This window comes from Eurytemora carolleeae, unplaced genomic scaffold, assembly GCF_000591075.1.
Source record: "Eurytemora carolleeae unplaced genomic scaffold, Eaff_2.0 scaffold220, whole genome shotgun sequence".
Taxonomy (NCBI): domain Eukaryota; kingdom Metazoa; phylum Arthropoda; class Copepoda; order Calanoida; family Temoridae; genus Eurytemora; species Eurytemora carolleeae.
This window is the reverse complement of record NW_019396829.1, coordinates 292,942-363,807: the sequence shown is the minus strand read 5'-3', so window position 1 is coordinate 363,807 and position 70,866 is coordinate 292,942. Positions and strand designations below refer to the sequence as shown.

At 33.6% G+C, this 70,866-nt stretch overlaps 3 protein-coding genes and 1 long non-coding RNA gene across 4 annotated transcripts; 3 read left to right on the top strand and 1 right to left on the bottom strand.

Annotated features, from left to right (window-relative positions):
• Window positions 1-11,203: 11,203 nt before the first annotated feature.
• LOC111709156 (uncharacterized) lies at window positions 11,204-14,466 on the bottom strand. The gene is made up of 3 exons (XR_002766795.1): window positions 13,922-14,466; window positions 11,515-11,880; window positions 11,204-11,451 (listed from the first exon to the last, which is right to left on the bottom strand). It is a non-coding gene; the product is annotated as an uncharacterized LOC111709156 (long non-coding RNA).
• Window positions 14,467-35,841: 21,375 nt separating this feature from the next.
• LOC111709149 (uncharacterized protein K02A2.6-like) lies at window positions 35,842-37,113 on the top strand. The gene is made up of 2 exons (XM_023482758.1): window positions 35,842-35,961; window positions 36,247-37,113. Exons 1-2 carry the CDS (start codon window positions 35,842-35,844, stop codon window positions 37,111-37,113), a joined length of 987 nt encoding a protein of 328 aa, XP_023338526.1.
• A 22,264-nt stretch (window positions 37,114-59,377) lies between these two features.
• On the top strand, window positions 59,378-68,217 carry LOC111709158 (hepatic leukemia factor-like). Its single transcript, XM_023482768.1, has 2 exons — window positions 59,378-59,508; window positions 66,568-68,217. The coding sequence occupies exon 2, from the start codon at window positions 66,598-66,600 to the stop codon at window positions 67,609-67,611; it is 1,014 nt and encodes a 337-aa protein (XP_023338536.1). The 5' UTR covers window positions 59,378-59,508; window positions 66,568-66,597; the 3' UTR covers window positions 67,612-68,217.
• Window positions 64,232-66,576, top strand: LOC111709148 (protein giant). The gene is made up of 5 exons (XM_023482757.1): window positions 64,232-64,520; window positions 64,735-65,086; window positions 65,246-65,365; window positions 65,465-65,864; window positions 66,568-66,576. Exons 1-5 carry the CDS (start codon window positions 64,460-64,462, stop codon window positions 66,574-66,576), a joined length of 942 nt encoding a protein of 313 aa, XP_023338525.1. The 5' UTR covers window positions 64,232-64,459.
• Window positions 68,218-70,866: the final 2,649 nt, after the last annotated feature.

Sequence of the window (70,866 nt, the reverse complement as noted above, 5' to 3'; positions counted from 1 at the left end):
GATCCCTTCTTAAAACAATATCTGCAAATTCAAATTCATAAAAATATGAGCAAAAAAATGTGCTACAAGAAAAAATAATTTGGGTGAATTAAATATCTTACCGAAATGTGATATCTCTCATTTCATTTAATAATTTAAATAATATATGCTTTATCTTTAATTAATCATCAATAATGATTTTTTTCTGAAAAAGTAGGGAGTTCCTTGGTAGGGTTTTTGTAGTGTAGCGGTTTAGAATGGTAGTACGTTTTTTAGAATAGAAGTTAGAATAGAAGTTTTTAGAATAGAATAGAATAGAATAGAAGTTAGCGGCCATACAAATTGAGAAAATTGCAACATATACTACTTAGACCGTAAAAAATCAATTTAATTTCAAACAAATAATTTAGATATTACAACCTATAGTCATCGATTATCTTTCGCCACATTTGTATATAGTTTATATTTTATAATATTTTATTATTTTAGAAAACGTTTTTAACGGATTTCGAAAATTGTGAGTGGTGTGCGGCATTCTTAGATAGTTGCGCAAGCGACAAGAGAAACAAACAGATTAATTAAAAACTATTATAAAATATAAACTATATAAAAATGTGGCGAAAGATATTCGTTGACTATAGGTTGTAATATCTGAATTATTTGTTTGAAATTAAATTGATTTTTTACGGTCTAAGTCGTATGTTGCAATTTTCTCAATTTGTATGGTCGCTAAGTTATTCGGTATGAGACGTCTTTAACAATTTTCTCTTTAGAGACGCAACAGATAGAAGTAAGATTATAAGCGATCAAAAGCGATTTCTATCGCACTAAGCGGGCAGCCTATACCCCTTTTCATTTTTCGCGAACACTCCCTTTAATTAATCACACCCCCCCCCCCCATCGCTTCATAAAATGTGTACAGCAAAGAAATTTTCTAACAACTGTGAATTTTATTTAGCGGAGGTATTTTTAACAGAAAATTATAATTTCTATATTTAGAAAGACAAAAATTTTTCATTTCAAGAAGTTGAAATGTTTGCTATGTCCATAACATATTTTAAGAAGATTTCTTAAATTTATGTTGAAAAAGATACAATTTCAATTCGAATTAATGTATAAACTATTTTGCATAAGATAAATTCGCACCCTGATCTCTATAAATCGTTCTCCTTAAATCTATTTAATTGAAATGTTTTGTTATTATTATTAAAATTAGGTGGAAAAATAATCAAAACAGCCATTTTCCACCTAATTGCTTTATACTTGTACTGTTAATATAATCATCAATTTGTAATTGTAAACTCGTTCTGTACATGTATTTTAGCAATAAAGTTTATCTTATCTTATCTTACTCTATACAAATATAAGGTATGTTCCCCTGGGAGGAAAAATCAATGAGGAAAGGCGGATGGGTTGGAGGCCGNGTGTGGGGAAACTTCCATTTTCAGCTATTTTGGTGTATACACAAATCAGAAATTTATACTTAAGAATCTTGTTTATTCATATATTTATAATAATTAATGACTAAACAAACTTTATTCTTATCTCTGAGCCATGTCCTTCCTAATTAAAATTATATTGTCTGAATCAGCCTCCCAAGGTATATAGAGTATACTCTATATACCCTAGCAGCCTCCATTTATTTGTCCTTCTTGGGTATTAGAGCTATGCTTCGTTTCAAAACAACCGCTAGAGTTCTACTTTTAGAGAAATTTTAAACACTTTTTAATGTTTCAATCTTATTTTTGTTTATACAAAATAACTTATTGGTCATTCTTTTCTTAGTTTAATTCATTGATAAACCCTGTAATTGTTGACACTAATCTATTGTTATAAATTTACACAGAATTCAAGCAAGAACTTGTTATTTATCATTATTTTTTATCAACACATAATACTTTGATATGTGGGACAGGACATGCATTCTATACATTACTTTTTAGAGCATTAACTTAATTTAACTTAATTAATATAAGACAAGCAAAGGATTTGAGTCTTTGCCACAAACTTTGATTTTTAATCCTTATATGCCTGCAACCCAACGTGGTGACCTTTGATATTTCAAACTATGAATTCTGTCAGAATATCTAAGATTGAAATATCAAAGGTTTACACCATCTTAGCTCAAAGATATAGAAATTAAAAAATTAGAGCAAAGACTCAATTTCTTTATTTGGTTTAATACTAGAAAACATTTAGTTCTTCTCAATAGCGCTTTGTTAAGATGAATTATGATTAAACACATTTATAATTACAATCTAATGCACACATGAAATACGCATTATTCAACTTATGTTAACAATGCCAAACTAAATCTCTTTTTAGATCCACTTCTGATAATTTGATATCAACATTATTTACATTTGTGGAAAGCTTTAAACAATGCCAAACCGATTGTGCAAACTCTTTCTTGATTTTTAATAACATTTCTTTCGGGTAAAGGAATTGAGTCTTTGCCACAAACTCATATTTATTTTCCCTATATCCTTGCAACCTCATGGTGCAAACCTTTGATATTTCAAACTTAGATTATTTGATCCAACAGAATATCTATGGTCTATGGCAGTAGGTTGCAATGATAAACTAACTTGAAAAGAAGAGTTTCTGGCAAAGGCTCAGTTCCTTTACTATACTTTTTCTTGATTTTATTCAGCATATTTGCACGTTTAATTTTAATTGCTGTTGTGATAAATACAAACAATAAACCTGTGCTTGTTATTTTTGTGGTACTTGTGATATGATTGATATTACAGATGCAGGTTACTTGATCACTCTTTACTATTGATATTTACTTGTGATATTTGTTCAATAATAGTTGACAATAAAATATGTTGGTTTTTCTAGGTTAGACAACAAGCATCGATGGTGGTTATGGTATACAATTTAAGCCGAGGCTTGAATTTTAGACGCGGCTCAAATATATATGGTTGGTTCCACTTAAAATTGTATTAAAATTTCAAGATTTAAGCCGGTGCTCAAAAAAATAATTTTTGAAGGAATTTTGAGTTTAGATGGCTCGGACAAGAAAATAAGGAGAATGTGGTTCGAACGAGAAATTGTTGTGGTTGACCTTCTGTTCCTCCTGCAGGAGTGGTTTGGGTCTAATTTTCAACATTGTGAAGTTGCAATCAAGAATGATATAATATATGGATATGGATATGCTTGGGAACACAGATTCGCCTGATTTTTAAACCAGGATATAAGAACATTCTTGTTGAAGATCTACCAAGTTCTCTAATAAAATATTGAGACAAATCAGTCCTGGGGTTCATGAGTTATGATCGAACACCCATTTAAACAAAGAGTCAAATATAGACTTTATAATTACAGAAAATTAAATCCTTTAATAATAAAATGTTTTTAATTTATATTTTAATATATTATGATCAGGAGAAGGGTAAATTAATCTTAAATAAACCTAATCACCCCCTCAAAAAGCAAGACATACACAGATCGATTGGACACTCGCACTTAACGACCTTCAAGCCCCATCAAAGCACTATGATATATTTGTTTAAAAACCAAGAAAATTTTGTTATCTATTATTTTTTCTCATAATGTAAAAGTAAACATTTTTTGTCATGAATTTATTCAAATATTCAGCAAATTATTTTCTATGAATGCATCAAACAAAGGTTGATTTAGAAATATAGTTTGTTACAAATAAGACCTCTAGCGGGTAGTTTTGAACTAAATGACAAGTTGAATGACGAGATTGGTTCCGTTCAAAGATACCAAAGCTTGTGTTCTGCCTGATCCAAGAAAATGTATAGACACCAGAAGTGAACACTGTTTTTTAGATTTTTGTTTTTACTTCCGTAAAGTATGTGAAACACAATATCAGGGTAAAACACCGCAAGTTGGGCATTAAAGGGACAGACCGGCTTTGTAAAGTAGTTGAACTGAGTATGCAGTGTTGTGGACACATTTTTTAGTATTCATTTGAGACATATAAAAAGTTTTAAAGATCTGTTAATCGAAGTTGGAGCGAAAAGTCGACGTTCAAACTCGTACTGTTGGGTGGATACATTTTCAGAATTGTTTTTTTTAATTATTAAAAAACAAGGACGTAAAATTTTCAGCTAGCAAAATAACCGATATCAGTTATACTGCCTCATATATACGACAGGCTTTGCCAGAGTTCGCCGGAGCTATGATCATCATGTCCCATGTAGGTCCTGATGTACAATTTTTTGTTCAAAATAGTTATTTCAGAAGCTCAAAATTGTCTAACTAACTTATGGCCATCACTTTAGGCTTTTATACCCACCTATAACTTATTTACTTATTTACTTATACCAGACTAAATCTGTAATCAGACCTACTGTTAAAGGTTGAAACCTATTCATTTTCCTCTACAGTCCATTTAATATCAATATATCATGAATATACAGTGAAACCCATAATAACGAATACATCGGAAGAATTTATCAAATGTCGTCTTGACAATTTTTCAATGAGTTTTATACTATATTACGTTAATTTCAGTATTTGCGAAAATAAATAAATAGCCATGAATATGCGGGAACAGTTTTAAAGAGTTCCATATAATCATTTAATTAAAAACCAAATATCTGCAACATTCCATTATCAGAAAGTAAAGAATACGACATTCGATGAATTCTTTCGATGTATTCGTTATTAAGGGTTTCACTGTATATAAATAGAAAAACTTTTGATAATGTTTTGATCATCTCTCCTGTGATTCTTCTATTTATATTTAAATAGCATTGTTTGTACAGTCAAGGTGTTAGTAATGATATGATTGATATAAGTGGAATATTTATGTTTAACTATGGTTAGGAATAAATGCAGGAATGAGGGTGCAGGAGGTGGTGGGGGAGGGGGGGAGGTGTTGAAATCCCCACTGATGTGGAGGCCTGAACGGTGCAGAGAAAAGTAGCGTACAGCTGGTAAAGAATACAGGTGTATAAAGCTGGATTGGATATGCAACTAACAATCTGATCATAATGTAACACAGAGACCGCTCCCCCCCCACAAACTTGGGTGAATATATTGGGGAAGTGGAACGGGGGGTTATGGGCCCTTCATTTACAACTTTTTATCTGTCAACACACGTACTGATATTTTAAAGGAAACAAAGGAACAAACAACGTTTATTGGAGAATAGAGACAAATGGTGACTTATAAAAACAGCTAAAAGTTTAAATTGTTATTGGAAAAATGCCCTAAAAAGCTGGTATTCAAAGAAGATAATAAACACATCTTATAAAAATATTCTCAGTAAAGGTATCTTAATCCTATCCTTTTTTGTCTTAAAAGCAACATTGTTTATAATTAATGTTTTGTAACGATCCACTGTACTTCAACCTAGCTATAAGGAAAAGATGAAATTGAGGAAAAATTTCAAATAAAATTGTAATCCTGTACTTCCTCCAATTACTATTTTAAGCCCATGTATGAGAGACGCACATTTCATACTATGCATTATTTAAATTTATTTTCTGTTTCAGACGCATATCTAGACATTTTGTTAGAGGGGGGCAAGATGGAAAATTTTTTTGCCCCCCCCCCTGAACATTTTTAAGGGGGGGGGGGGGGGCAAGAAAAATATGTGTATTATACTCAAATAAAAAACTAACGTTACCAACCGGATATTTAGTTAGTCAACACATCTTATACATTATATGAAATAAAAAAAAGAAATCTATTCTGGTTAATATAAATCTCAATATTAATATAGTAATTAATATACAATATACATGGCTGTATTATATTTGGCCTAATATTCTAATTTATTAAGGTTTTATTTAGGATTGATTAGTATATGCACAATACACAGATAGATGTGTTTATTATTTATGTTTGATAGATTTAGGTGTTCATATGCAGTGTGTTTGTGTCTTTAATTACAAGTTTGGTGTTTATAGTTTATTGTGTGTGTTTGGGGTCTGTAGGTTGTGGTGAAAGTGTATGTGTGTATACAAGTCTATAAACAGTAGCCCTAAGCCGTGACTCTAAACCAGGTTTAATATACATACTATGCAGTAGTATACCCTATAAAGCCGTGACTCTAAACAGTAGCGTACACAGGGGGAGGCAGTAATCCTCTTGCCCCCCCTGGGCATCCCAGGGGGGGCCCTGCCCCCTCCTGGGATGGGCAAAGGTAAAAATCAGGTGTTCTTGGTAAAAAAAAAGAGCTTGCCCTCATCATCAAAGGGGTGTTTTCCCCCTTAAAAAGTATAGTTGAAAATTTTTTTGCCGCTTCGCGCCATTTATATTCAAAATTTAGATTAGTATTTCCCTTTTATCTAAAATCTCCACCCCACTGCATATTTGATAAACAACTATAGATAGCTATATGCATTATGCACAGACGCGTACACAGGGAGGGGGGGGGGCAGTAGTCCTCGTGCCCCCCCCTGGGATTTATGAGCAAAGGTAAAAATCAGGTGTTGGGTAATAAAAAGAGCTTGCCCTCATCATCAAAGGGGTGTTTTCCCCCTTAAAAAGTATAGTTAAAAATTTTCTTGGTGGTTCTTTGCGCCATTTATTTTCAAATTTTACCGTAGTATTTCCCTTTTATCTAAAATCTCCCCCCCCCGCATACTTGATAAACAACTATAGCTATATGCATTATGCAAGCGTTTGGCATGTTTTCCCGAAAATACTGAAGGATACATTTAAATATATAGTCTGTGGACTACAAAGGTAAGTAGTCTCAGGAATTGAGAGAACTATACAGAGGGATACATTATAATATATATAGTCCTTGAATCGGTACTACAGAGGACTACAAAGTGGAGTAGTCTCATTGGACTACTCAGGACTTCAGAGGTCAATACAGAACTATACAAATGGATACATTGTAATATGTAGTCCTTGAATTGGGACTACAGTGATAAAGGGAAATAGTCTCAGGAAACTACTCAGGACTTCAGAGGGTAATACATATACAGATAGATATTAGATACATTATAATATGTAGTCCTTGAATTGGGACTACAGTGGACTAGAAAGGGGAGTAGTCTCAGGAGACTACTCAGGACTTCAGGGAGTAATACAGAACTAAACAGAGGGATACATTGTAATATATAGTCCTTGAATACTAAATGGGCCACCTAGGGGACATGTAGTAGACTTAATATAGAATAACAGCATTTTTAAGGCCAGGGGGGGCAAAATTTTTTTTTTTCGCGCTTCGCGCGAAAACTTGCCCCCCTGGCTTAATTCCTGTGTACGCGCCTGACTCTAAACCAGGTTTAATATACATACTATGCAGTAGTATACCCTATAAACCGTAGCCCTAAGCCGTGACTCTAAACCAGGTTTAATATACATACTATGCAGTAGTATACCTGTTCTTGCCTTAGGCTAAATACAAGCCTTATAGTAACTTTCAACACAACCAGAGATAAAACTTGTTTTACCTCTATACACTTCCTGGACTGCAAATACGCTAGAATTTGTAGTTACAAAACATACCGCTAGAGGTTCTAAATAAAAATTATAAATTCTCAATCTTTTGCTAGTGTACAAAGTCAAGTTGTCTTTATAATAATTTTAAATTTTCTATTAAAAGGTTAAATTTTGAATTAAGAGGACTGAGTAGATCTCAAGTCTAGCTCAAGAATATAAATATAAAAATATAAACTCTTTTTAGTAAAACCTCTTTTTCATTCTATCACATACCCTTAATTAAAGAACTACCAAAAATGACCAAAGCCTATAGTTTATCTAAAGAAGAAAATGAGTCGTTAAACGACATCTTAGATTTTCTTATCTTCTTTGGATTAGCCGAAAATGCAAAATTAGATAATATTACGGGATCTCCTTGTTATTTAGTAAGCCGTCCAGATTCTTCAAGGGCCCACAGACTTATTATAGATACACGAATGGTAAATTCTTATATAAGGCAACCTGTATCAACTTTTTCAGACTCAGTTACGGAACCTCTAAAAAATATAATGTCCAAATATGATTTTTTGAGTAAGGTAGATTTGACCAACGCGTTCTATTCGTTGAGATGTAGCCAAAAAACTTTAGATTTCAATATTACCCAGGTTTACACCCCTGAGCGTTGTGTAAGATTCTTGGCTCCAATCACAGGTTTGAGTAATATACCTCTGTTCTGGGGTACTGTTGTGAATCAACAACTAAACATGGATGATAATGGACTTTTTGATCCACTGTCAACAAATACTACAAATTTCAAATTTTGGATTGATGATTTCCTAATAAGCTCAGTAGGAACATTACAGAAACATATGATGGACGTAGACAAATTTTTATATCTTTTAAATCGCCTTGGTTTAAAAATAAATATACCTAAAAGTGAATTTTTCATTAAAGTAAAGGAAGATAATTTTAAGTTATTAGGGTATGAAGTAGACAAAGGAAGAATAATACCTAATAAAAATAAATTAAATATTTTAAAACATTTTAAAACACCAAATTCAGTAACAGAGTTACAGCGTTTTCTTGGTTATTTGACCTTCATCAGGCATTTAATTCCATTGAAAGTCATAGATTTAGTGTCTGTTCTAAACCCATTGTCATCAGACAAAAGTAAATTTAGTTGGACATCCGAACATGATAATGCATTTGATAAAATTAAAGAGATTTTAAATATGGATTTGAATTATCAAGAGCCGGACTCAGAAGATTCTATAAAAATAATTTACAGTGACGCATCGGAATCGACATTAGGCGCCATTCTATTTTCGTATGATATAAGTCATTATCGTCTAAATCCTCCAGATTTCTTATCAGACAACATTCCTGAAGCCTACAAAAATCATATTATGTTCTACAAAATATCTTGTAAAACTATTATCTCTCAAGAGCACGATTCAATGTTTGAAAATTTTATTCATTTACTTACATATTCTCAAAATTTTCATGAAATTTATGACTAGAACGAACACAATATTTCTTTTTTTTTTAAATATGATTTTCAGTTACATCTTGAAAATTAGAAGACAATTTGATTCTTCGAAAAAACTCAATGTATTTTTACAAGTAATTTTTTTGAGAAAATATCAAATGAATTTTTTCTATCAAATTTTGATCATTTTTTGGCAATAGCGGGAATTGTATTCAAATGTAATATTAAATTAATTTTTGGCAATAATAAAATACAAAAACGACCTTATTTTTGTTTGATTGACGGGTATAAAACTGATGTAATCTTGGGACATGAAACAGGTGTTAATAAGTTTACTTTATTTTATATCCTGGATAAGATTGATCTGGATAATTTCAAATTGGAAACAAATAATAAAATGCGTATTGATAAAGTAGATCCAAAACTAATTTTAGAACAGTTCAAAAAATCTTTAGATAACATTGATGCAAAGAAAAACATTAAATTAATTTTGCAATTTTCAAAGGCCATTGCAAAAAATGAATTACATCATGCTATCTATTTGAAAGAATCTAGTGCACTGCTTTACGCCCTGGATTCCTTTAAAACTGAGATAATTGGGTCGCCTCTTACTTTGGTTTGCACTGATTCAAGAACTAGTTTTTTATGTTTAATCCAGAAACTCAAAATAGTAGTAAAAAACTAATTAGATGGTCTTTAAAAATTGCTTTATCATATAAAAATGTAAGAATTCTTAATATCTCAGGGAAACAAAATATTTACGATTTTCTATCCCGATTGGGTCTCCCAAAATCTACCTTTTTCTCAAGAAGTCTAACTCCTTTAACAATAAACCATGAAGTAAGAAAAAAACTCCCTGAATATCTTACCTGGTCGTCAATTATGGATTTTTGTAAACAATACCCGGACTTAATTAATTTTTCGGAAAATAAAATAGATGTAAAAATACAAAACCAATATTTTTTAGATATTAAACCAATTGAAGAAAATGTTCATTTTAAAACAAATACATTAAAAATATTAATGGAACAAAGAAATATACTCGATAAATTTTTAACAAGAGCAGAAATTATCACACATCAAAATAAAATCGCCCTTCCCTCAAAAGCTGTAGAATTGAATGGTCTCATGTTTATAGATGACAAATGTGTTTTGCCGCCTAGTTTATACATTTTTGCTGTTTTACGTGAAAATTTACTTGGATTGCATCAAGGAATAAATGCTTTAGTTTCAGCCTGCAAAAATTTATATTTTATTGAACAACCAAAACTTCTTAAAGGGATTGCAGAAAAAAACATCGAAATCATGCCTTGCATGTGTCTTAATAAAATCTCAAATGGATAAACAAAAACATGGAATATTTCCAGTAAAAAAATCAAATCTAATGGTCTTTATGGACTTTATAGAAGGCCTACCAGGAAAAAATGCATTCTTATTAGTTTTTGTGGACCTTTATAGTAGATTTATAAGTACATATGTACTAAAAGATAAAAAAAGTAATAGTATAGTCAATTGTATTCGTAATTATCTTTCAACAAATGGTGTGATAAAATACTTGTTATGTGATAATTACAGTGGCTTTCAATCATCTGAATTTATGAAATTTTTAAATACACATTCTATTATCCAACCAGTTTCAAGTCCATATAGATCCAGAGCACGATCGATTATCAAAATTTATAACCAGATTATACAAAAGGGTCTTAAAACACTTACATTACATGATAGGGAAAAATGGGAGGACTTAATTCCGATTACTACTTTTATAATTAATAATAGAAGATTTTATAATGAAAAATTAACACCCACCCAACTTCATTATGGAATAAAATTTTTGAGACATGATTTTTTGAGACCAGAACAAGAACAACTTTTTAAAAATATAATCCCTCCAAAATTTTGGGAAGAAAGAGACAAATATCATGATATCATTGATAAAATTGAAAATGAGTTTTCTGAACGCCGAATGAAAAATCTGGAAAAGAGGCAATTAAGAAAAAATATTCATAAAAAAGACACTGAACTAAACAAAGGAGATTTCTGTGTTATAAAAAAATTTAGCGAAGTAATTGGTACTTTCAGAAAATTAAGAGAAAGTTTTGAATTCCTACCATTTAAAGTACTATATGTTAAAGAGTTCTATTCTGTATTAGAAAATTTAATTGATGGTTCACATACCGTGAGATCAAACAATGATATTAAAAAGATAGAATTATTTAAAAATGAACAACCATCAGAAATACCAAATATTATATTAGAAAAATTAAATATCTTAACTGCAGACAACATTATCATGCTTTTTAATTATAAGAGAAATGAAGAAAACACAAAAAAAATACAAACTAGATCAACTTCCAAGATAATATTAAGGGAAAAAGAAGAAATTTTTAATAATTATTTATTAGATGACGATATTATCGAGATTGACGAACCTAAATCGGTTCGATTTGATATTTAACTTCTCTCCCTTTATCTGTTGTTTTTCCCCTCTCCTGTCTATAAAAGCCAAGTTGTCATCTAACTCCTGATTCTGCTGCAACACATCGACTTTCTCCAATTCAATTTCCCTCCCTTTCCATGAATCATTCGGCATGTTGGGAAGTCTTAACTCTCGCTTGTTCTACCTTAAATATTATTTTTCAATTAAAATTTGAATAACTTTAAAAATAAAAAAAAAATTAACTGACCAATATCATCTACGCGTAGTCATCTAAACATAGTCATCTGGTTCTCACATTCTCCTTTCCAACATTTTAGAGTATTTTTGATGCATCAAATGAGTAGCCTTGGTTTTCAGATCTGGTATAGCTGGCAAGTTCCAAATTCTTGTTTAAGAACAGACAAGATCTCTCCTCTTATTCAGCTTGATTCGTCCTTTCCTGATTTCCTGATCTTTCTCAAGTTTGATGATGCTCAATTCAATTTAGCTGGCAAGTTCCAAATTCTTGTTTAAGAACAGACAAGATCTCTCCTCTTATTCAGCTTGATTCGTCCTTTCCTAATTTCCTGATCTTTCTCAAGTTTGATGATGCTCAATCAGATGATTAAAACTCCTAAATAATTAATTTATATTAAAATAACAAACATACTTTTAGTTTTATTTCTAACAAATTGGGTTTTAGCTTATATTGTTTAATTACCTTTTTAAACAAATGCATATTTTTAAAGGACCAACACAGCCAACCCAAAAGTAACCTTTGCAGCAAAGTTAAAAAAAATAGTATAAGGGAAAGGCTTATATTTAATTTAAAATGTTTAAACCCCACATTTTTGATTAAAGCAAAAGTACTAGGAAAAAGGATTTAAACAGATTTCAAATCCCACCTTTTACGATAGAAAAGTTTTAAAGTATTTAAATCTTTACTATACTTACAATTAATATTAATATATAACTCAACAAATATAAATTATTCATATGTTAAAATTATAAAAAAAGTAACATAAAAATATTAATACCTTTTGACAAATATCAAAATAATACTTATGAAACTAAGTAACAAAAATATAATAAAAAGATTTATGGTTATAGCAATATGAGTGATGAATAATTAAGATCTAAAAATATATCAAAATTTTATAGTAAGATATATTGGCGACAATTAATATATAAATGTGTAAAGTATTATAGAGTTTTGAATTTAATAAATCTATAAATTACATAATAATATTAAACCAGACCCCCACCCCCTTTTTTTTGAGATGTTATGTTTCGGTATTTGTTGGCAATAAGTATACGTAATAATATAATTTTTAACTCACTCTTTGTACTGAGACATTCAAGGTTATACTAAAAAGTGAAAGTTTTGCAAACCTGCTAACTAAGTATGGGGGTGTGTCCCTTTTTGAAGATTAAATTTTTTAAGTTTCTTTTTAAACATAATAAACAATATTATTTCAATATAAAATTTGTAAATTATAAAATGTAATATTAAAACAAAATCACTTATACACAATATATAGTAATATATTATTTCATGTTCTGACAGGAGATTCGCAAGTTGTTGTCTGAAGGTTGAACAGTAAACAGAACAGTATAAAAGAACCGGAAATGCCATTTTCGCAAGAACTAATAGTGTTCTTTGCCATTTCACAGGCTAAGAACAGCAAGACGCCTTGAATAAGGGGGACTTCCTCTTGACTAGGGCAAAGACCAGCCCCAATAATGAGATCCTATTGGTTAAAAATCAAGAAATCATTCGTGTTGCTGATGTTTTATGCTTGACTGAGGGTGAATGGTTGACCATCCTTATGGTTGAAATCCTCTTAAAAGAGATGGGGGGCAGAACCAAGTATATCGAACCAGTTTGTTTGGGTTTCAATGTTAGTTACAATCTTCAAACAAAAAGTAATCGAAATGAACTTATAGAATTCACGGACAAGATAAAGAAGGTAGTTCTGAATGCAGCATCTTCAAGACTGATTTTTTTGCCATTTATGAGCCAACGTCATTTTAGATCGACAGGATTGAAGGAAAAGTAAGTTTGTATGACTCTGGAAGTGAAAAATATTCTGGTTCAACATTTTTGGAGGAGAATATAAAGATAGTGAAATTAGTGAGAAGTACCTTGTACAATTTATACAAAAAAGAGTTTAAGGGGGAAATCCCGCACTGTATCCAGCAAACTAACGGATACAGTTGCGGACACCATGTAGTTCAAAGAGCAAAGTTTTTGCTAGACACAAAACAAATGAAGACGGACATTGAAAAGACGGCTGAAGAACTAAACTATTTCAACGCAGATGCCATTATAAAACCAAACAATGCACTTCTAAATATCATTTTAACAAAATCCTCATACCCAGATAATGAATCTAATCATATCTATATCGTAAACAGAACAAACCCGACACTGTGCAAATTTGTACCGTTAAGCGAAGAACTTTGGAAGGACGCGACGACATTTGGAGAACTGAAAACCATTTTCAGGGCAAACAATTATACCAATCGTCAAATGTGGAAAACGTTAAATAAGAAATGGAAGACGGTTAGGAATCTTCTAAAGGGGACAGAAAAACATTTAAAATTAAAAGGAGACCAAAAAAATAACAAAAAACTAATTCGAGTAGTTCGAAAACATGATAAAAACTTTTTACCTTGATTTGAATTGTGAAGTGCAGTACATCTTAACATCTCTTTTCTGTAATTATAAAATGTTAATAGTTGTAGGCATGTCCATATAAAAAGAAAATTAAATTACTATTGTATTCAAATAAATCTGTTCATATTATTCATTCCGTATTACAAGGAGAGTAGTAACATTTTTATTTTTATAAATGATGATTGAAGTTTTCTATTCCAGTGGGAAGATTTGTTTCTGGATAAACAAAAACAGTTGATCTGTAAATAGGAGGAGGAATAGGTAGATGGGAATGGGTTTCTGTTGGTTTATCGTCCTTTTTTGTCTTCTTTTGTGTGGTATTTACAGGAATAACACAAAAAAAATAAATGAATAAGAAGAATATAAAACGAAAAGAAGAGAGTTACACTGAATAAAATGAAAAACTGAGTTAAGTCATAACTGTCATACTGTCTGTTTCTGCTAGCTTCTGTCTTGGTCTCTTGTCTAATAAAACATCACTTTGATCAATTTTTAAGTTGTTCAAACATTGACGGAAAGTAGGTAACTGTGAGACTACATCTAGAGGGGGGTTAATAATTCTGAATCTGGACTCTAGATAACCTACAGGGTGTTTCACACCATATTTTCTCATTTATAAGTCGAGATTACTATATAATGAAATAATGGGCTTCAGTAGTAGAACTTGATAGAGTAGAAGACTCGGTTGTAGGGTCAAATTTGGTTTGGTTTAAATACTCAGAATATCTGTCAAGTAATTCTTTAGCGGACATGATGACTTAAACTAAACTTATATTTATAGGAATCCCAAAAAAGTAAACTTTTATTCTGCATATAAACTGGTTTTTAAAGATAAATATCAACTAGAAATAATTAATACTGTTGTGTAACAACATATCTGTACACTACTAATAAACCTGTCCTACAATAAATCCTAGATTTGTACACTAAGTAAACCTGCCATACTGCAATACACAATGAACTAATAACCAATAAATCAATTAATAGATAAATTAATATCAATCATTGTAAATTATTAAAGTATTTCTTTAAAAAGTATATTTTTTATCTAAATTTTTTCATTTTTTTTAATAAGTTTATATTTTACAGCGGTGCAATGGAATCTAGTGGATCTTTTCTCTGTGCTCTGTATGAATGGAAGGAAAACTCCGCCCTAAAACAATTTTTGATCAGTAAAACTAAACAAAAAATATTGAACATTTTATCTCTGCACTCATTTTGACCATTTTGTCAAACTATATAAAAGAAGAAGAACTATATGATCCTTCTAACCCATACATGATAATACTGCCAGACACACATGATTTAAAAAGAATCTTTAAAAAAAATATACTTGCTGTCATGGATTTGAAGGACTATATATTGAATGAAGTGAGATACTATGGCAGTACAAGATCATTTACCTCTTTGCGAGAAACTTTATATCAAACAAAAGCAAATATGCCAATTGTTCCGATTTCTGGAGAATTAGAAAGGATAGAAAGAGCCAATGCTAAGATTTCACAGTATTCAAACATCAATGTTAGAGTGGAACTAGATTCGAATCTTTTCAAAGTTTTGCAAGATACCTTTGGAACTTTAATTCATCAAAATATATTCAAATTCCATGAGGTTAAAGATTATTTCTTCAAACTTCTATGTTTGTTTGGTTTGCAAACAGACCGTACACATGTGTCGACAAGGGGGACAATTCTGAGACAATTCACGAAAATAAACCATCTTCACATGTCCCAATATTTACCGTTGCTTGCTTCACTATCTACGGAAATAAACCCCATTGACCTGAGGTCATTCCCAAGACGTCTAAAGAGACTTTTGCACAATTCGTCAATTGAGTTGCAAATAAAACGAAGACACATAAATCCGGAATACTATTTAAACATAAGTTTATCAAATCCTAATACCGCTCCCTTGTCTCTGAATTTATCCAAATATAACTTTCAATCAGGCTGGAAAATAAGTCCCTTGGACAGTTCATCCGACTCTGAATCAAATGTCCGATTTCTTGTATATTTGACGTTGTTGCAATGGAAATAGGCCTGTTTAATATATTAATTAATGGGTTTAAGAGATCAGTTCCAATATATTTAGAAATTAGAGTTTTGACCAAATTTAAGAATTTTTTCAAACAAGCAATCTTGTTCCTACAATTCAGGGGAGCAACCCGGAACTTCGGTCATTTTTATGTACTCATTATCTTTCCCGATTGATATAATAATATTCGTTGCACCTTGTCTTTTACTTCTTATTCCAGAAAAGTTTGTTATAATATTTTTTAATGTTTCAAAAATTTTAATCTGTACAATTGACTCATTCTCATATACATAGGCCGGTTTTGTTTGTAACGTTTTTATCTTTACAAAATAATTCTTTATCCAGTTCAGTAAAGAAAAAAGTGGTTTTATATATATTTCATCGTTTTCTGGTGAAACTAACATTTTGAGGGAATTTTTTAAAGTAACCAGGTTGTCAGTTTTGTCTAAAAAATCGACTGAACAAGATTGTTGATATTTTGAAATCGTTTTATAAATTGACACAGGGTCACCCTGATGGAAGGTAGGAAAGCTTTGGAAAGCACTGTTAAAAGTTAAAAGGAAAAATATTGTTAAAAGCATCTCTATTATGTTATATTTGACTATGATTAGTTATTGATCACCTGTTGTACAATAGTTTGAAGCGCTAACGTACTTAAGTGAATATTGTCAGTAGATAAGAGGCTTTCCAAATCTTTCCTTCCTAAAAAACCAAGAATTGTAGAACAAGTTAAAACTCCTACATTAATTTTTCTAGAAAGGCTATTTATTACAGTGCGGAATCTATTTTTGCATTCAGCATCGAAAAATAAGCAGTTATCGGAGATTTCAATTTTTTTGATGGCTTGAGGGGGGGGTTCCAAAAATATCAAATGATCTGTAAATGGTTCCAGAATTTCTAATAAACGTTGATAAATATTAATGCATTTTTGCAGTGCAAAAGGTTTTAGGCATACATGGGAACCCCTTTGGGTTTTATGCAATTTTGAAGGGTACAAATTATTCCCGGAAATGAAAAAGATTTTTTTATAAGACCTATTATTTTTAATTAATTTGTTTTTTATATTTTCTAACGAAATGTTTCCTTTAAATAAAATGGAGTCAATATTCAGCCCTGATTCTTGAATACATCTTGAAACTTGGTTGCAAAGAGAGGAACCCAGGAGTAATATATCTTCTCTATAGGGCATGTTGATAAAAACGAAAGGGTCACTGATATCCAGAACTAAAATAAAAAATTTGAATATTTTTTTTTTTTATATTTTAATTAAAGTATAAGTGAAAATTTTCTATGTTGATTAATAAAGTGATGTACAATATATAACAAAACTATATTATTTTTACAATTTTGTCAATAATTCTTCTACACATAGGACATCTACCGAATCCTTTTTTTATTTTCTTAACACAATTGTGGCATCCCACACGGTGCGCTAGATTACCGTGCATGACACCATGTGTATTCTCCCTAGTATAACATATGTTGCACATGTTTAACTCGTTGTTTTCATAGATATCCGCAATTTTAAGGTTTATAAAAGGTATTTTTTTCTTATTTTTTCTGTTTTGTTTTCGTTTCGGAAAATTAATAAATTTTTTGTGGTAACACTTTCTGCATAGAGGTAAAATTGTTAGTTCCTGTTTACAATCAATGCAATATTTTGTTACAAAGTTTTGTTTTGAACATTCGCTTGAAGTTTGTTCAACATCCGCAAAATTACATGATTTATCACTTTCAATTTGAACCGGATTGATTGTTCCCAGAAAAATTTCTTCCGAATCCGAACTTGATGAAACTATCTGGTGTTGGTCGTTTTCAAAGAGTTCTGTGTCACTTAAAAAAAGTTCGAGTTCTGTTTCTGACACATATTCGTTTGACGACGGGATATAAACAGTTGGTCGAATTGGTGAATCATTTGCTTCAGAGTCGGATGAACTGTCCAAGGGACTTATTTTCCAGCCTGATTGAAAGTTATATTCGGATAAATTCAGAGACAAGGGAGGCAAGTCTGTTCGAATTAACAAATAAAATTGAGTCACAACTTCAAACAGTTTTAAGCACTTGACCCGATTATGATGCAAAACTATCAGAAATTTCCTTAAAAATAAATAAATTACTTTCGGAAATCAGTGAGAATGAAGACGATATCCAGGTAATAAAAGAACATCTATCCAATACAGGTAACTTAAATGATCAGAAAGAGAAATTACAACAAGTAGAGGCAAGTCTGTTAGAATTAACAAATAAAATTGAGTCACAACTTCAAACAGTTTTAAGCACTAGACCTGATTATGATGCAAAACTATCAGAACTATCTTTAAAATTAAATGAATTAAAACTTTCTGACAAAACTACAGATAACTCCGTAGTAAATTTAAAAATTGAAGAATTAGAAAAAAGTATATTCAATATTTTGAATTCTAATGTACAAAAAAGTGATGAACATAATTCCGATTTGTTGACATTAAAAAATAGCATTGCAGAGATAAAGTATTCTCTTTCAAAGAATATTCAACAACTAAATGAAGATAAAACACATTTACTTTCAATTGTTTCTCCCTTGCGAAATTTACAATCGGAAATTGACTCTTTAAAGATAAAAATTGAAACCATGAATCAAGGATCTTCAATTACCAAGATAAATTCTGAACAAAAAATACCATTATCTTACGAGCAAGATTTACTTGATCTTTTAAATAACGCAATTTTTGACTGCAGAAATATTAAAACTTTACTTTCAAATTCAAAATCATCAATTTTTTTACCCTCCATCTTGGATGATAAACATATAAGCTCTTTAAGCATTAGTGCTTTACATGATTCAGGAAGGTGTACATATATCGTTGAGAATGAATATTACTAAAACTTTAAAAAAGAAAAAATGTTTTGCGCTGAATACGAACGCGATTGTGAAATTGTCAAAAGCACAATGACATTTCATGATCCATTAGTCCTTAACGATACACACACTTTACTGTTTACAAAGAATCCTACAATTATAAAAAATGATTTATTTATTGAAAAGCTTGATTTGTTGACTAATTATATAGTATCTTTTAATCTGAATACAATGTTTTTTATTAACAACATGGAATACGATGCTGATGGTTTTGATCAAAAAGAACAAATAAAGTTGACTAAACTTATGATGATGGAAAAACATTTTTGGACTTTAAACATATACAATATAATTGCCAATTGCAATTTTTAGTCTTGCAAGTCTAATTATTTTATTTACAACAATCATAGCTGTCAAAAAATGTAAAAAACAAAATGAAAACACTGCAATACGAATTAACAGATCTAGAATATATTACAGTGCTTCTAGACAGCAAACTTCATCGCTATAATTTTAAATGTATGTAATCTGTCATATTTAGTTATATTTTTAACATATTTTTGGGACATCTTTATTGTAAATAATAAGAATTTTATATATATATATATATATATATCACAATAATGGCTTACACTTATAAACACAAAAAAACAAACAAAAATAATAATTTTGATAAGGAAAAAAGAAAACCTATAAAACTGGGTAATAAATGAAATAATTTTTTTTGTTAATCTTAAGTTGTATAAAGTAGTAAACATTTATTCTCTTTCTTTTTTGAGTATGATGGGTTTATATCTCTATTTGATTTATTTTTTTTCTCATTTTCTTTACAAAGAAAATTAACCTTTACTTTTTAGAAACTTTAAACCAGAATCTTTTTTTCAACCTAGGGTTCTCTGATTCTAATGAAAACTTCTGTAGATAAGTATTGGTATACAGGTAAAAGTATCATAAATATAATAAATAAATAATAATAAATATAAAAATATATCAATAATTCCCAAAAAAATTACTCTTTCTTTCCTTGCAAATTCATTGAATTCACAAAATTAAAATACATGTAAAATAACCTATACTTTATTATAAACTTTGTGTAATTAAACAAAAAAAAATAAACCACTAATAAATAAAATTATTAAAAAATTCTTTATAATCTTTTCTAATGATTGTCTTTGATTTAGATGAGATTTGATAATAAATCTGCTGGACTCCAGAATTAGAAGAGGAAGACAAGGGAAAAGTTTTACCCTTATATAGTTGTGAATAGAAAAAACAGGATGTATTTCCACTGACCTAGAGTCAGGTTTTTTTTCTATAGCTGTATAGCACACAACTTCTATATTCTTTCTTATCTATTATAAAATAATTTGTAAGCACTTTTCAGCGGAACTGAAATTTTCATTTTTTAAAAAAAATTTTTTATTTTTTCTTACTTCTTATAGTAAAGTTTTAAATAAATTAAAACTTTCCTATCGTAAAAGGTCGGATTTATAATCTGTTACTAGAGATGCGTCATGTTAAAGGTTGAATTTGAAAGATAGAATATTTGTGAAAATCTTGACACAGACATAACATAACGTAGTAACTGACAAGAATTAGAATGTGTGCAAGTTTATATAGGCAGGCTGTGTGCGCAAAGATTTCAAGATTTTCACACAGAGCAATTTATGTGTGAAGGGGTAAACCTTCAAGTACTCTCCCCTGCTTATTGTTTTAAAGGAACTGAGTCTTTGCCACAAACCCTGATTTTCTAATTCTTATATTTTTGCAACCCAATGTCGTAGGCCTTGGATATTTCAAACTATGAATTCTGTTGCATCAAAAAATCTAAGTTTAAAATATCAAGAGTCTACACCCTAAGGTTGCCAAGATATAGGGATTAAATAATTTGGGTTTGTGGCAAAGACTCAATTCCTTTGTAGCTAGTCTCTAATAAACAAGATGTTGTATTAGCAGGGTTGGTAATGTAAAGTGCACATTTAACATCTTTAAAATCCAATTTAGGGCTCTGGGAAATATCAATCTATCAACACTCATGAAAACTTTGGTTACCCATGATATGAGAGTAAACAGGTCATAAATAATGACCCGTATTCCTTAGAATCAGAATATCAACAATTTAAAACCTCCCAAACCACAATGAATTAGTGCACTACTGAACATTGTTTTACTAGTTTAAAAGAGACATGCTACAAAAATCAACGTTTGGCGTGTATTATGGAGAATACAGACATATAATTTTTTTCTGAACAAAGTTTCAGGAACTTTTGGCTCAATTCATAAAAATAATACTACACTTTACACTCCTAAAAAGGCTACAACTAAACACATTACAATCCAAGAGTATAAGGATCACGTTTTTGATTTCCAACAAATTCCAAAAGAAAAAAATTGTGACAGAAGGCCATTCATTTAGATCTAGAATATCTCACAGTAAAAGAAACATGAAAAATGAAACAGAAGTGGCAATTTATGGTATGATAAATATTTCGACGTTAATTCAATAATTGATTTAAATCAGAATTCAATCTTGAATGAAAAAGAAATGAGATAATTGATTACTATTAAAAAGTACAAGGTTACTTGCATAAAAGATATAAGACTTGAATGGTGCGGTTGAACTTCAAATACCAAGATCTTATAGGTTATTTAAGTTTATGAACACTTTATACTTCAAACCAAATGTAAATGTTCTAAGAGACTGAAATGACTGATAGATGTAATTTCAAGTTACCAACCCATAAAAGGTTTTATAAACAACGGTACCATTTAAACATTTATCTGGGTAACAATGAGGAAGATATCATCGTTATTTCAACTTTAAAAGTGATGAATTCTGAAAATTATGTTGATTGTCTTTCCACTAATCACTGTTATGGACTAAGGAAAAATTAAATATTTCAAGATAAAAAAACTAAAGTGGTTTCCTTGTTTTGTTTTTAAATAACTATTTAATCCATTACAAAAGACAACATCATGAAACGTCAACAGGGTAAATATATATTGGATTTCTGGAGAAGACGACATTAGTTGCTATCTTTGTCTACCCGAGAAAATGCGTCGAATTTGCGAAGATTTTCTGATGTGCTATCTTTAATTAGCAAAGTCTTTGGTTGACTGTTGTCTTCTAGCCCCTCTAGACTTACCTTTAACATGCGGCTCTATAGGCACCCCGCACATGCATGTACATATAAACACATTACTCTTAACTTTAAACCCTGTTCTTATGTCTCTACTGTCCAAAATTCCCTGGGAGGAGGGGGGGGGGAGGTTCCATGGTTTTATACATTTAAATGTAATGATCATAATTCATGAACCCCTTGATCAATTTGCCTCATTTTAATTGGAGAACTCGGGAGAACCACGGAAATATTCTTTAATTGGTTTTGAGATTTTAATTTGAGGGAGTCTATTTTTAAGCTTAAACTTTTTGTTCTTGTCAATAACTCTTCAATAAAAGGAAAAATGATGAAAATGTCAGATTTCAATATGTAGGACTTTAACATTCAAATAAGAGAGAAAGAGAGAAAATTTTAACATAAACATATGATGCATATTGTCACATTACATTCAAGCATACTATTTTCTGAGATTTAATGGATTTATTCAAATTTAATTATTCTTTTAATTAAATTTAATTTCTCTCTTAATTGTAAAATCTACTTAATAATCAACAGTAATAATTTTTTAATTAATTTCAAATGATAATTTTAAAATTAGAACTTAAAGCGGTTTCTTTAAATCTTTAAATCTATTCAGGGTGTACCATTCTTATATCTCTCACACAAACCTGTTTATATGTGTAGTGGTTTTATTTAGGCATGCATTACTAAACAGAGTAAACTGAACCTGGTTTCATAGAAACTGTTAACAGTTTTATTTCGGGCTTTATGCATAAGTATAATAATATAAACCATAATTACAGAAAAAATGTTCAAAAGTAATGAGATGAAGAGCAAAATAATATTAACGCAAGTGTATACACTTAATACTTTTCGTGTATATGAACGTAGTTAGAGAATAGCATATATTTTAAGAATACTCCCCTCTCCCTTCCTATCCTATATACCTTATAGTAATATATATCATAATATCTGTATATGTGTATTTCATGTATTGCATGAGTAATTAAGCTTTTATACATTTAAAGCCTTGAACCTGAATTTAAATAAACTAAAGAATGATTTCATTAATATTAAAGTAACACATAATTGGAGATGCACTATCTTGATTAGGTTTGATTTCTAATATAGGATCAATTTAATCCTGTAAAAACTCTGATAGACAAGCTAGCTATTAAACTAATTGTTGTATCAAAGTTATTATTAAATAAATATCTATCTAATTAAAAATAAAATTGTATAATTGTTAAAATTAAGTTTTTGTATTAAATGGTAGACTTATGTTATTCTATTATTTAATAGTTAAACTGAAAAAGCTTCATATCTTAATAAATTGTTATAATAGAAATATAAATGAATAAAATGAATTAAATAGCAGCCCTCTAGCGTTGTTTTTTTAACTTTAAAATAAGCAGTTTATTAAGTAAGAAGTGCCCGTGCGTTGGTTTCCAAGCGTACACACCTTTAAATCAGGCAGTAATACTACTATGTAGCATGTATTGAACCTGGCTCAGAGTTGAACGGTTTTATTCATGGCTTTATACTGCACAGAGATACACACACCACACAACCAATTATACATTATAGCCTTAACCATCAAGGCATTATAACTATTCAACATCTATAATTATAATGATAAGAATGATTTAACAATTTAATGAAAGTCAATGAGGATATGATAATACAAATCATAATTATAGAAAAAAGTCAAAAGTAATAAGATGATAAAAAAAAAAAAAAATTAATGCTTTGTGCGTAAGAACGGAGTTACAGCTTGAAACATATTTTAAGAATGTCCCCACACCATCCCTGCCTGTATAAACACAGAACAGAGAATAATTCATTTCTATACATGGTTTACCCCCAAATGCAACCATATCTGTTTACAGGTTTATATTGTATACAAATAAGAATAGGATATTCATGCATTCTTTTATAAAATGAAGTATACACACAACTACCTGATTTACACTCAGTTATCTTATAACTACCTCTTTCATGATAAAATCAAATTGTTTAGTTGTGAGAGCTGTTGAGGATAAACAAGATTTATTGTCACACCTAGCTCATTCTTATATTATAGTAGTTTGACGTCTACTACTTGATCTTGAATTTGTAAATTTTATAGGAAAATCATTGGACGGATGTCTTAATTGGCTCTCTTCAATGGTACTAAAGTCTACAATTCAGCCCTATCCAGGCTGACGTCTGATTGTACCAAGGGGGAAGGGGTCCCAGGGACCCCCCTATTTAATTCCTTATTGTGATAAAAATCTATAACATTTGATACACAGGAAAGCCTATGCATGGGTTCTACTTTAATAATCTGAAGAAAACAATTAGCAAATTTGCTATATTTTAATATTCATTGCAATATCAAGTAAGTAGGTATTTTCAAAATATTCAAAAACTAAATTTGTATGCAAGGAAAACTTATAATATACAAATTCTCTTTAAAGGCATCAGTGCAAAATCTATGCAACATTTCTTCGCAGAAATTTTGCAATCTCTTTCTTTTTCTAAAGGCTTTCCAAAGAGCTATAAAAAGTCAAAATCCAATGATTGGAAGTAGGTCTAAATTTAGATTTAGTTGGTTAAAGGTAAACAATTATTGGAAAAGTCCAAAAAATGTTAACAGCCTAAGACCAATACTATCTCCAAAAAACGCCAAGAAGGGGAGGGGGCCCAGTGAACCCCCCCCCCCAGCCGGAATCAAGGTTATAATGCAAGGAAAGTTATTTCAGAGGTGTATTTATCTTTTGTACTGCAGTGTACTGTCTCTGGTCGGTAATGTAAACACAGGACGGATGTCACAGGCTGACATGGGATCTATCTTTAACACCAAAAATAAATGAAATATTCTTGTCATAGAAAACTGTTGTGTGAATTATCAAAATTATCAAAATGTAATGCTTTTATCATCCTTGGATACTAGACGAACACTGATGCATCTATTCTTGTTTACAAATTCAGCTCAGAGAGAACTGGTTTCAATATGTACGCAGAGTATACGCAACTGCAATTAACTTTCCTTGCATTATAACCTTGGCCGGAATAGGGTTATTAGTGTGAACTGTGTAAGTAAGAAATACTGAATAGAATACTACTATAGGGTTACCTACAGCGAATAAGACTGATAATACAACGATTAAAGGTTAAATTTAGCCTTTTGCCTTAAATATAATGTTAAACATTCTTTACAGAAAAAACTACAGTGGACAGTGCAGGGGGGATTTTGATTAGCATATTTATTTTTTGTTTTCAATATTATTAAAATTGTTATTATCAGTATTATTAGTATTATATTATATTACTTGTTTTCTAACAAATTAACTATCACTATCAGCTAGACAGTATGAAAACATTTCTACAAATGTTTCATAATCTCCATCAAAAATGCAACATTAGATTACCAAATGAATTTGAATGAAGAAAAAAACATAAATTTGAAGAATGTATATCTGTCTTCAATTTCAACACTTTGGATGCTTTGACTGTGTAGTAAAGCATCAAATGTGTAATTTGGAAGCATCAACCCAGCATTTGAAAGCATAAAAAGAAAAAAGAAAATCAAGTTGATGTCTTACTCACTCTTTTTGAGAAAATATTAATTATGACTGAATGAGCTAAGAATTAGGTTGCATTGATTTTCCCTATCCAGATGGATTTAACACCATAAATATTTCCTCATCGTTTGTAAAACAAGATAAAAAACCTTAATTTTAATGGTCAAAAATCATGTTTGATGCTTTTTAGAAAAACCATAGAAAAAGCAAGTTTTGACAAAAGAGGANACAACTCAGGATATCCAAATTGCCTAATTTCTAAATAGTTTGCTGAAAATGGAAAATAGTTAATGGTTTTAAATTAGAAGTTAATGGACTCTAAGTCACTTTTCTAAGGCTGTACTAAACTTTAAAAAAAAACATATTTATTTGTGTGGGAAATTTAAATCTTAATATGAACAACAAAAACATTGATATGGAATGCTTTGACATTCTTTATGACAAAGCAGCAAACAGTGTGACTAAAAATAACGACTTAGAGTTGTGACTTAGAATCTGTCATGAACATTATCAAGCTTAAAAGAAAAACTGAGATATGTTTGTGACTCAAGTTACAATGATATCTCTAAATATGAAAAGTCACAATTGTATTAAAGCCATACTCTTAAACAAAATTGAACCAGAAAAATGAAACTTAGAAAATTATAAAAACTTAATTCTTTACAATCATATAATTTAATATTAATTTTGATTATAACATTTTGGTAGGGTGAACATTTTTTTAAAAAAAGATTCATAAATTCAAATGTTAATTTCAAAGTTTGCTACGTAAATGTTTAGGTAAATTGTATTCCTGTTTCAATTGAAGATCATTATATGTTTGTTCTATTTGTGATACAATTTTGATAATTCAGTTGGTCACAAGATCCCTCTTTTGTATTAATCTTTTAATGATAATGGTTTTAAAATATGTTGGTTTTTCTAGATTAAACAACAAGCATCGACGGTGGTTATGTTACGGAAATCCTACTTCACCCAGACATGAAAGTTCATATAACTTAATACAGGGGAGTATTTTATAAATTATGTTTATATTCCAAAATCATACTTACTTACAATCCTGAATTTATTTCTATTGAAGTTTATTCATCATATTAATGATGAGGGTGATATACATGCAGAGATCAAGAGATGGGGGGATATACATGCAGAGATCAAGAGGAGGGAATATACATGCAGAGATCAAGAGGAGGGGAATATACATGCAGAGATCAAGAGGAGGGTGGATATACATGCAGAGATCAAGAGGAGGGGGATATACATGCAGAGATCAAGAGGAGGGGGATATACATGCAGAGATCAAGAGGAGGGGAATATACATGCAGAGATCATGAGAAGGTGGATATACATGCAGAGATCAAGAGGAGGGGTGTTATACATGCAGAGATATTGCGGAGGGGGATATACATGCAGAGATCAAGAGGAGGGTGGATATACATGCAGAGATCAAGAGGAGGGGAATATACATGCAGAGATCAAGAGGAGGGTGGGTATACATGCAGAGATTAAGAGGAGGGTGGATATACATGCAGAGATCAAGAGGAGGGGAATATACATGCAGAGATATTGAGGATGGGGATATACATGCAGAGATATTGAGGAGGGGATATACATGCAGAGATCAAGAGGAGGGTAGGTATACATGCAGAGATCAAGAGGAGGGGTGATATACATGCAGAGATCAAGAGGAGGGTGGATATACATGCAGGGATCAAGAGGAGGGGGCGTGTACAGAGGAGCAAGGGGGGAATTGCCCCCTCTAGACCTGTAAAGGGGGGTGGGGCATAGCTTACAATTGTACTCTTACTTTTTTTTCAAACAGAAACTTTTACAGTCATGATCATTTTTCTGGACCTTTGTCCTTTTTTTCATCTCATAGAATTTAAGCTTAAGTTGAGTTTTGCATTTTTAAAAATGTCTTTTACTATCTCAAGTTTAAATACTAGTTATTCCTAACATAACACTATAATAAAATGTAGATTTTTTAAAAACAATATTTTTTTCTGCTAGTTTTGTTTGAAGGAGAGATTAAGTATAGAACATGCATGGTTATACACTTTGAATCGAATAGCACACCTCAGCATTTCTAGATGCGTTCATACATTTTACAGTTAGACATTTCACGAGAACAAATTTATAAATTTAACAATTTAGAACTAGCAGCGTTAGCAATTATAAGCGAACTCTCAAATAATTATGAAAAATAGAGTGGTTTTCAAGCCACTCTATCACTATTAAATGAGAAAATGTGAAGATAGTGTTTGAGGTCCGTATAGTATGCTGTGCACTGGTATGTATGTAACCTTGAACCTTGCGTAAATATATTTTCATGGGAGGAACTTCTAGTCTGTATTCACTTCTTACTATACAGCACAGGTCTACATCTACTTCAAGGACAATATGCTGACATAGTTCCACACCAGTCCACTAGAGGTCTTTATTGTGCAATTTTTTTATGTATTTAATCTTGAAAATATGGTTTACAGATCCTGTTTACACCTTTGCTGAACATATAAAAGACGTGAGAATATACGAAAGAAAAAATTGTGAAGAAATGACACCTTTTTTAAATAATTGCACAAGATATCAGCATAAAATCTTTAAAAGGCTATTTCTCTTTAACATTAATATGTCAACTGTCACGCTCGCCAGGTTTTTTTATAAGAGAAAAATAAGTTTTAACCTTTGAAAATATTTTCTCTATAATCAAGTTTTAAGTTTTAAACATCATTAAATGTTTTGACAGTTCTTAAGTTGAGTTTTTGTCACAAACTTAGATGTTTTTTTTAAACATTTTCGTTTGGTATGTACGATCAGGTTAAACAAATGTAGGGATACGAAAATTTGAGTTTGTGTCAAAAACTCGGTTCATTTAAGATTTGTCAAGTTATCAAATTGTTAGTTATCAAAATATGAGTTACCAAATTATTAATTACAAAATTTGTATTTACTAAGTCATTATAGTTATCAAATTGTTAAACTACCAAAGTGTTTGTTTCCCCAATTCAAGTTATTCTATATTAGTTACCAAATTGTTATGTTATATAGTTACTAAAATAATAGTTACCAAATAGCAAGGTTGAACCAAATATTTAGTTACCAAAATCTGTAAGTTTATCAGCTGTACATTCAAATGAATCCACACCATTAAAGATGAACACCTTGGTATTTTCATTTTTTCTGATTTCTGTTTGACATAATGTTTCTTTATATTTATCTTCCAAAGAAATTTACAATCCAAAATTGCCCAAAACCTTCTTATTATTAGAGCTACATCTATTTTTAATATACTTAAGTATGTCTATCCTTAAATTTCCCCCGCAATATATGTTTTAAATTTTATACATGCAAAAATTAAGGCAACTCCTATAAAACTGCAGCGTCCTATTTGTGTTGTATCTCGGATTGTTCTTGGAAAGAGCGAACCGTCTCCTGAATACAACGGAATCTCAGGGATCAGTACCACCCGAGCCGTAGCAGTAGACACAAGTCTCCTGCATAACTACAGCTCTGGGTCGTGTGCTATATACAGCGCACAGACAGCATACAGAGGGAACCTTCCTGGACGAGATCTACTTAGAAGAAGATGAACCAGGTTCAAGAGATTGCACGGAACCACAACCATGCAGAACATGATGGAGTAGTTGATCCTGTTGACGTTGCTCCTCTCATTAGTGGAGACACTCCCATTATCACTGTCCCTGCCTCAGAGGACCAGAACATAGCCGAGGATGCATCAGAGGATGATGAGGGCTTGAATGCAAGAGGACAGGAGGAGACGGTGATGGACATGTACAACTTCCTTGGTGGGATATCGGAGCAGATCCGAGCATTCAATGCCACCATGCAGAGAGGTGCGAGCTATAGTCAACCACCAGTGGTCCCCGATGATAAACTGTGGGACACAGGGTTAGCTTGGGAAAGAGAGTTTACTCTCTACCCAGTACAAGTAGAGATGTTATCATATCTTGCTTGCACAACCAGGTCTGGGACCTGCTCCAGAAGATGAAGGAGCGCGTTGCCCGGCAAAACAGAGGATCAAGAAATAGTTGAAGGATTGATCAACATAATGATCCTATCTGTACGTAATAATATGTCATAGTACATAATATAGTAATGTAATGCTGTAATGTACAATGATTTATATATCTATGCATTTATATATACGTTAATAAATGTACTTATGTTGTAAGAATGACTTTATTACTTTGGGTGTTAATAATTGCACGTGCATACAATTATATAAAGCTTTCTCTGTATACTGAGATAGCCGAAGTGTAATAATGCCAGGTTGCAAAGATATGGACAGCGCATATGGGTTAGGCCTGAGTGACTGGAATAACCCGACCTGCAATGTCCACAGGTTGCACAGATGATAGATAAGACAAGTAACTTTACTTGTAATAAATCTCATCGAAGTTGCTAATTAAGTATACCAATTTATTGCATGTTTTGTAGTTCGAGGATAGTGAAAGGTGCTTCTTTATGAACAAGTTTGGGTTTTCAAATGCCAAAATCCGAATTTTATTAATAAAGAACTTAAAATCGAACCTGCACCCCTCTTGACTTTTTGCACCCCCTCAATCTTTATATTTTTGTAAGTTTGGGGGATAGAAAGGCAATTAGACAGAGAACGAAATAAGTAATAAAACTTTCAAATATAAAACTTGTTTAAATATGAGTCAGCTATAAATTCATTTTGTAACAGTTGGAAAATATTCTAAACTTACAAATTGGATAGCTGATCCCTTCAAACGAGCCCCCCCCCCCTTCCTTCTCTATAGATGAAACGTTATAAATGATATTTAGAATGTGCAAGTCAAATTAAAATAGGAAAATTTGTTGATATCTACGTTTATGAGATTAAGCATGAGTAAAGATAGATCCATTAAATATATTTTAAAATTAAACTAAATGTGTTAAATGATGAAATATCTACTCATGCCCAGTACTAGAATTGTTAAACATTGTTTTAAAAATATCAAAATAGTGTTTGAACAATGAAAAGTCTAGGGGGATAAATATCTAAACTTTAGTAGAAATATTAGAGTAATTAGATGAAACGTAGAGAGATTGGGAACTATATACAACAGTTATAATGAAATTGTTGATGAGTTCAAATCTAAATTTTAAGTAAATCTTATCTACACTCATTATATTGCCTACGTTAATAATTAATCCCCTAGAAACGTGTTTTAAAAAAACTAATAGAATGCGTTCAAGCTGGAATTAATTACATATTGTTAATTCTACATTACTGAATACATATGTAAAAACGTATATGGTGCATAGTACATAGTACATAGTGCATAGTACATAATATATAGTATAACTCAGTTGTACAAATGTATCTTGGCAAAGGGAGATGCCCCCCCCTCTCTCTCTTAGGGGAAAGAGCAAGGTCATAAGCTAGAGATACTGAATATTGAACCCTAAACTAATTGGCCTCAATATTTGAAAATTCGGCTGGATGACTGTTGAAAAACATGCTAAATTGTAAAACAAAAGCCAAACTACCCCATAGCCATAAATAATGGGGCCAGACCAGGCTTGGCGTAGAATCCAAGGTTAGGAGGGTTAACACCCCCTACTCCACCCTCTGGAATACTCATACAGAGCCGCGTGTAGAAACTGTACCAACCAATAGCGTACCGAAATACACCCGGCTCCGTCCACAACAGAGGCGCATTTCCTATCCACCAATAGGGTCAGGATCTACACCCAATACTGCTTGGACCTAGAGCACAATATTCAACCAAAAGTGGAAACAAACACACTTAGAAAATGGGAAAGACCGCTCATTCTAATTCTAACCAGGATAAGAAAAGGACAGCAGGTACCCCCGGACTTAAATTATTTTAGACAGACGGACCCCAGTTAGTTAAATCTGTAGAAAATAGTTAGGTTACCTAGGTTGTAGGGTAGATAAAAGTCTCTAGACCTCTCCATCCTAGAATAAGAAAGTGAAAATATTTGTTCCATCTAAGTAGTTTCAAATTCAACTGAATCAGAAACTACTAGTTACTTGGGTTCATTGAATCCCTGTGACTGATACTAAACAGTTTAAATTCACTAGAATTAAAACTTAAAAATTCACTTGGGTTAATCCAAATCCCTGTGAATCATTATATAATAATAGTTCGAGTTCCACGGAATTAGAACTAAAGATCATTTGGGTTTCTTAACCCCCGTGATCAATTATATATAAATTCGGAATTTCAAGTTCACAAGAATTAGAAATAAACAAATAGACCGAGTTCCAAGGAATTAAGTCTCAACACTGTAAAGTCCCGAGTTCAATTGAATTAAGGATAAAAACAGAAAATTCAAAACCTCTAAAATATTCTCTTAAAAAGTTCTTAAGGTAACGTGAAAAGATTGACGATTTAATCAATCTTTAACAATGCCTGGAGATGAGAATAATCCCAACCTCCAACCTGCTGGAGCCTCAGCCAGGACGTTATCCCATCGGCGTCAGGAGTACAGCAGGCAGGAGGAGGGGTTCCAGACCCTACTCTGCAAGCAATAGGTAACCTCCAGACGGTGTATAACGCTAATGGAGGACCTCCTGCAGAGAGAGGGAGTGGGAGGGGTGGAGCAGAACAGGAATGGAGGGTTCAAAATGGAGGCAGCAGACATGCCTCCGGCCAGAACCCCCAAGATTTACCTGCTCCCCCTCCTAATCCAGCACAGGATGACCTTCCTGTCATCAATCTAGCGTCGAAGGAAGGGAAGTTCTCCGTGCTGGACAGACTGGAACCTCTAGGAATAGAGGAAGAAGATCATTATGTACCCAACCAAAACAAAATCCTGTTCAGCAAAACTAAATGGAGTTTTGATGGACAGGATAGTTTTGAAGATTATGTGGTACGGATCGGGGGATATGCCCGTACATTAGGAGTAGGAGAAATATGTTTTAAAAATACATTGTTTCAATCCTTCCGCCCTCCCTGCTCATTTATCGTATCAGATATGGAACCCTCTATGTCCATATACAGGAAGATGAGCAGGAAGGAATATGTACAGGCCCTCCATGAACGTCTAGAACCCGCCTCTGCTTGTGACCTCATTTATACTCAATTTAAAGAGAGAACGCAAAAAGCAGGGGAAGTATACGACCTTTATCTTCGTGATAAGTGTAATTTATTTATACGGTCATTTCCTAGCGGGAAAACTAGAATTTTCAAAGAATTCTGTGAATCCAGTATTAGAGGGTTACACAATGAAATCTTGAGAAACAAAGCTCGCGATTTCTTATCGATCCAAGCAATCAACGGTTTTAAAGTTGAAACATTTGATCAACTGAGACGAATCATTCATGTTTCAGTTGAAAACATTCAGGCTAGAACCATTGCAGGTGAACTTGATGCATCAGATGCAGTAGGCACTGACATCCGCCTCATGAATTACAGTTATACTAACGCTGCAAGTTCCCGCGAAAAAGAAAGGAAAAGCAGATATGAAGTAAACGTAATAAATGAGAGCTTGGATGAAGAAGAAATTGCAGCTTTAGAAGGTTTAAGAAATATCAAAATCAGACCGGTTTTAAAGCTAAAGGGATTAAAGGATTCACTGTTCCAGGGAGACAACCTGCTGAAGACGACATTTGCTATAATTGCAATGGTAAAGGTCACTTTAGCAGGAATTGTCCCCAGAACAATTTACCTGGACGTTATCAAAACGTCAATAAGGTAGAGAAATCCAACCCTGATACCTCTGATGATATTACAAGAGACCAGGATACTTCAAGCTCTGATTCTGATCTAGAAATAGATTATGTGAAAGAGAAGAAGAAACCTAAACCTAGCCAAACAAAAAGCAAGAAAAGTCGTCGCAACATCTATCAGATAGTTGAAGAGCAGGGTGAACAGATTATGTCATTAAACGCAAAAATGTCAGAAATTTGCACTCTGAGTTCACAACTATCTGAGCTGATGTCGACCATGTCGGGACGGAAGGGAGAAGTAAACACTCTGGGTGCTACTTCTGTATTCCCTCCAGACGTGGATGACATCAACAGAGAAGGTAATGATGACATTTTCGCTTTTTTATAGGTAGCTCATTATGTCGCAATAGACCGGATGTACACCAGAAATATGCATCTCTGGGGTACATCCGGGCTATGAAGAGTGGGTCCAGAGTCTTTATCAAAGCATTGATAGACTCTGGAAACCTCTTTGGCGATATAATGAGCGAGAGGTTAGCCAATTTACTAAAAATCAAACATAAACCATGTGCTAATAAAGCTGGTACTGCTGTTGCAAACCAGAAAGTACATGTGTTGGGTCTTGCAGATCCATTTGATTTAGTACTAGAAGGGTTAGATGATTCTATTACAATTCAGCCTTATGTAATCCGTTCTTTAAGTCATGATTTAAATCTTGGAGAACATTTTTTACGAAGGTATAAAGCAGGATTAAAATTTGAGGGAAATAAAGTGACCTTAAATTTAAATAATCATAGCTTGAATTGGTTAGCAGGTCCAAACCGCTAATTAGGAACTCTAAGGATCAAAGATTTATCAGTGTTATGGAGAAGGACAAGGAGTGTAGAAATATTATTACATCTATACCTGAACCTAATCCTAATTGTATTGAGGTTGATGATACTGCATTCTCGGTGGAAACTGTACATAAAACAGTACTACCTAAATACACATTAACATTTGTTGAAGTGTCTACTAAAATGAATGCAAAGGTTGGATTTTTTAAGTGCAAGGAAAACAATGCATTTATGAATTCCAACTTACTTTTGCCTTTGAATGGAATGTTTAAATGTGATAAAAACAGATTTTTTGTCCCAATATTAAACATGGGGGATAGAAACACAATTTTACAGTCAAAAAGAAGGATTGGAAATGTGTACCCCACTTCAAAAATGGACCCAAAGGCAGAAATCAATCAATCAACTAATCAATCAATCAATACACTAAGTCATAAACCTGTACTTGAATTGTCTAAAGAAGAAGTTCAAGAAAGAAGAGCTTTTCTAAAATAACAATTGGATGTCAAAAATATGATTATAAATCAAGATCAACAGGAACAAGTTATAGATCTATTTATGAAGTATTTCGACACCGTGTCAATTAGCGGCGATGATTATGGTTCATCAGACCTATTACAGTTCCACATAACCCTTTTACCTGGCTCACATCCTGTACGAGCTCGTTGCAGGCCATTAAATCCACTACAAGAACAGGACTTAAAGATCCAACGCGACCAGTGGTTGGCCGGCGGCGTCATTGAACCTTCTGTCTCTCCATGGGCGTCAGCGCTCGTCCCTTGTAAAAAGAAAGGGACAGGTCATCTTCGTTGGTCGATCGACTTTAGGTCGATCAATGATCGTACGATCAAGGATTCCTACCCTCTTCCATGTATAGAGACTAACCTACATAAGTTGGCTGGAGCAAAGATCTTTAGTTCGCTAGACACGGCGGGGGCCTTCCATTCGTTGACAATTACCCCGCAAGCCGAGACTACACTACCTTTGTTTCACCCTTTGGCATGTACAGATTCATTAGAATGCCCTTTGGCTTATCTAATTCCCATAGTGCCTACTGTAGGTTAGTCCTGATGGCGTTATTCAAACTTCCACCTGGGTTCGCCATCCCCTATCTGGACGACATCCTCATATATTCCAGCACAGTATCGGATCACATGCGTCATCTGGAAGCTGTGTTGAGAATCCATGCTGAGGTTGGTATGAAGATCAATCTCAGCAAGACCAAGATCTTGCGAGATCAGGTCACTTATCTGGGTCATCTGGTCAGTCATCAAGGGGTTGAAATGATTCCTGATTACATTTCTAAGATTCAACTCTGGCCTCTTCCTAAAACAGGGAAAGAGTTAATCAGTTTTCTGGGGTTTACCTCATACTACCGTGCATTTATACCTAAATATGCAGAAGTAGTAGCCCCGTTGAACAAATATAGAAATGAGAAAACCTTGGAATTAAACCCTGATGAAATATCTAGGATTAACCAACTTAAGGGACTGTTCCTGACAAAGCCAATTAGGGCTTACCCAGATTATAAATCTACAGAACCTTTTATCCTAGATACTGACTTTTCAGGAGTAGCAGCAGGAGGCGTTCTTTCCCAAGTACAAGGTGGGAAGGAACGCTTCATCGCTGCTTCTCCAAGTCCTTTGATGCAGCTCAGAAGCAGTATCCAGCCCACAAAGGAGAGCTGCTAGCTGTCATATTAGGGCTCCGGAAGTTTAAACATATACTCCGAGCCCGGAAATTCCTGATTAGAACAGACTCTTCAGCTATAACGTTCCTCAAAGGGCTAAAAGAAGCTTGGGGGATATTTGCTCAATGGTTAGTGTACTTATCATCTTTTGATTTAGATATTATGCACAGACCAGGGAAAGTAAATTTAGCTGCAGATGCTTTGTCCAGGACTGAGATGCCTCAAGATGAACAGGATAAGGAAGACCCAGATAAATATTTAGTTTACTCAGAAATTGATGACGTTTACCAAATTACATAGGTTAAATCAATCAATCAACCTGAGAAATTAAAGGAACTCTGTGTACTTAACATAGAACCTAATCCTAAGTTTTCAGTGAACCTAATCATACAAAGAGATTGGAAGTTGGAAACTAAGAAAGATTATCCTTTACAGTTGGTCTTCGATATAGTTAAAGCGGGAAAATTGCCAAACCAAGAAGAAAGGAAGCAATTGCCCCCTTTGACTAACTCGTATTTAAACTGGTTTAACTTTCTCTATGTGAAAGATGAATTGCTATATTTACAGAGACCCGTAAAGGACGGTAAAACAAGTCCTCCCAGGATTTGTGTACCTCGTTCTATGCAGAGGGAATCGGTAGAACTGGCTCACGCCGGTCACCACGGGATGACCAAAACTCTTGATAAACTAAGAGCTAGGGCATTTTTCCCAGGAATGAATAATTTAGTAACTTTAATTGTTACTAACTGTGTGCCATGCATCCAGAAAAATAATTCAATTCCCTCTGCTAAGAATAAAGTACAGCATCATGAGATGTTAGGATACCCATTTCAAAGAGTTTACCTGGATACAGTAGGTCCGTTGACCCCTTGCAGGTACAAAGGGATTATCTGCAGGCACATTCTCACTGTACAGGATGGTTTTACTAGATATCTTGTAGCTGTACCAATTCCAGACCTAGAAACAAAAACCATATTAAATGCATTGATTGATAGGTTTTTTCTGGTTCATGGTATGCCAGAGACGATTCACACTGACAATGGATCCTCTCTGATGAGTCATTTATTCCAGGACACTTGTAAGCAAATGGGTGTTAAAATGACGCAAACCCCCACCTATAGCCCCCAGGGAAATAGAGTTGAGAGGGCCCATAGAACACTTGGACAATTACTCAGGTCTGATGATAGTTCTAGCCCCAGCTCCTGGGCTCAAAAGGTGGACGCGGCTATATTTGAAATTAATATATCTAGAAACAGGGTCACAGGGGTTACCCCTTACTATGCAATGTATGGACAAAACCCCCGGGTCTCTCTAGATGTATTTTTCCCTGATACTCACATGCAGGGTGTCTTAAAATGGACTAACTTTGTGTTAAATCTATCAAAACATTTCGAAGATATTCACGAAGAAATGGCAAGACATGAGCAATTATGAATCCCAGTGTCCACAGAAATTAAGATACCCCGGGGAAGTTCAAGTATAAACCTGGGAGACACAGTATATTATATGTCACCCAGGGGCGTAGTTAACTTATCCAAGAAATTGACGTTGAGGTGGACGGGACAATATAAAGTAACCGGGACCCCCACCGATTCATTATCTGTGATCAATCCTATTGGTAACTGGGCAGTAAATAAATGTGAGTTACACGTCCTGACCTCTAGACTGCAAAAAGTAGACCCAGCTTATTATAGGCCGGTCAGTGAGCAGGTTGATTTAGATCAATTATTGGATGAAAATGACGAAGGTAGTGAGGCTCAACTTTTAATAAATAGAGAATCAAATATTTCCCCTGATGTTAATTTAAGAAAACAGGCAGACATATTTGTAGACTCATCTGAGGAGGAGGATGAATATGCTCCCCAGGGTGTAACAAAAACCTCTGACAATTTGGAAACACCCAGGAATGTATCCCCTCAATTATACCCTCAGAGTATTATTAATGACCCTCCATCGATACAACCCAATCAGATAAAGTTGGAAAATGAGGCCGAAATAAGCTTACCTCAAAGTAGGTCGACCTCCACTGAAATAAAAGTGCGACCTCCCGTAGAGAAGAGGAAGTATAATCGTAGAGAACTACCCCCTCCGCGTGAAGGACGGGGAGGAGCTCGACGGGAAGCTTTCTCCAGAGCTATGAAACATTTCCAACAAAACCTGAATAAGAAAAAGAAATAACTTTTTTGGAGTTGTAATATCTCATTCAAATTAACAGTAATTAAAGAAATGATTTTAATACTTGTAAAAAGTTTGAATAAATGATAAAACACTTTGACTAATAATTTCTTTGATGTGTATGTTTAAAATGATAATATATATATCTAAGATAGTTAGGAAAAGTTAAGAATGTTAGGATGACAGACTGACATGAAATAAACATTTTCTTGAATAGACCACCTTGTTCTGAAAATAACATGAAATTAAGATATGATAAAAAAAATCTAATTTTGTGTAATTTCAGGAAAGAGACCCAAGAAGATGGCCAAGTCCAGCATGCTAGTTCCGGCCAACCTGACTGGTATGCAAGTACCTGAAGGGTATATACTGGTACAGCAGGTCAACCCTAGAACGAACACTGCTGTAAACCCCAACCCTCAACCTACCTTTGGTAAAAACTGGAATAGGAACCAGAGGAAGAGGGAGAGGAAGGAACAGCTTGCAGCTGGCGGAGTAGCGAACTCAACCAGGGGTCCAACTCCAGTTCAGCCCCCTGCGGCTGCAGGAGTAGGAGGTCCCAAGCCTGTCCCAAGGGCAACCCAACCCTCGGAATCGACAGCAGTTGAGGCGGGGCCCAGCTCAAGCGCTCAACTCGGAGCTGAGCGTGGTGATGTGGAAGGTGAACCCGCAGTGGAACACCCGGGTTACCATACCAGCGACTACGCTCGACTTAGGGCTAACCGGATAGCCACTCAAAACCAGGACAACTTGTCAGCTGAGATGATGTTGAATCAGGTGAAAAACTGGTTAATTATCTCTACAGCTTTGCTAAGGTACTGGCGTCTCCTGACCCCGGAGCTGATTTTGAAGTTGTGAGAAAGTGGCGCTACGCCAGCAATGGCGCGCACGTCATCGCCGGAGGAAATATTCTCAGTGTAGTGGTCAAGATCTTGTACTTCTTCAAGGCTTTTGGTATTCCGGTTGAGGGTGATAAGTTCGTCACCCCAGCACTGGACTGTATCAAACTGCATCCTAGCCTGATGAGAGGAGATTTTCTCAAAGGCTGGGTAGAGGACAAGATTGTACAGCTTCCTCCAGAGGCAAAAATCGACAAACTAGAGGCCATAACCAAGTCGGAAACTTATGCAATTCTGAGGAGGTTCATAAATGTCCTGGACAACTGTGGTCAGCTGACTGCCAGATTGCCTCAAAGTGCGTTTCAACCATGCTACAGGTTCATTGGTAGCGGTGAAGAGCCTCGCTTGTTGAGCGATGCCTTCAATTTGGGGATGTCAACGCGCTATAATAGGGCGTTGAACACCCTAGTCAAGCATGTCCAGCGCGCCCACAATCCCTTGCTGGGCGTAAACCAGATAAATGCCCAGCTCAAGGGGACAGGATTGTCACTGAATAAGTTCACGGGCTTTGCTCAGGCCGAAGGCCGTGTTGCACTGGAGAGAGATAATGATAGTAGCTATCCCTCCCCCACTGATCTGCTGAACTTGTGTGGATTACCTCTGCCAGCACATTACCAGGCAGAGGAGATCCAGAGGTTGATCTCACCGCTGATGGAGAAGATGGATCATTTGATCAACGTACAGATTCAAACGTCCCAACAGTTGGATGAGCTGAGGAACATGATTCTTCAAACGTCCTGCATATACCGGACCGTCACGGCCATACTCCCTTGCCCTGAGACTGAGGATAGACAGTCTATCGATAGCTTGCTGGCTGACGATGAAGGGCGGGATATGGAGCAGGGAGAGCTTGTAGCACAGCCCCTGGTTCTGAATGCTGGTCAGGCGTACGGGGCCAATTATGCAACCCCTCCGCCACCAACTGACATTCTGAGTGCATCGGTCAGTTGCATGATGGATAGCGATGATCTGCGCGAACAGAAACAGGAAGAGCCTAGACCTCAGGTTCCTATAGATGATGTGTATGAAGAGTTGGAACACACCATGAGAACCTGAAAAACAACATTGTAAACTTTTGAATAAATCATAATTTTTTCTATTGTTGTAAATTTATTAGTTGACCAATATTGGAATAAAGTAGGCCTTACCAATAAACGAAAGCAAAGATACTATTGATTTTGAAAATTAGAAATTATAAGTATAAGCTAACGTTTGTCTAACATGATATACCTGAAGACTTAACACACAGGTTTTATCTTGATAAGTATGAAAATCTAATTAGACTCTAGTCAATTTAATATTTAATAATTCAGGAATGGAATTAATGATATTCCTCATGAATTGTTTTAATAATTGTTGACTAAGCAAGACTGATCAAACTAACTAATGACCTACAATAAAATGGTCTGCTGTACGTTTGAGATTAAGTGGACTGTACCGCATGTATGATTACCGCAAATTGCACAAACCTTAAACTAATAATTAAATTTTATCTTCATAAACCATTTTATCTTACATTTTTCTTTTAAAGTAATTGAAACAAACTGCCGAGTAAGAAATCAAATTTGCAAAATAATAATCTGATAAAATTAGCAAACACAGCAATTAAATTGATGAATCTTACCCGTAATAATTATATTTAAGCAACTCAGTCCACCGAATCCAGTCTTAAATAAACATTTGAAGGACACGCAGCTGCATACGAGTTATAAAGCCGAGACACCACAGATCAAAACAGAGAAAAATAAATAACGTCCAGTCATGATCAACAAATGTAATTAATCAGATTTTAATTAAAAATAAATCTGAGAATGAATAAGACGACATTTATATTTGTGTTTTCACTAGTTATACATACAATAGTGGTGAAACAAATAAGGAAAAATGAAGCTCTAAAATTCTTAGATTATGATTGCACCAAACCAACTAGACTTAACTCTAACAAAAAGTCAGAATGGTGCGTGCCAGTAAAAACCCCTGAAAACCCAAAGGGGGATGAAACAGGCATAAAGATAACAGTAATTCAGAAATTTGGATCCCAGAATGTTAAAGGGATTAAATGCTCAAAACGAGTGTCCAAATTTCGATTGTACTGTGGAACATATGGGCATCAGAAATTTTTAGTCCTCCATCTATTCTAGAACCGGAGACAATTTCTGAATCCGAATGTTCCGATATGTACCCACGGAAAGCGTACATAACGAATGGTAAGACTATGAGAATTGGATTGAACCAACAAATCCAATTCCCAGAAATTACACATGGCCGTATCACCTACGATGAGTTTAACGTTTATTGTACGGGCGCCAAAATCACTATTGACAGCGAACAACATGAATGAATATTAGAACTCAGAACGGTTATGATAACAATGTCGGAAATAGATGTTGAAATCTCCCCAAACCGAATCATAGACCTTCAGAACAACGTAGAATTAGAAAAATGTTGTATTGAAAGTAAGAGGTGTTTAATGGGCATAGATACTTACCTAATACTGGAGAAACAGAACCGCTGTCAACTGGCTAAGATTAGAAGCCTAGATGTCAGCCAGGTTCAGTTGACACATAAAGGGAAATCTGAGATTTATCTAATTAATGAGGAACATAAAATCATTCTCAGAAAGATAGATAAACAGAGGAGTGAAGAATGTGATCTAACATACTTCACGACAGATTACCCCGAATTAATGATAGTCCAAAACTCACAGGAAAATAGTATCAAGCTCTTGGAAATGTCAACCCATGCTGACAGCCTAAACCTAGACCTAGAGTTAAGGTTGAGTAAGGAATTCCTCCATTTGCAAATGGAAAGAATGGTACAATCCTCTATACTCGAAGTACAGAAACTTTTATGTACTCTAGGGGCAAACTCACTCCATCAGCTGGAACAGAGTCCTATCCATCCAAATGCTTTGATTAGAGATCGAGGAGACATCATCCAAGAGATGCAATGCCAGACTGTAGAGGTCACCTCTAGCCCTGGTTATCAAAGACACGATAAATGCTCAAAGGAATATTTACCTGTGTACTTAGGTGAGGAACCAGTATACCTGGATACATCCAAACTGATCACAAGGAAACCTATCCTTGATTTATTGGACTGCGATGAAGTATTCCCACCTATATTTGAAACCACAGATGGACAACTAGTCCAAGCTGCCCCCGCCGTCCAACCTATATCACTCCAGTTGTCTAAACCTGAACAATTGGGGTACCATATTGATGAGTTGGAACATGTTGAAGAAACCGATAGCCTACTCTATACACATAAGGAAGTACAGGCTTATATGGAACTCTTCCATGCCAAGAGGAGCAGCAAAGCTGTAACATATGCGCTGACAGCCCAATACTGTGCCACCCCTGGCTCATGCGGCGAGTACCAACCCACCGGGACCCTGGGATTTGAGCTAGATAATCTAGCTCAAAGCGCAAGTACTAGATTGGAAATCCTACTTATATACTTAGATACTTGGGGACATTATGCCAGCTGTTTAGTAATCCTATATTTAATAGGGAAACTAATTTATACACTGGTGAGTGTGGTTGCAACCCACAGGAAAGGAACCTCATGGGCTACGGCCCTAAGGCTCAACATTTTCTTGCTCTCAGAGTTTAGAAACAACCTAGTTCAGACTCTTAATGAAACCGAGAGGAGGGTTGCTGTAGCTCCTACTCAAGGTATGGAGCTAGAAGAGTTGAACTGACCCTGACATCCCTAACAGTGATGATGATAGCTTGAAGCATCACGAGCTATCCATGCATCAGGGGGATCTTGTTGTATCTCGGATTGTTCTTGGAAAGAGCGAACCGTCTCCTGAATACAACGGAATCTCAGGAATCAGTACCACCCGAGCCGTAGCAGTAGACACAAGTCTCCTGCATAACTACAGCTCTTAGTCATGTGCTATATACAGCGCACAGACAGCATATAGAGGGAACCTTCCTGGACGAGATCTACTTAGAAGAAGATGAACCAGGTTCCGGAGATTGCACGGAACCACGACCATGCAGAACATGATGAAGGAGTAGTTGATCCTGTTGACATTGCTCCTCTCATTAGTGGAGACACTCCCATTATCACTGTCCCTGCCTCAGAGGACCAGAACGTAGCCGAGAATGCATCAGAGGATGATGAGGGCTTGAATGCAAGAGGACAGGAGGAGACCGTGATGGACATGTACAACTTCCTTGGTGGGATATCAGAGCAGATCCGAGCATTCAATGCCACCATGCGGAGAGGTGCGAGCTATAGTCAACCACCAGTGGTCCCCGATGATAAACTGTGGGACACAGGGTTAGCTTGGGAAAGAGAGTTTACTCTCTACCCAGATCCAAGTAGAGATGTTATCATATCTCGCTTGCACAACCAGGTCTGGGACCTGCTCCAGAAGATGAAGGAGCCCGTTGCCCGGCAAACCTGGAAAACAGAGGATCAAGAAATAGTTGAAGGATTGATCAACATAATGATCCTATCTGTACGTAATAATATGTCATAGTACATAATATAGTAATGTAATGCTGTAATGTACAATGATTTATATATCTATGCATTTATATATACGTTTATAAATGTACTTATGTTGTAAGAATTACTTTGGGTGTTAATAATTGCACGTGCATACAATTATATAAAGCTTTCTCTGTATACTGAGATAGCCGAAGTGTAATAATGCCAGGTTGCAAAGATATGGACAGCGCATATGGGTTAGGCCTGAGTGACTGGAATAACCCGACCTGCAATGTCCACAGGTTGCACAGATGATAGATAGGACAAGTAACTTTATACTTGTAATAAATCTCATCGAAGTTGCTAATTAAGTATACCAATTTATTGCACGTTATGTAGTACGAGGATACTACATTTGTTACACTCAAGAAAATCATGTTTTTTTATATTTACCTTAAACAATAAAATTTTTATGATTTCTGTAATTAAATTGAATTTACAAGCAAAAATTTTTTTCTCAAAATATTATTTTAAAGTTTGTTTAATAGATTTTGAGAACTCTAGCGGTTTGTTTATACACAATGATTTAGTTTTGTCCCTCGGTATTGAGAACAAGTGTATATATTTAAGGTTATAATGTGTTTCAACATTTTTTCCTTAACTACATTTGTTCTTTGTAGATATGTGGAGTACAGGTGCTTAATGGAGCTAATATTCCAACATCTTTATCAATTGGAAAAAATGTTTTAACTGAATAAATTGATTATCTCATACCTTAGCATGTAAAATTAAACTAGAGGAGAAGCAAGATCATAAAGGCTGACCAGTATTTGTCTACATTTCTTTTTCTTGCGTCTAGCTTGGAGTTTTATGCATGAGTATTTTATTTACAACTACAATAGTTTAAAAAAAGAATGTTTATCGTTGAAAAAAAAAGATTCTGAATCTATACATGTCATATTTATACTTTGCTTGTCTGTCTTTTTGTATCCAATAAACGTCCAAACGGCTAAACCGATTGGGCTAAATTTGTTTGCGGGATCTCGCGTGACCCCAGAGTCCGAATTTAATGAACCAACCATATTTGAGTCGCGTCTCAAATTTAAGCCGCGGATTAAATTCTTTAAATTCGGTCTCTGAAAAGTTTTATGAATGATCAAAATTTAAAGAAATAGCGTTTAAAAGTTTTTTATTTTTATGAAATTAGGAAAATGTGCGAAAAAATATTTAAAATCCACAAACTTTTTATTGTTTTATTTTTACAATGTACAAAGAGAAGATGCTCACAGAAAAGCCACAATTAAAAGTTGAAATATAAGATGGGTGCTAAGCGACCTAAAAGCTTGATAAACATATATTTCTATGCATATACAATTTATCTATTTTCCCTGGAAACCTTTTCTATGAAAGTAAAGGCACTTAAAGGGAGTGTTCGCAAAAAATGAAACTATACTATATACGAATGCGTCGAAAAAAAATCGATGACTCAAGGTTGTAATATCTGAATGATTTGTTTGAAATTAAATTGATTTTTTACTATCCGAGTTGTATATTGCAACTTTCTAAATTTGTATGGACGCTACGTTCTTCAACCCTTTTAATAATTTTCTCCTCATAGAAGGGAACATATAGAATTAAGATTAGAAGCGATCAAATCGATTATTTTTCGCCGTAAGACTACACCCCCTTTCATTTCGTTTTTGAAAACGATTGTTATTTTTCGTTTTTAAATTGTTTTTAAAAACCATCTTTTCATTTTCGGAAAAAAACTATCGTTTTTAAAAACCACCCACTCGTTTTGAACTTTTAAAAAACGAATAACGATCGTTTCTGAAAACAATTGTTTTCATAAGAATGATTTGCGACCGTTTTTGAATACGATTGTTTTTTTTAAAACCATCGCTTTTGAAAAAAATTGACAATTAACGATCGTTAACGAAGGGTCTTCAGTAACAATCTTTAACAAAGGGTTGTCATTAACGATCTTTAACAAAAAGACAAACTTTATAAAAATGGTTGTTTCGGGAAAAACAATCGTTTTTGAAAAAAATACATGTAACTTAATTGAATGTCGTCTTACATGAAGTTAATCAGTCGTGGGGGAGCTAAAACTTAAAAACTACTCAATGATAAGTACAGATGGCGTTTAGGTCGGTTTCCTCTCTTTGTTAGCGATCTTTAACAAAGGGCCTTTTTAAGAACGCTAGTTTTGTTTCGTAGTCGTTTTCATAACAAAACGATCGTTAAAAAACATCCCTAGTTACTGCACATTGTAAAGTTTTATGCAACAAATGTAGGTAACCAAGATCACAAGTATTTGAAAAAAAAAGTTTGCGGAATTGGAACACCAGAACAAAGTCCAAAAACGGATTTTTTAAATAATTTTTTCTTGAAATTGTAGCAACAAAAGATGAAATAATTAAATCTATAGATTAAGAAATCCATTAAAAATATTAGAAAATTAGGTTTTAGTTTTGTTTTCAGAAATCTTTTTGATTATTATTTTTTTTAGAGGGATCAGAGTAATATTCTTCAGTTCTATTAGACTCAAAATGTCTATTTGATGCATTCAACATATTTACTGCATTACTTTTTTTAAATATCAAAAAAGTACAAAGCAATACGATTAATCTTAAGAACTAAAACATGGAGAGATTTTGTTTTAAAAAAATTTTATCAGAAAATAAAAATATTTACATTGTTGTAAAACTAGCTGAAAAGCCCGGCGTTACCCGAGGAAATTTAGAAATAATTTCGAATATAAAAAGATAAATTCAAATTTACAAGAATTTGTTTTTGAATTTTTGAAGAAAAAACTCGAATTTCTAGTTCCCTCAGAAAATGTCTGCCAATTTGGCTCAGACGTTTGGCCAGCTATAGCTAACATATGTAATATGTACATATAAATATATATATAAGTGAAATTTTTATTTAATAGATTTTAAAATTCTTTTTAAAAACATCTTTTAATGAACTTTGTATATATATGAAATGCGCAGATGAAACCGACTGATTTCAGAAAATATAAGTGAGAACTGAGCTGTAAACTTTAGAATAGTTTAGAATCGCTCAGTCGGGATTAATGGTATCCCATTCTAAAGTTCCCAGCTCTGAGCGAAAATAATGTCAGTATTATATAGGATACAATAAATACATACATAATTGATCTCTGTAAAAAATTCCTTGAAGAGAGTCGAATTTTAATTCAAGCAAGCAGAATTCTGGTTAATGCAGTATCCAAGTAGAATTCAAGTGACTGTAAAAGGAATTTAGCCAAAGCGAATATTAGAAGGGAATTTACTAGAAAAAAGTGTAAAACGGCCATTTTTTTGTACTGTTTCCATCTTGCACAGGTGTACTTCACATATTTATGCTATATAACCTTTTGAGCCCTGGAATATCATTTTATAGAAAATCTAAAATTATTGTTAAAAGAAAACAAAATTATGAAATAGGCTGGTTTCATAAGTGACCAATGATCATTTCACATAGACTTTTGCCTTTCACTTTACAAACGATGATTTTCTGTTATAACTATAAATCAAATGATGTTTTTTATTCACCTAATTCATTATAAAGTTTATTTAACAGCTTTAAAAATTTCGAAATTGAAATGAATAGTCTAGGGAACATACTATATTAATGTACTCTACTGCATATATTTTGTGAACATTTACATGATTTGTACACTTTGAACTCCCTTTCAGGCTAAAAGGGACTGAAAAAATTCATACCGAGAAATTCCCCTCTAATATATATTCTATTCTCTATGAATTTAGCGTACAGGCCGTAAATTTACATTCATCAGAATTTTATTTGACATATTACAAACGGATCTTCATGGCTTAGTGCATGAACAAATACTCTTGATTGAAAGCGGGTTCTTCTAACATGTGTAGCAACCATATTTAAAAATACTCAGTAAAGAACAATATTTGAATAAAGAATGTAGGATGGGCAACTCATTAAATATAGTGTTATTTATTCTACGTTGACAAAAAGAACTCTCAAAAATGTCAGAGGCATGTTACCAAAAAAGTACAAGATGATATATGTATGAGAGGTTGCGTGTTTTTCTAAATTGATAGAAATAAAAATACAAAATTTAAATGGACTCTCTGTTTACACAATGTTATGTCGTATTCGCCGCAATACTTTGATAAATATGTTCAAATTATTTAATTTCATTTGATGATGTTTGTGTTGTGTAATTACGTAAAATAAACCCTCACCCGAGCCTGTGAAATACTGTTAACATTTAACAATTCCCGATTGTGCTATTATTGTCGAAGATAGATTGGGGCTCCATGATTTTGTTCCCAGGGTTGTGATGGGGGAGTGTAAAGCATGTCCCTAGTTTAACTTTCCAAGGCCTTCTCATTAAAAAAAATTAGACCTCTAACTTTAATGGTTAGCTGGGGTAAAAGGGACGATTTTAAAAAGTTTAAAAAGTATGTCAACTTTTTTTCAAAAATAGTTGTTTTTTTCTGTTGACAAACATTAACATGTGACACATGTTATTGTGTCGATTTTTCAAGGACTTTTCAAATAAATGAGTTTTAGCCCTGTAGCTTAATTAATAAAAAAAAATATTAACCATTTCAGATTTTTTTGAAACACCGACCCGCCGTTGGCAATACTCCACACTACCCTATGCATCAAATAAATTATTTTTAGCAACATTTGATTACAACTAATATGTTGAAAAAGAAGTTTTAGCATTCATAATGTGAGCGGTTTTTAAATTATTCAGAAAAAAACACAAGGTGGGGGTGAACACCCCCCCCCCCCCAATCGTGATAGGGTTAGTACTTTAAAAGTTTCTTACGAAGAATGAAAGAAATATTTTTAAAAAAAGAAGTTATTTCAGTTTATTTTTTTAACTTAATCTGAGAAACTGTTTATTTTTATAAAACAGTAATATTATCATTAAAAAATTTATCTACGACTAAAAAAGTTTTAAAGTAATCCCTTAAATCAAAGATTATTACAGATCAAATATTATCTACTTTATATACTATTCTTTTGATATAGAACTTCACGCGTTTAAGTAGTTTATAGTAAAAAGATGAGATTTATATCAGTAGTTTGTTGGGTTTTATTCTGCAAGTCACGTGACTGGGATGATCCTCTTGGGCCTGGCTAGTGTTGCCTTTCAAAACCTACCAATAAGAAACGTTTCCCGACCCCCACCTCCCCTCCAAACCTAGGCTTAAGTTCCATCCCCCCTCCTCCTGCATTATTTGATTTCTCCCTTCTAAGGGGTGAATTTGGGTCAATTTGAATATATTATAATGACAAAATAGTTGGATTGTTCCCAGTTTCAAATTCAGATATGTTTTTTAAAATTCTTAACTTTTTATTTTAACTGTTTTAATATTTACCCTCAGTTCCTGATCAGACACTTTCTAACCTGCTGTTTCTGCAATATAGTTAACAAATCTCTCACTAGGGGTCTCTTTTGTTTGAACTAATCCGTGTAATATATGTAACACTGGATGAGACAATGATGTAACATAGAAATTAGAAAGAATATGATCAAAAAACAATAACATTTGCTCGAGTTTTAATTTCACCGAAGTGTAATATTAATTAGGGAGATTTAATTTAAAGTAATATAAAATAAATGGAGTTCACGCCATCCTTGTGGTCGAGCGCTTCTAGTAGCTAGTGACAATGATCTTTCTTCTTACTTTAGAGTGTCTGTTCAGGGATCCACTGTGGTTCAAAATGATGAAAAACGGCCAGAAAGGATAAATTAAGATAACTTTTTTATGTCATTTATCTAGGTATATAACAATAAAATTATTTTGTTGGGACGTGGTTTGTACCATTTTTTTGCCTGGGTTGTGACTGTAGGGATGTTAACGTTTTCATTTTTTTGAAAAATGAAAATGAAACGATGTTTTTTAAAAAGATTTTTTAACGTCCGTTCGTTAATGATCGTTAATTATGACCCTTTGTTAACGATCGATAACGACGACCTTCCTTAACGATCGTTAACGAAGAGAGGAGGAGAGAGGAAACCACTCTGAAGGGCATCGGTACTTATCAGTGAGCAGTTTTAAAATAAAATATTTAAAAGTTTTATCCTCCCACAACTTTTTACCTTTATATAGGACGACATTCGATATAGTTGCATGTAATTATTTTTTTCAAAAAACAATCTTTTTTTCAAAAACTCCAGTATGAACACCATCCTAACAAATGTCTTTTAGTTCTGCACATAGAGTAATAAAACGTAGAGGTGAAGCTTAGCTCAGATCAACCGACCTGTCTATTAATTAATTAATAGACAGGTCGGTTGTGCACATCTGAGCGAAGCTTCACCTCTTCGTTTTATTACTCTAGGTTCTGCAGGAGGAGTCCTGGTCCATGATAATTTTAATTTGCTTTTTCCTGTTTTCTGTTTTCAATTGCAAGTTAAGAAAATCAAAGATATATATGCTATATCGTTTGCACTAATGTCGGATTGAACTAACGTACATTTGCACTAAGTTGTCAGCTGTTCAGAAACGGTTTTGTATTACGATTGAACATCGAAGTGCATATGAACACAATACGAGCAATGAGCATTACTAGGGTTTCCATTTTTCTGGAAAAAAATTCCATTTTGGAAATGGATGATCTGGAAATTTGTTGCGTAAACCGAAATTCCGCCGGATAATTCCGGATCAAATGGAAACCGGAATGTTTGCGGTTTACGTTACGTAAACCGGAAATTTTAACACAATATTAGACATAGAAAGCAATGTTAAAACATTAAAAGTTGAAACTTATTAGTTGACATACATGCATTAAATACGTATTTTGTTCTACAATTATATATTCACAAATATTTCACTATATAGTTCATCATGACTATTTTACAGTTACAGTTTTCAGTTATTTTCCCCACAATATTTTTGGATAAATTAAGTTTTATTTTTCAAGAGGGTCATCAGATAGGCTTATGCCCCCCCCCCCTCCCCCTCTGTATTTGATCAGGATGGGATGAAATGAACCATATAAATATAGAGTTTATAAAAATTAGGCTTTAAATTCTTGAGTCTCACAAGTGTTGGGCTCGGTTGGTTCAGCTGTTTTGACGTTTATTGAATACAAACGGACAAACAAACAGACGAGTATATATATAGTGAGAACCAGAAAACTCTGGAATAGGAGGACGACTTATAGACTTCAGTTATGACTTAAATAGTTCAATGAAAATAAGACACAGCAATTACGTAGTGCATATACTATACTGTAAACAGACCAATTTAAAAGTGATTTTATAAGTTACTATTTAACCTTTTTGCTTTGTAACAACATTAAATAGACTTAAGGATTTTTATATATGTCGTCTTCCTTTCCACAGGTTTCTGTAGAGGAAATTATTTTGAGACATGGCAGTCAGGATTTATATTTCATGATAATTCACAATAGTATTTCCGGAACAATATTCCGAAACGTTCCGTATTTCCCGGACTACGTTCCGGAAATTTCCGGTTTACGGTGAAAAAATCGTTTCAAAATTCCGGATTTGTGGAACCTTTTCCATAATGTAAACTAAAAACATTTCCGGATCTATTCCTTACCTATACAGTACAACCCGGAATTACAGTCGAATTCCTATTCTCATACTTCATGGGTAACCTTGTATATACTGTTAATGATCGTAAGTCTAAAATAATTCACACACATATAAATAAGATTAAAAATGTGCTAAAATTTTAATTTAATCTTTTGGGTGATAACATAGGGTTGTTGTCGGAAAGGCCAACAAGATTCTGACGATGAACAGATAGACAATGGTATAACCCTCAAATCAAAATCGATAATGCAGAAAACTCTTTATTTCCTAAAAAAAATGAAATGAATAATGATAAATAATTGTTACAATGGTTTACGAATTTATAATGAAAAGATTCTTACGATCTATTTGCTTATTTGTGGGTTAACTGTCGGAGAGTCCTAAGACGCTTTTTTATACATTAAAACTTCTGAAAAGAGTGACAATTAAATGTTAAGGAAAGTCACTAATTCTTTATATGAAATATTCTTTGCTTAACTTTGAAGTGGACCACAATCAGTAAAAGTGTTTATATTCCGTTGTCGGAGAACAAAGAGAAGCGGGCTGAAATTGTTTGGTTTGGTTTCTCGTCTCCGAGAGGAGCTTTTAGGTTGAAGACGACATTACATGGAGGGGGGGGGGGTCTTAATGTTAATGGTTGACAAGGGTTTCCAGCAAAAAGGAAAAATTGTTTTGCGAAAATTTTGCATTTTTTGCGGCCATTTTGCTTCATTTTCGCATTTTGTTCGCTCATTTTTTCTCGAAATTTTGCTTCAATATGTTTTGCGAAAATATTTTTGCGAAAAAGTTGCGAAAATTCATCAAAAAAGATTGATGGATAAACACAAAATATAAATATAGATTTAAGAACGACTAGGAGACATCAGACAATTCATGCTTGAAAATACTTTCTCGACCGTTAAGATTTTTTTTCTTAAAACACAAAAAGAAATAAAAGTTTACGAAATGCGACTGAAAGTTTTTGCATTTTTTCGCGAAACGTTTCGTTCACCGGAAACCCTAGATGATATCTACAAAAAAAGTGTGTTTATGCTTTTAGCCTGCTTAACATCATTATAGTGTGTTATAAAGTTCTTGCAGGATGTTGATGAAACTTTTTTCTCTAAAATACAGTTTTAACCTTCAAAGGTAGGCCTAATATTCGAAAATGTGCTTGGTCTTTTCTAAGCTTTTCAAAAATATCTTAATTATAATCTTATTTTTATGTTTTATATAACAGAATAAAATAAATTGCGTATTTTCAACAATAGAGTTGAGGATTTTTCAAAATAAATTATATATATGGATGTATAATTTTTTTTAAACAATAGGAAAATGAAGCAAGTACAATTTGAGTACATTTTGAATGTTAAAACGGCATTTTAGAGAAAAATATTGTTTTTAACCAACCCCTAAATTTATGGGCATTGTACCCACTTTTTAGTACAATAAAACCATTTTTAGTTGGTGAAAAGGCCGAGCTTATAAAAGATCTATACAGCAACCATTTTTTTACACAATACAACGTTGTTTAGTAGGCTAAACATCCTTAACACAGTTTTTCAGTGACAAACCCTTTTATCATTGAGGAAACAGCCAACATGGCTATTTGACATGTATTGAGAAGAACCTGAGCTGGGAACTTTTGAATGGTGGATATCGGGATAAGGATAAGGATTAACCACTCTTTTTCTTAATCTCCAGATTAACATAATCTTGCAAGATTATCTTAAAAGTGTATGAAAAATGATAAAATGCAAATTAATATTTAATCATCTGAGAAACTGTAGCAGCCAATCAGAGAAAAGGGGGCAACCAATGAGAGAACAGAAATATTCTCATTGGGGAAAACAATTAACGGATATCCAAGGAGAGAGAAAAAGAGTGGATTAAGGACTAAAATGAAAAGTTTCCACAGTGGATATTCGGATCAAGAAGTCAGGATTAAAGTTTATCCATTCTAAAGTTTTCAGCTCTGTTTACTTAACCCTATTATTCATCCTGGTTTCAAGACTGGTTTCCTGAGGGGGATGGGTCAAATTGCCCCCCCCCCCTCTATTTCCTTATTGTGATACTAATCTATAACATTTGATACGTTTAAGAAAAGCCCATGGGCTCTACTTCATTAGTCTGCAAAAAAATGACAAATTTGCAAAAATTCAAATATTTATTGCAAAATCTAGTTCTTAAGCAAAAAATTTGGAAACGAAAATTGCGAAAATTGCAACAAATTATAAATTTTTAAAAAGCCATTGACCCAGCGAATTCAAATGTGCAAAAAATTTGCAAAATTTTTAAAACCTAATTGTGTATTAAAGAAAAACTGACAATTTGCAAATTCTCTTTATAGGCGTCTTTGTAATAATCTTTGCAAAATTTCTTTGCAAAAATTTTGCACTATGGTTGCTTCTGTTATAGGCTTTCCAAAGTGATATAAAATGTTTAAATCTAATGACTGAAAGTAGATCTAAATAGATTTAGGTAAATAGGTAAAATAAGGCATTTAGGCAGTATGCCTCAGGGCTCAAGCAATTCGTATAAAAGCCCAGCTTTCAGCCTTCAGTTAGAGAAGTCAGAAAATTTAAGCTTCCTAGCTCAAACACTTTGTGAGGTGTCGTTAACAAACCCTAGGGTAAATAGGGTTAATCACCCAATAGAAAAACTATTAAATTCTATGACCCTACAGGAATCTGGATCCAGCCGAGCTTGATAATTTAAGAACATGTCTTAGATTTATCCATTATTAAAGTATATTCGTTAAAGTTACAGAATTGTTTTTCTGTTTTAGGAATTTAATTTCCAATTTAATCTAATTGATATGTAATTCATGCATCAAATTCTAATTTGCAATTTCAAAATAAGGATTTAAACAGAATGTCTGATAGATATTAATATTCACGTAGAACGGCGTCAAACCTTATAGAAATTCAACATATAGAAACCGCTACGTATAGCAACATGGCGTATTTTCCGGGAGACCATTTTTTAAATTTTTGAGAAATTAAATAATCAGTGTAAAGTATATATAATTTTCATAAAATCCTTTTATTTAAATGGTAAAACGAAATTTTATGAAATCATATTAGCATTACTAGAGAACTTTTTTATACTTTTGAGAAATTTTTTTTTTCTAAAAATAAAACTGTAGATAGCATTTTTATAAAATATTTTTTTTAATAGTAACATGCAAATTTATGTATAACCATATAATCATTCATTTATGTTGTCAGTACATAATAAATTCTGGGGGACCTTAAACACAATAGAGAGCAGTACAAATGTACATATTAAACTATTGTACTCCTTTAATGTCTAGGGCATGTTAAAAAAATAGAAATTATGATAATGATAATGATAAGCTAAAATGTTTTACAAAAACGTTTAATTCTCAAAAATATAAAAAAAAATTAAAGATCTAAATATTTATTCAGTGATTAAAGATTAAAGATTTCATAACGTTTTACAATGATCTCAGAGAAATTTTACCACATATTAGTTTTTTGAATTCACCAGCTGTAAAACAGAGTGTATTCTTAGAATGCCAGTGTACACGTTCACATCCTGGTATTGATTTATCTGTGCTAGGAAAACAGGCATCATAGTTTCCGATTTTTTCCGTGGTTTTATCGGGACATATTAAACATGTAGTATCCTGACAAAATCCAAACATAGGATTCACAATATTGGATGGAGGATTCAGGCCAGGCGCGGGTTCAAGCTCTGGTGGAATGGTTTTAATTAGGGGTTTCACGGTCTGCTCTGGCTTAGGTTCAGGATCAGGTTCAGGATCAGGTTCAGGATCAGGTTCAGGATTAGGTTCAGGATCACGTTCATTTTCACCGTCTAACTGAGGTATATAGGAGGAGGGTGTACAAGAAGTAAAAGGTTCTTTCAAGAAAAGAGGATTTGGGTACTTTGTATCATTGCAATGGCGCCTTAACCCTTTCCTGCAGATTCTCTCCTCCATCAAGGGGGTTTTCACAGTTAGGGCTGGATTTCTTTCATTCTCTTGAGGGGACTCTGATTTCTGCAGTTGGGACTTATCATCTACCTGGCAGGGTCCAGCTACCTGCGGCTGGGACCTATCACGCACCTTGGGGGGTCCAGCTACCTGTGGTTGGGACCTCTCATCCAGCTGGCGGGGTCCCACTACCTGCGGTTGGAAACTCTCATCCACCTGGCGGGGTCCAGCTACCTGTGGTTGGGACTTCTCACGCTCCTAGGGGGGTCCAGCTACCTGCGGTTGGGAACTTTCATCCACCTGGCGGGGTCTAGCTACCTGCAGATGGGACCTCTCACGCACCTGGGAGGGTCCTGCAGCCTGCAAGGGGGACCTAACATCCTTTGAGGTATTTCTCGCCCGTCCATAACTTCTCCTTCTTCTGCTCCTAGTCCTGGTTCTCTGATGCTTGGATCCAGGAAGGCGAGAAAAAGAAAAAAACTCGTCCCCATCCCTTGTCCATAGATTCAGCTTCAAATCCAGGCCAGCGTTTACACCAACATTGTATAACTCTAGGAGCTGGTGAGTGATCTTCATTGTGTTGGAAGTAAATCTCCCGCCATACCTCAGCTGGTCAGCTGAATTTCTAGTATTGGATACAGGGAATTAGAGGTGTTGTCGGCAGCAGGTTAGGGTATAAACTCTAAATAAAAAAATGTTCTCCCGGAAAATACGCCATGTTGCTATACGTAGCTGTTTCTATACGTTGGATTTCTATAAGGTTTGACTTCACGACGTAGAACCTCTAGCGGTATGTTCTGAAACTGAAACACATGATTTTAATAGATTTAGTGGCAGGTAAACTGTAAATAGGTTTAATCAGGTTCCTATACACCTTATTGCCTAAGGTTAAACCATGACTCAGACGAGGGAGGGAGTCCAGAGTTCCTCAAATAGTAATCACCGCCACCCAAATCTGTTTTGCGGCAAGCGCGCTCCTCAATTGGTAATCTCCACCACCTCAAAAAGTAATCAGCCCAAAAAAGCATAAAATTAAATCGTTTATTTCTTAGAAATAAGACCATATTGACCTCTTTTAATGGCCCTATGGTGTACAATATTGTTAAAGCTTTCTTTATTGCTNATACACATACATATACATATACATATACATATACATATACATATACATATACATATACATATACACATACACATACATTTACATATACATATACATACATATACATACATATACATATACATATACATATACATTTACATTTACATTCACATATGCTTATGCGTTTGTATTTGTATAAATATACTAGATCATATCCCTAGGTGTGATAGCATTACCAGAAACAGGTTTTGTCGATAGGAGAGATGATACCATCTTTTCTCAAACCTGAACCTTGCTTATCCTTTATTTTGTATTCAAGGCAAGGTTGTATAATAAGGTTGCTCACTCTCGATGCGCTCCAATGTACAGAAAATGGTTTCACCTTAGCAAAGGATATAATACAATTCACATATCATGTCACTGATTATAGAGGCGAAAGTGACGACATATGTTGATTCCATCTATGCTTAGGAGATGACATTTTCCGTATATATCGGATTGCATCGAGAGTAACCCAGCTTATTACGACCTTGGTTCTAGTTGAACCTGTTAGACATGGTTTTAAATTTCCTGTCACGTCTTTGTAGTTACAATACAAACCGCTAGAGGTTCTACATAAATATTCTATTATTTTCATTATTAAAAGTGTGATTACACCCTTTTTACTTAAAATTTTTAAAAGTGTGAATTTTTCTATATATATTTTTTTTAAACTAAGGTTTATACCACTGATTTTAAATTGATCTCTCTGCTCATTTATGAGCCTGCTCTATACTACTCTAACTTCTAATGAAGAATCTCGTTCAATAAAAATATTTAGAGTAATAAAAGATAAAGATGAAATAAAAACTACCTTTTAAAAAATCTTCTTATTTTTTAAAACAGCAGAGTAAAATACAGACTGTTGCAAAAATGGGTTAGAACCCTTTTATACCCGGGCGGGCATTATATAAACATAAATAAAAAACGCTGCAGCTAATAAAAATATCTATTTTTAAAAACATATCTGTATTTTTAGTTTAGTAGGAATAGACCTTATTTAAGTCTAACCTACTGAACAAACATTTACCCAAAGGGTGTTACCCATTGGCATGGGATCTTACCTTAAAACCATTGTAAAACCTGTTTTTCAGTTTTTTTTCACAGGTTAAGCTAATAAATATTTCCAAAAATGTATTCCCTTAATGCTGGTGCTTTTATACAACCCCTCCTCACCTATAGACACCGTCTTCCTGTTTGCAAACAGATAACAACCCATTTCGTTAGATTTTTTTTCAATCGTACAAAAAAAACTGATTTCGTTCGTTCTAATAAATATCGTTTTGTTTCGTTTGTTTTCTCACTAAAGGATCGTTTAGTAAAATCATTCGTTCAATCATATCTTTTGTTCAGTGTTTTTGAAAAATTATTCTTTTAGTTAAAAACGACCCTTTTTTCAAAGGTTTGGTCAGAAAAAAACGTTCGTTCAGTAAAAGAGATAATTTTTTCCAAATCTTTTGGAAACTTAGTTTGTACAGTAAAATAAAGTTAGTTTTTTTTCAAGTTCGTTCGAACGATTGTAAATAGTTCGTTTCCATTCCCTTTCTGTATACACCTCCCCTCCCTGTGTGTATACACAACCCCTCCTCTCTGTCTGTAAACACCAAACCCTCCCTTTCTGTATACACCATTGTTTTATTTCGATATAAACAAGCTGAAAGAAACATTGTTGCCCAGTAAAAAAAAAATCTTTTTTTGCCTATGCCACCCCCAGGCTACCCATTAGGGGTGATCAATATTGGAATTGAGCCAACCGCCCACCGGAGGTCGCTGCGTTTTCACTTGAAAAAAATATTGAAATAAAAAAAAATTTCAAAATCGTCCATAGGGTTGCGATTTTATGATTTAATATCGGTGAATTCACCATAAGGCCACAAAAAAAATTCATTTTTTATTTTTCATGTTATTCATCATTATCCTGGAATATGTAAAATTCATGAATTCAATGAATTCAATGAATTTAAAATACTTCTGATTAAAGAAATAATTTTGAATCTGGACACTTGAAACATGAAGAAACCCTCTCAATTAATCCTATTTACCGGGGGGGGGGAGGTCAATTTGAACACATGGTTTTTTTGCTATAACTCAAAAAGTATTTAAGCAATTTCCTAGCTGGGTCAACCTTTCCGGTCGAAAGGTTGACCCAGCTCGGAAATTCAAATGTACTACGACTGTCCGATTGAAATCTTGTATTATTTTTATTTGAACTTCTCTTATTGAAAACATCAAAAATGTTTTGAATTCATAATATGTAATAAAATAAATTTTCTTTTTTACACTTGTGCATAAAATGAGAACTAGAGGAGTAACGGCCGGAGTCATAAAGTCGTAACAGTAATGTAAATTAAATTTGGCCTTCTACTCCTGGTTAGTTTGCAGTGGTGTACCCTTAAAAGAATGCATGAATGCATAAATGCAAAAATACAAGAATGCAAGAATGCCAGAATCCCAGAATGCAATAATGCCAGAATCCCAGAATGCATGACTGAGATATCCATCCATCCACGTGATTACTAAAATAAATAAATTATATCAATTGTAACTTCTCATAATAAAGATATATTAAATAGAACATCTATTATTGCTTTTTTTATGCGAACTTGTCCACCAAATGAAAAAGTAGAGGAGCTATGAGGTCGCAAAGTCGCAGAAGTAATGTCGTATAAATTTGACCTTCTTCTTTAATATTTCAATTTTCAATTCAATTATAATCTTGTGTGCAATTTACCACTCTAGTTTGCCGAGTCCATTAGCGCCTGATCCAATCAGGGTTCAGCCATGTGTCATCATCCAAGTAGAGATAAATCCTTATATCGGCGCTGTAACAGTAAATGGAAATGTTTACTGAAACATAGTGCACTTCAGCTTTAAGTGTCCTATAAGTATTAACCGCTCGTGGTTTGTTACCCCATGTATAAAAAGATTGTGAATGCAAATTTGTGATTTTGGAAAAGATTCCAAAGATCATTTAAATAAATATTATTTAAACATTATTTAATCATTCTTCAACCATTTTCCAGATTTGTTCTTGTAAATATATGTTGTTTATACTTCTCACTCATAAACAACAATCTAATAAAAGATTTCCAAACCCAAACCATAACCAAGCAATCTTTCTAATGTTTGTAAACATATTAACTCCCCCCCCCCTCCCCTCCCGCTCCCCCCTTCCCTCCCCCACTTTTCTTTTCATTCCCGCCACACTACCCTATCCTTCTATCTTGCTCACTCTTGTGTATCCCTAGCTATCGGTCAAGTAAGGTTGAAGAAGATTTGGGGGAGCGAGTGGTATAAAGGGTGGAAAGTTTTTGTAGATTTTAAAAAAGCTACATTATATTTGAATTTTTCTATTCCAGTAATACAAAAAACAAACAAAAAAAGTTAAATCTTCATAAACATTCCCCCCGCCCCTATCATTGAACCTTACCCCCCTACCCCTCCTCCCCCTCCCATAAAAAGTAACGGGGTATTGATGTATGTGGCTCTGACCCTAAATGAACAAGCGGTCAGTCGTGTGTATCTGCTCCGACCGGCTGGGCGTACAAAACCCTATTTTCCCTGGGAAAAAATCAGCAAAATCCTCTAAAAAAAATCGAAAAATCTTGGAAAAAGTGAACTTCTATGTAACAGAATTGTACTACTCTTCAATAAGGTAAGAATTTGTTTATATTATAATAATGATAAGTATGACCAGGGTTTAATAATTATTGATCATTAATAATTAGTAATAATAGGAATATGAATATTCATTCGTTTCCTCCCAATAATATGTTCCAAATAGTATTTAACTTCTATTCTGAACCAGTTTATCTAGGTGTTGAACAATATGTAATAAAAATATATTTAATTATATTCTTAACCCTTAATTTCCCGATTGCATGATTTTCCATCTCTTTTAACCTCTCTCCTTATTCCTATGTTTCTTTTTTCTCTATTTGTATTCACTATATCTTTTTATTTTTTATGATTCCTTTCTTCCCTTGTTACAATAGACCCTCTCTTACTACTGTATTCCCTTGTTACACTAGACCCTCTCTTTACTACTGTATTCCCTTGTTACACTAGACCCTCTCTTTACTACTGTATTCCCTTGTTACACTAGACCCTCTCTTTACTACTGTATTCCCTTGTTACACTAGACCCTCTCTTTACTACTGTATTCCCTTGTTACACTAGACCCTCTCTTTACTACTGTATTCCCTTGTTACACTAGACCCTCTCTTTACTACTGTATTCCCTTGTTACACTAGACCCTCTCTTTACTACTGTATTCCCTTGTTACACTAGACCCTCTCTTTACTACTGTATTCCCTTGTTACACTAGACCCTCTCTTTACTACTGTATTCCCTTGTTACACTAGACCCTCTCTTTACTACTGTATTCCCTTGTTACACTAGACCCTCTCTTTACTACTGTATTCCCTTGTTACACTAGACCCTCTCTTTACTACTGTATTCCCTTGTTACACTAGACCCTCTCTTTACTACTGTATTCCCTTGTTACACTAGACCCTCTCTTTACTACTGTATTCCCTTGTTACACTAGACCCTCTCTTTACTACTGTATTCCCTTGTTACACTAGACCCTCTCTTTACTACTGTATTCCCTTGTTACACTAGACCCTCTCTTTACTACTGTATTCCCTTGTTACACTAGACCCTCTCTTTACTACTGTATTCCCTTGTTACACTAGACCCTCTCTTTACTACTGTATTCCCTTGTTACACTAGACCCTCTCTTTACTACTGTATTCCCTTGTTACACTAGACCCTCTCTTTACTACTGTATTCCCTTGTTACACTAGACCCTCTCTTTACTACTGTATTCCCTTGTTACACTAGACCCTCTCTTTACTACTGTATTCCCTTGTTACACTAGACCCTCTCTTTACTACTGTATTCCCTTGTTACACTAGACCCTCTCTTTACTACTGTATTCCCTTGTTACACTAGACCCTCTCTTTACTACTGTATTCCCTTGTTACACTAGACNTATATGATATTAATTGTATTATATTTGTTTACTATCCAAGTGTATATGTAAGAGAAGTATTGCATTGTATATATGATATTAATTGTATTATATTTGTTTACTATCCAAGTGTGTATGTAGGAGAAGTATTGTATTGTATTGAATATGATATTAATTGTATTATATTTGTTTACAATCCAAGTGTATATGTAGGAGAATTATTGTATTGTATATATGATATTAATTGTATTATATTTGTTTACTATCCAAGTGTATATGTAGGAGAAGTATTGTATTGTATTGGATATGATATTAATTGTATTATATTTGTTTACTATCCAAGTGTATATGTAGGAGAATTATTGTATTGTATATATGATATTAATTGTATTATATTTGTTTACTATCCAAGTGTATATGTAGGAGAAGTATTGTATTGTATTGGATATGATATTAATTGTATTATATTTGTTTACTATCCAAGTGTGTATGTAGGAGAAGTATTGACCATAATAGGTGTAATTTTCAACGATTATCGTTAATTTTTAATAAGTCTATTTCTTCGTTTCTTCCCTCTTATCAAACTACTACTCAATATTAGTTATTATTATTAGTAGCTTGCTTTCTAAATTATATTTTCCTTTCATTGACATCGTTTTGCTTTGTCTTAAAATATGCTTTATATAGGGTTTAGGATATAAATTTTTAATAATACCCAAAAGAAATTTTTCTAAAAATGAGAACTATTATATTAGCTTGGATCCTGTCCTTCTTTTGTCCATCTATTTCCGTTCTATTTTACCAGTTTCCGGTTTTTGACGCATATCAATGTTCCTAATATCCGGTTTTAGTTAAGTCCACTATGCATTACAGATAGACTTAAAAAATAGGACTGGTTACTTGCCTCAAACTGTAATATTCGAATATTTATATATAGGTAAAAACTTGAAAAGATACAAGGATTATTAAATTAGAGTTTGAGGCGAAATATCAGTTTTATCCCCCTCCTTTGCATAAATAGATTGTTTGGTATTTATCAGATTTAGTTTCCCACACTTTGATATCAGAATTCAAATCTTATAAGCAAACCAGAGACGTAAAAAAACGAAAATTGAAAAACAAGAAATACTTTATGAATGCAGAAGAACAAGAAGAACAAGAAGAAGAAAAAGAACAAGAAGAACAAGAAGAACAAGAATAACAAGAATAACAAGAAGAACAAGAAGAACAAGAAGAACATGAAGAACAAGAAGAACAAGAAGGACAAGAAGAACAAGAAGTACAAGAAGAACAAGAAGAACAAGATGAACAAGAAGAACAAGAAGAACGAGGAGAACAAGAAGAATGAGCTGATGACCAGGGAAACCCAGCTGGTTTGATGTAAATTATTTCATCACCGGGTGTGTTTCTCCGTTCATCTTTTCGTCAATTCGCCAATTCGTCAATTCGTCAATTCGTCACTTCTTCAATTCGACAATGCACCATTTCGTCAATTCACCAATTCGTTAATTCGTCAATAAATAAATTCGTCAAATCGTCAATTCACCATTTCGTCAATTAATCAATTCGTAAATTTACCAATTCGTCAATTCGTCCGTCAATTCCCCCATTTTACATATATATATAGTTCATACAAGTACAATGTCTGGTTAAAAAAATGATTTATTTTGGTTATTCAATATTATTTCATTTATATTGCATTATTCAATATTATTTCATATATATTGCATGCATAGACCTACAAACATAGCGTGCACACACTGATATATTTTAATCCCGTCAAAACAAGCAATACATTGCATAAATTAACACTTATCACAAAAAAAAATTAAATGTTTTTTTGTTAAAAAATTAGATTTGAATCTGGTAGCGGTGACATTTTATTAAAAATAATTTGTGTTGGGTATAAAGGTTTATCCCTGAATTGTGGTTATGGTATATTATTCGTTGGTCGTGTCACAGCTTTATTATTTATGCATATATAGGATCCAGGTTGCAAATACACAACCTTCGGTCGGATTTTACTGTGTACTATATACTGTCTGAACTGAAAACTTTAGAATGAAATATCCTTAATCCCGATTACTTAATCTGAGTATCCAATGGACACACTTTTGATTTTCTTCTTAAACCGTTCTTTCTTGGATATAGTAGAGAAAAATCAAAAACCGTTTTTTAATTAGGGAGTTCCTCCCATTTCTGTATATAATCTTAAATGGCGCGCTAAATTTCAAATTTATCGGCTTCGTATACGCGACTCTGATTGGTTGAATTTTATACACCTTTTAGGATAAAAGTACAAGATCAGATTAGTCTCTATACTAAGAAAAAGAGAGGATCAAGCATTAATCTCGATATCCACCGTTCTAAAGTTTTCAACTCTAAACTCATAATTACAATTTTTAAACTCAAACTAATTATTAATTTAACAATGAAATCTTTGTTTTTGTGTAAAAACAGTTTCTAATCTTGGAAGAATGTATAATTATGCATCAAGGTTTAAGTTATTATAATATTATTAAAAAGTTCTCAACTAACGTTAAATCAACGTTAAAAAACTCTCCCCACAAAAAATGATAAAATAGGAAAAACAAAAGATTATTATAAAATCTATTTTCTTAATCTTTTATGTTTATCAACATAAAAAGATTTCTTGCATTTGATGGTTTTAGTGCATGCATGACTGAATTTGTAGAAAGCTGGTTGGTTTATTGGGAGGAGGGGAGGGGTGGGGGGAATGATGACTTATTATTATTGTCCATCATTATGTTGCAATTACGGTCAAGAAAAAGGGGGGACAAGATTGGAAGGTGGGGAGGGGGGGGGGCAAAATTAGAATAGGATTCATGACCTACACAAGCGAAAGAGGGGGGGAGGTTCCCCTCTGAAAATAAACCTTCTTGCAATAGTTAGAAATTGCATTATTTAAAATAATACGGTCTAATGGAATTTTGTCCTTCAACTCCACATATTCTCCGTCTAATCCTTTCCTTCTAACCTTCCGTATCATATTTCAAAATTGCCTGTAACCACGGAATTGTTTAACATCTAGAATAATCCTACATTACGGAAGCTTGAAGCCCAGGGGGAGATTCCTTGAACCGACGTTTAACCCGCATTCCTCGGTTCAAATTCTTCCCTCTACGCGCTCCAGAGAATCCAGGCTTCTGATTGGTCAGCTAGATATCTTGCTCGTCTCTGATTGGTTGGAAGTTTGACGGAGAATGTAATATTAGTGCTTAGTGCCTGAAGCAACCAAAACACATGGTTTTTGACCAAATGATTCTCCGATACGCACAATTTGCTTAGCTCCCCGCTATATTAGAGGCGACGGAGGAAATTATTTTCTTTGAAAACACTGAATTAGCATCTTCCTAAATCTTTTTAAAGTTTCCTCTGTTGCCCTGTAAGAAACCGAATTTAAAGATGATTACAAAAATATGACAGAAGTAGTTAGAAAGGCCATTACACGGAGAATGTGTGTCCAGTTAACCCTGGATACTTCATCCTTCTCCAGTTAACCCTGGATACTTCATCCTTCTCCAGTTAACCCTGGATATTTCATCCTTCTCCATTTGAGTGAAAATGAAATTTCTATGAATCCTCAAAAATCCTAAAACTTGAATTAGAAATGGAAATTGAAGAAAAAGACAAGTTAGAGAAGATGGATGAAGATATTGAAATTCCTTTAGGAACACATTTATTCACTATTTAAAATTTGTTTGGGGCCAAATTTGATAATTATCGAGTTGAACTCCTTAACTTATCCCAATTTTATAAAGTGGTCGGTTCATGTTCAAGAGAAGTGGGTTAACTTAGTCTACGTGGTTTAACTACTTCTCAATATTTATCAAATTAGAGGCTTGATTAAATTCCAGTTTTTCACTGAATAATTTGTTAATCCAGATTTTTCTCAGAAAAGACGAAGTTCAAGTCCTCTTACTCCTTATCCTGCAGGGTTTCCTCCTGGGGTGCTCCCTCCAGGGTTTCCTTTTCATTTTATTAACCCTACCGGGGGGAACATGGGCTTTCCTGTATTTAACCCTTTTCTTCAGTTCCCCGCCCTTCAACTGCCCGCCCTTCTCCACACCATTCTGAACCAATCTCAAGCTGCAATTCATTCTCCTCTAAACCAATCCTTTCATTCCCAATCTAATCCCCCTTTTCAATCTACTCCCATCTCCATTCCCACCTCAAGTCCATCTCACTCCCCCTCTGCTAACTTATTGTCAGTTCTCAATATTCCGTCAGCAACGAGGTATTCATCAACAAAATCTTTAAACTTTTAAAAATATTGGAAATGAGGTTTTGCCAAAAACTTAAAGGAGTTGAGTCTTTGTCACAAATTTTGATTTTCTAATTCCTATATCTTTGCAAACCCCGGTTAAACTTGTTTGTAACAATTTCTCCATTTCAGTATAACTCCAGTATCTCGAAACCAAAAGCCCCCTGAAGATCCTGGTATAAAGATTTCTAACACTGAGCCTATTTCTCAACCTCAACCCAACTTTAACTTAGGCAGTTATGCTACTTTCAGGCAATTAGAGCATTTAAAATTAAATATCAAAGATTTTTACAAAAATATTCAACTATTCTTAAAATCTTGAAAGATAGAAATATTTGCTCTAAATGTTAGAGAGGAAATGTTAAAACAACTTGCAGAGACAAATTCTAAACCTTCAACCTTCTCCAGGTTGAACTCAACACTGAGCAGGTCGGGTTCAACCTTCTCCAGGTCCAGCTCATTACTCTCAGAGAATTCAGACTCAAGGGATTCGTCAGAGAATGACATCAGCATGCTGTCCAGGGATGAAAGCATGCTGAGTACCAGTGGAAACAGCAGTGGAAGCATGCTGCATGCTGAGGTTAAGGAGAAGGCATACCAAGAACGACGAAGAAAGAATAATTTGGCCGCTAAACGGTCTCGGGATGCGAGACGGGCTAAAGAAGACGAAATCAGTATTCGAGCAGCATTTCTAGGAATTATATTTATCAAAAAAAAAAATTTGTTTTTAGGGGTGATGGATGGTTCCGAAGTTATGAATATCTGGGGGGGGGGAGTTCCGTTTATTCAAATTTCAAGATTTTTTTATCGCATCTGAAATTTTTCTGAATTGAAAATTCTGAAAAATATAAAAAATAAATTTCCTTTTTTAATTGCTATTGAACTCATTAGCAATTAAAACCTGATCTGAGATAATTAAGTTTTCTTCTTAATGGAATCAATTTTCATTAAACTCTGATAAGGCTTGTTTCCCATCCCTGTAATGTTTTTTAATGTTTCCCACATCTTCTTAAGATTTCGTTTTTGGCAACCTATTAATTTACTAAAATAGACCTTCTTGGCTTGTCTTATTTTTCTATTATAAATGTTTCTGCATACATTAAACTTGATTTTTTTCTCTCGATTAAAAAGCATTTAACAATATTTAACAATGCACTTTTAATTTTTTTTAAATTATTGAAAATTACTTTTCTATATTATTTATTGTTTAACTTTCTTGTGTATACTATATACGTATAAGTTTAAAGATTAGAGGGGGGGGGGTGATTCTCTCTCACCCCCTCTTTTCTTCTACCACCGTGTCCTGAACATTCTCTACTAAATTATTAATTATTAATTATCAATAATTATCCAACCCTGGTCAGATTAATTATTTACTGTAGCCCAGTGATTATTATTGTATTGTGTGATAACTATAATATACTTTAATGCTCTAAAATATGTTTTTTTTTCAGAACGCTTGAACGATCATCGATCAATCGATCATGAACCTGAACATGAATATGATGGACTGTGATCAGCAGCAGCGGGAGAAGCTTCTCTACCTTGTTGAGAAAATGCGCCAAATTCAAGAAATCCGTACACACTCTCCGCCCTACATCACACCCCCCTCTCCGCCACACTTCCGCCCCCACTACGACCAGCCGTTAGATTACTCCGCCAGTAAGAAGATGAAGACGGAGTGGGATAAACACGACAGTTTAGGCTCGGACGGACACTCCGCCTCCGACGGGCATTCTGATCTCTCACTTACACATTCGCCACGATCCAATGATATTGATTCGCCCAGAGATAATCAGCCGTCTCACTCTCCACCTCCCACTCTCCCCCGCCTCTCTATCTCTCCGCCCGCATCTCCTATCGACAGCAAGGAGGGTATCCTCCCCACCCCTATTCTCCGCCCCCTACCAAACATGCATTCAAACCAAGATATGACAGGACTACTCAAACTTGCCGGTATTGCTACCCAGCTCCCACATTTACACCCTAGCAGCCCAGGGACCATCCCTCTCTCTCTTCCGTATATGCCATCCAAACATGCTTCCTACCCTCCCCCTCTCTCTACCTCATCCCCCCTTCCCCTCTACCACCCCTCCCTCCCTCATCAAGAATCCATGTCTGAGCTCGCCAAAATCGCTGTAAACTCCAGCCAGAAATACGCGGATTTCCGCGAAGGTATGCTCAGAAATATAGAATCCGCGAAACCTAAATCCAGAAACGATCTTTCGCTCTCTCCCTCTCCGTCCCTCACCTCCACACCTACCTCAGAACAAGGGCGTGGCGAGAAGGACGACGCCTACTGGGAGCGCAGGAGGAAAAATAATGAGGCCGCGAAGCGCTCCAGAGATGCGCGACGGCAAAAAGAGAATGAGATCGCAATGCGCGCTCAGTTCTTAGAGCAGGAGAACCTACAGTTGAAGATGGAGTTAGTTCAGCTCAGGACGGAGTTGGGGTCCATCAAGGAGCAAGTTAACCGGCACAGAACCCCGGTCAATTAATCAATCAATGAATTAATTTAATATTTCAATTGATGGATTTTTCATTAATATTTTTTTATTGATATTTTATCGTTTACAAAAAAGTATCAATTTGGTGAATTTTGTCTTTATATAAACCTAACTCGGTGTTTTCATTCTGGGCTTTCTTTTCTCTTTTGTTATAGAAAGTAAGAAATGTAATTCTCACGTTTTTTCTGATCTAATTACATACATAAGTATTATTTCGTAACTAGCATTATTATACAAACCAAAGAAAATGTTTTTACATTTTATTCAATTGCATTTCTTGTACATAGATTTCAATCCGTATTAATATTTTTAATGAACATGATGTTATCATATGTATTAATGGGGTCAAAATAAGCTGGAGATTGGAAAACATAATAAATTTAACCCTTTTATACTTTCAGCCTAGTTTAACCCTGTGCCCCCCTGGCAAGCAACTGGCCTATATACCCCCTCCCCATCCACTCTAGCTTAATTTAACCCCTCTCATGTATAATTTGAAGTGTATTCAGTATTTTATTTTTTAAACAAATGTATGCATTGTAGGAAGTCAATAAATGTTGCAATAATCAAAGATGTAAAAAATAAATAAAAATGTAAAAAAAAATATTTTAAAAAAGTTTTTAAGGTGAGTCTACGTGAAAAATGAAAGGGGGTATAGGCTTACGACGAAAAATTTGCGCTTTTGATCCCTACAAATCTATCTGTTGCTTCTGAAAGTAAGGAATTGACTTTTGCCACAAGCTCAAATTTTCTAATCTCTATATCTTTAAAACCTAATGGTGTACACCTTTGATATTTCAAACTTAGATCATTTGGTCTAACATGATTCACAGTTTGAAATATCAAGGGTCTACGACATTGGGTTGCAAATATATTGGGATCAAAAAATCAGAGTTTGTGACAAAGACTCAATTCCTTTGTTAAAAAACGACTCATGCTGAAGAACGTAGAGTCCATTTAGTCAAATTCAGAAAGTTGCAACATTCAACTCGGATCAGAAAATGATCAATTTAGTTCCAAACAATTCATTCAGATATTACAACCAATAATCATCGATAATTTTTCGACGCATCTGCATAAAGTTGATATTTCATAATATTTTTTATTATCTGATAGTTACTTTCAAAAACATTTATTCCTGTTTCGAGGATTTTTGAAAACGAGGACGACATTTTCATATTTTCCAGGAATGATCGAAAATCCAGCGCTAGTGAAATATTATATTTTAAAACAAAATAAAAAATATTATGAAATACTAACAAGATACGATTGCATCGATAAATAATCGATGACTATTGTTTGTAATATCTAAACGATTTGTTTGGAATTAAATTGATTATTTTACCATCCGAGTTGAATGTTGCAACTTTTTAAATTTGTATGGACGCTACGTTCTTCAGCATGAATCGTTTTTAACAATTTTCTCCTTATAGACGCAACAGATAGACAAGATTTAATTATTCTAACATTGAAACTTTATCAATTCATTTTAAGATTTTATAGTTTTAAAAAGTTGCGTTATTAGTGTAAAACTGCTTGAAATTGTTTGTATTAAAATTTAACTTTAAAAATTAAAATGCATAGTACTGAATGCAAGAAAGAAGGACTGCCACGAATTGTGGCCTCATAGCTCCTCTACTTTCTTGATTTTTGGTACAAGTGAGAGAAATGAAAAGTACCGCGTTGATCACATAGAGGCAATTTAAAAAGTTTTTTTCTTCTCTTTAAAACAAGAGTTGATTGAAAACAGATTAGGTTTCAATCTTATATAAACGTGCAAGTTACTTTAGTTAAAAGTGATAGAGTTTTGTATATTTGATAGATACAAAATATAAAAGATGAGTTAAAAATAGAGTTTAAATGTCTTAATGTCTTACAGATATCATTGACAAATGATAAAAGAAACTGAAACAAATCAAAGATTAAGATATTTTCAGTTGCAGAGTTTTAAAAGTTGAATTAATGTAGATTTTTAGATATTCAATTTTTAGAAAGTTTAAAAGAGAAATTATAAAGGTATAAAAGTGAATTCCAGATATTAAAAATACAAAGAATTTAAATTGAGTTATAAAGTTGATAAAAAATCGAATTTTAGATTTTTAATAGATTACGTTTAAAATGATGGAGTATCAAATTTATACATAGTAGGTAATTTCCTAGAGAACGATTTTTGGACCCCCCCTCCCCCCCCTCCTATCAATTTTGTACATGGATCTTACAGAAAGTGTGAAAGTGTCTTAACTTAACCTAACCCGTGGCCGCAGCACTCGGCCCAGAAAGTGTCTTAACCTAACCTAACCCTAAATAAATACTAAAGTGGTCATGTACAAAATTAATAGGAGGGGGGGGGGCGGGGTGGGGGGTCCAAAAATCGTTCTCTAGGACGGACCCTACATAGTATTACAGATGATTTCATTAAATAGTCGAATAATTGATATCAAAGCGATACAGAGTTTAACATTTTAAGTTAAGTGTTAGAAATCCAATTGGCTAAAAAGAATTTAGATACAGGTATGAATAATACAAGTGGATACAAAATTCTAGATATTAATCGGACTGTACACGTAATTGCATAGTGACCTTCAAAATATATTGATAGAGTTGCATATCCGATTGGCGACGGTACCCTTTAAACCTTTGTTTGAGCCAAAAATCATAAAACTGTAAGTTTGTTATCAGAAAATGTTCAACTTTTCAACTTTTTATGAAAAAGTCTTGTGGATTTATGATACGTAAAAAAAGGAAGAAAATTGCCAAATTTGAACACATAATTTTGCTCCAAATGAAGCTGTGAAGGGTAACTATAGTAAATTTGGAATGCACCGTGAATTCGGGGTCACCAGTAATTATTGTTAACTTTCTAAAGTTTTTGTAGATATATCTGCAGAATTATGGTGATAACTTCAAACATGTTTTTTCCCCTAGATAATCCGTTGATCAAAGTCTTATTTAAATAACTGGTTCTTCTTACAAATAAAAACATTTGTCTTAAACCAGTTTATTAACTTGAAGCGAAATGACAAAAGTTTAAAAAATTAGAATCTTATTGGATAGGAAACTCTAAAGCAATATTAAAGTTTCGCGAGTTTCTGACAGCAGAACTTTTCAATATTTTATTTCTAGTTCTTTGAGAATAATAGATTTAATTTTCTATATTTTCCAGGAATGTTCGAAAATCCAGCGCCAGCGAAATGTTTAAAAAAACGAAATCAAAAATATTATGAAATATCAACTATATACGAATGC

Excerpts from the sequence above, each read along its gene's own strand:
- LOC111709149 (XM_023482758.1), top strand. The coding sequence starts at position 35,842 with ATGCACAGACCAGGGAAAGTAAATTTAGCTGCAGATGCTTTGTCCAGG. Across the intron at positions 35,962-36,246 it reads TTTACTCAGAAATTGATGAC|AGACCCGTAAAGGACGGTAA; the intron begins GTTTACCAAATT and ends CTATATTTACAG.
- LOC111709148 (XM_023482757.1), top strand. The coding sequence starts at position 64,460 with ATGGAAATTGAAGAAAAAGACAAGTTAGAGAAGATGGATGAAGATATT. Across the intron at positions 65,087-65,245 it reads AATATTCCGTCAGCAACGAG|TATAACTCCAGTATCTCGAA; the intron begins GTATTCATCAAC and ends TCTCCATTTCAG. Across the intron at positions 65,366-65,464 it reads GGCAGTTATGCTACTTTCAG|AGAGGAAATGTTAAAACAAC; the intron begins GCAATTAGAGCA and ends TCTAAATGTTAG.
- LOC111709158 (XM_023482768.1), top strand. The coding sequence starts at position 66,598 with ATGAACCTGAACATGAATATGATGGACTGTGATCAGCAGCAGCGGGAG.